The sequence below is a fragment of the Aegilops tauschii genome, chromosome 7, assembly GCF_002575655.3.
Source record: "Aegilops tauschii subsp. strangulata cultivar AL8/78 chromosome 7, Aet v6.0, whole genome shotgun sequence".
In the NCBI taxonomy this organism is placed as follows: Eukaryota; Viridiplantae; Streptophyta; class Magnoliopsida; order Poales; family Poaceae; genus Aegilops; species Aegilops tauschii.
The window spans coordinates 188,130,022-188,202,110 of NC_053041.3; the positions used below are offsets into that span (position 1 = coordinate 188,130,022).

The following is a 72,089-nucleotide window of genomic DNA, read 5'->3' on the forward strand; positions in this document are numbered from 1 at the left end:
CAACCCCCTACCCGGCGTGAGAACACCAACCTGCCCCGGGCCCAAATTGAGACCACCCGCAAAACAATGCCTAAGCCTAGGACATCCGAACCAGCACCACCACCGGTGCTCCACAACGCCAAACGACCAGGGGAGGTCGAGGCCATGCCCGCTGCACTCCCCACCACACTGCAGGCCCGCCCTGCCGAGCCAGCAGCGCCTCCAGTCCATGCCGCGGCAGCCCGAGGCTGCAGCTGCTGGATCTGACAGAGCCGGCACAACAACCAGCCATCCCACCGTGCCGGCTCGCCCCGTCACCTTCGCCATGCAGCCACCGCCGCGCCCAAATCCTGACATTGTGAGGCACCGTTGCGTCGCCCTGCGGGAGCCCCGTCGACGCCGACACCGGCCGGGCTTCGCCTAGCGGCGCCTTTTATAGGCGGCGAGGGGAGGGGTGCGGGTGACGGGGGCTAGGGTTTCGCCCAGCCGCCCGATCTCACCTTCTGAGTTGCCCCGTCTCTTCCCATGGTTTGAACTCCATAGAAACTTTGACGCCATTGATTCTGGATCTCGGCTGCTAAGCTGAACTGCAGTGCCATCGATGAGACCGCCGTCTCCCTCAAGCGGGGCTCGTCATCCAGCCATCCAAGCATGCTTTTACAGACATGTACTTGAAGCTACAATTGCTTGGGCAGAACAAAAAAAGGGCGATGGAGCGCGTCCCAACGTCTCCTGTACGGGCTGGCGATTCGGGAGGCGATTGTGCTGGCGTCGTCGACGGGGAGGGGGGCCTGCGGCGGCGGAGGCGGGCTGGTCGGCGGTGAGGTCAGCCGCGGGGCGGGCGAGGGGGCGTGGGCCGTCCGGTGAGCTGCCCCCCGGGTCGTCGCCCTCCGGCAGCAGATTCTGGGCGTTGGCGGGGGCCGACTCCGACGACGACGAGGTCGAGGAAGAACAGGTAAGTGACCAGGTAAGTAGTGGTGGTTCGCCGAGGCCGCGTGCGGCGTGCTCGGTGGGTGACTATGTCGCCCGTGCGGAGGAGCTCGGGGGCTCGTTCGTGGCTGGTCGTCGGCGTGCTTTTGCGCCCGGTGGACATGGCGGGCGCCGCGCATCTGGCGGCCGCCCCGTGGGGTGGATGCGGGGCCAGAGGGTCACTCTAGCCTCCTGATGGTGGAGGGGCGCCGGGATCTGGTGTCGGCCGCGACGCCTTCGGTCTCGGTGAGCTCGTCGTCGTTGACAGGGGTCGGCGGCGGCGGCGGGGAGGACTTGGCCGGGGCGCCGCGGGGCCTGGCTAGGGTTTCGCAGGCGTCGACGCCGAACGTGCCTGTGCCTCAGCTGGGCCTGGCTGATTGGCCCAGTTTACCAGTGCGTGGGCCGGGGGGCCCAGTGGGTGACTTGGCCATCCCTTCGCCAGAGGGGGCGCAGGGGCGCTCCCCTGTGCTTGGGCTGGACCTTTCTGGCCCGTTGGCCTTGAGCACTCCTGTGTCTGGGCCTGAGCCCGGTGCGGGAGTGGAAGTGCAAACGGCCCCGCCCCTTTATAAGTGGATGTGGCTGCCAGCGGGTGCCCTAGATCTCTCGCTAGGGTTTCTCGCATCCCCCTCGCAAGTGCGGCGATTCGGGCACCGTGCTCGCCGCCTGCGTCGCTCCGCCCCCCCCCCTCCCTCCCCCTCTCTCGTGCTCGTTCGCGACTGCGGTCCAGATGGGATCCCGCCGGGTGGAGAAGCCCCCCATGTCGCCTCCGGTGCCGGCGGCTGAGCGTCAGCGGGAGCAAGATCTGCGGGCGAAGGCGCTTTCCAAGAAGCCGGCGCTCCCGGAGGAGGAGGGGCCATGGGGGCCGCCGCCTCCTTGGTGGATCGCGGAGCAAGAAAGGAAGCAGCAGGAGGAGCGCGAGCGCAAAAGGAAGAAGAAGGAGGAGTATCGGCGTTGGGGTTTGGAGCAGAAGAAGGAGCTCAAGAGGAAGGAGTCCCAGTTCCCTCCGAGCGGGGAGCGGATAGGGGATCCGCTCGCCAAAAAGCAGAAGCGGGAGGGGGGAAGCTCGTCGCAGCTGGCTCTGGTGGCCGGGCCGGCGACCTCGAAGGGTTCGGCCGATGCCCCAATCCCAAGTGCGGCAGGGTGGGCCATTACCAGAACATGTGCCACTACAAACCCCTCTGCGTCGTGTGCCACGGGGAGGGACACGCGTCGGCTCACTGCCCCACGCGCGGGCGGCCTCTGATGCTCCAGATCATGGGCAACGCCATCCTTGGCGAGGGCTTCTTTTGCCTGCCATTCGTGGAGACGGAGGGCAAGGAGGTGCGCACCCCTCTGGCGGCGGACGCGGCGGTCATCTCGGTGGCGCCTGGACTACTTTCGGTCCCCATCTTGGAGGCGGAACTCCCCCATCTCTTCGAGGGGGAGTGGGACTGGCAAGTGACGGCGGTCGGCGAGAACCTTTTCTCCGTCGTCTTCCCCAACAAGGCCTTGCTGCGGATGGCGACCCGCAGCAGCAAGCTGTTTCTGTCCCTCAACAACATCTTGGCGGAAATAAAGGAATCCCTCCCGGAGGAGCCCAAGGCCGAGATCATGCCAGATGTCTGGGTCAAGCTGTGGGGTGTGCCGCCCAAGCACCGCCGCGAGGATCGTCTCTTGGCAGGGACTGTGATGATTGGGCGCCCCATGGAGGTGGACAAGGCATTGCTGGTTGGGCTCGGTCCGGTGCGGATGCGGTTCGCTTGTCGCTCTCCGGCTAAGCTCCGTGGGTACGTCCAATTGTGGTTCAACAGTGAGGGCTTCACAATTCGGATGTAGGCCGAGGCGGACGGTCTGCAGGGTGCTGCGTCCCCTCCCCCTCCACCAGCTAGCGTGGACAAGGGCCCGGATGGCAAGGATCAGGAGCGGGACACGAGCATGGGTGATGACTCGATCGATACGGCGACTTGGGACAAGCTGGGGATCAAGGACAAGGAGCCCGAGAATGGACCTCCTGCCGGGGAGGCGGCAAAGGACCAGGAGGAGCGTCAAGGTGTTGTGGGTAGCAATGAAACGGGCTTCGATCAATACGGCTCCAACCTGTCGCTCGGCCTCGACATCGACAAGGGTGTCTCTGCTTCCTGTGTCTCGGAGGGGCGCTCGTTGCTCGTCTCCCCTGCGGCTGCGGGGGTGGGTGGGGCACACGTGGTGGTGCGATCTCCTCCGCCAGCGCTTGGTCAAGGTGGCGGTGGGATTCGGTCCCACAAGAAGACGGCGGGACGCAAGGCAACCCCGGTGGCGCCGGTCAGTCCTCCATTGGTTCGTGCGGGCACGCCTGCCTCGCTTCGGCCGGTGGTGATGGCGCTGGCCTCCCCTGGGGGCTCGGCTGGCGGGTCTTCGATGGCCGTCCCCCCTCCTTCCTCTGACGCGATGCGAGCGGCGGTGTCCAAGACGGAGCCCATCTCCAAGGCCAAGCGCTCCAAGGCGGTGGTGGTGGCCCCGGTGTCGCAGGAGAGGGCCAGCTCGCGCCCAAAAGGCGCCAAGGGCAATCTTCCTGTGATGCAACGCGCTCAACTCCTGGTGGCTCAAAAGAACATGGAAATCGAAGGTAATCCCCTGCCTCGTTTTACAATCTTCGACGATTATTCTGATGCGCGTCTAGGGGGTATCTTAGAAGATAGTGGTGTTGATATGTCCGATGTGGGTGAGGCTCGTGAACTTTTGTCGCTCATTCGCTCGAAGGAAATCGCGCAGGCCGCGCTCACTCAGGCAGCGGCGGCACGCGCTGCGCCGGCAGCAGACGAAGCAGGGGCTTCTCTATTGGCCGTTGCGCGGCCCGACCAGGAGGACACAGCAGCAGGGGCTGCGCAGTCCCCCTCAACCCGTCGTCCTGTTAAGACACGGCGTGTGGCCAAAGTGGTTACCGCTCGCGGTATCCGCCTCCGCAACCGCGTTATCTAATGCGTTTTATTTTCTGGAACATTCGCGGCTTCGGCCACGCTGGGAGGCGGACCCAGTTGAAAGAATTCGTGCGTGAGGAGGGGATCGACGTAGTTGGCTTGCAGGAAACCATCAAGACAGATATTTTCCATCGGGGCCTGCTAGCCGTCGATCCGCTCGAGCGCTTTGCGTGGCACTGGGTGCCTGCGGTGGGTCACTCGGGGGGCCTGCTACTTGGCATCAACCAAGTTTGCTGCGAGGTGGTGGCGTGGGATGCCGGTAGATTCTTCCTGTCGGCACACGTTCGTCAGCGCGCGACTCTAAACGAGTGGGAGGTCATTGTGGTGTATGGCCCGGCCGACCACTCGCACTCGCAAGAGTTCTTGGGTGAACTACAGGCAAAGGTTGCGGCCCTGAGCGTGCGTAACCTACCAGTGCTGGTGGGTGGCGATTTTAACTTAATCCGCTCGGGAGCTGATAAGAACAATGGTATCATTAACTGGACAAGGGTGTCCCTATTTAATAACGCGATAGCTTCTATGGCCCTTAGGGAAGTGGCCCGCGTGGGCGCACGCTACACTTGGACCAACAAACAGTTAACGCCGGTGCGGTCTGTGCTGGATCGGGTTTTCATGTCCGCGGAGTGGGAAATGCTTTTCCCCATGTGCTCACTCCATGCGGAAACAAGGATTGGTTCGGATCACATTCCCTTAATCCTGTCCTCAGGGGAGGACAAGTTAAAGCGTAGCCCTCGTTTCTATTTTGAAACGGCGTGGTTTGAGGTCCCGGATTTTGAGCAAATTTTCCTCTCCAAATGGGAGGCATGCGTAGCTCGGATCAGACAACTGCGCGGGCCAATGGAGTTTTGGATTGCCGCAGGGGCGGGAATGCGTGCGGCCCTCAAAGGCTGGGGGCCAACCAAGGCCGAGAGGATAAGCAGCTCCGAGTGCGTCTGACCGCGGACCTCGCCCGTATGGACGCGGTTGCGGATACGCAGGGCTTCTCGGAACTTGAATGGGCCCAGCGCTATGCGGTTGAAGCACAAGTTGAGTCCCTCCTAAGGGCCGAGGAGGAGTACTGGCGTAGACGCGGGGGCATTAAGTGGACGCTCAAGGGTGACGCGAACACTAAGTACTTCCACGCGTACGCTAACGGTAGACGCCGTAAGTGCGCCATCCTGCGTCTGCAATCCGAGCAGGGGCTCCTTTTGCGCCAACAGGGCATCGTTTGTCACATTTACGACTTCTATATCCAGCTGATGGGCTCCAGGGAGGAGTCGCGTGCCCGGCTAAGGGCGGACGTTTGGGACCCTGCGCTGCGGGTCACGGACGTGGAGAATGAGGGCCTGGGGCTGGCCTTCCTCCCCCAGGAGATTGATGCTGCGGCTCTTGGGATGAAATCGGACACTGCTCCGGGTCCGGATGGGTGGCCGGTGGCGATGTTCAAACGCTTTTGGCAAGTGCTTAAAGGGCCAATTTTCGATGTCTGCAACGGGTTCATGCGCGGTACTGTAGATATCTCTCGCCTAAACTTTGGGGTTCTATCTTTGATCCCCAAAGTACAGGGAGCGGACCGTATTAGTTTATTTCGTCCGATCGCGCTCATTAATGTCCCTTTTAAAATTTGCGCTAAGGCTTGTTCCACTCGTTTGTCTCCGATAGCTCAACGAATTATTAGTAGGAACCAATCGGCCTTCATTCGTGGTCGAAACATTCTGGAGGGGCCGTTGGCCCTTCAGGAGATCATTCACTCGCTTAAACGATCTTGACAACCTGCCATTCTTTTGAAATTAGACTTTGAGAAGGCGTACGATAGAGTGAACTGGGAGTTTCTCCGACAATTCCTTCTAGACAGAGGATTTTCGTCGGTCTGGGTTCACCGCATGATGCAATTGGTCTCGGGGGGGCAAACGGCGATTGCGGTGAATGGAGAAGTAGGGAACTTCTTCCGCAACAAGCGTGGGCCGCGTCAAGGGGACCCGGCTTCGCCGTTGCTTTTTAACTTTGTGGCAGACGCCCTGGGCGCCATGCTAGACAAAGCTCGGATTGCGGGCCATATCAGGGGAGTGGTTGGTAATCTGATCCCGGGAGGCGTGTCACACCTTCAGTACGCTGATGACACCCTTCTCCTCTTCGAGCCGGACCTTCACAGCATCGCAACTATAAAGGCCATTCTGCTTTGTTTCGAGCTCATGTCCGGGCTAAAAATAAACGTGCGGGTAGCCAATTTGCTTAACTGCAAATTGGGAAAATTGCCTTTCACCTACCTCGGCCTCCCGATCGCTGAGAAAAAAATGCTCGATTGCCGATTGGGAACCTCTCAGCACTAAGGTGGCGGGCAGGGTTTGCCCGTGGAGAGGTCGGTTTATGTCTTCTGGGGCTAGACTCATCCTAACTAATTCCAGCCTATCGTCCCTGCCCATGTTTGCCATGGGCCTGTTCCTCCTGGCTGACGGGGTCCACACCAAAATGGACACCCCGCGGGCCCGTTTCTTTTGGGAAGGAGCGGGACCAAAGCGTAAATATCACATGGTTAAATGGCAGGCCGTGTGTAGACCCAAAGCCCAGGGGGGCCTCGGGATCATCAACTCTAAGTTGATGAATATTGCACTTATGTGCAAGTGGATTTGGAAGCTGTCTCAGGGAGAGACCGGCCTCTGGATGGATCTCCTGCGTGCCAAATACTTTCCGGAGGGGAATTTCTTTGAGGCAGCGGCACACGGATCGCCGTTCTGGAACTCCATCCAATCCCTAAAACCGTTCTTCGCCAGGGGTGCGAGGTTTTCGGTAAATAACGGACGCTCCACGCGTTTCTGGCTCGACACTTGGATAGGCCAACAACCTCTTTGGTCGGAATTCCGCCAACTATACTCCATCGTTGTCCAGCCCAACCAATTGGTTGCTTCGGCTCTTTGCTCCTCCCCGCCCCTTATCCACTTTAGACGGGAGCTCTCGGGGCCAGAGCGGGAGGATTGGGACCGCCTTCGGGCTATGATAGCCGACGTTCGCTTGTCGAACAGCGCGGACACGGTGTCCTGGAGACTTTCGGGCTCAGGCAAATTTACTGTCAAGTCCCTTTACAGTGAGTTATCCCGGGGCCATCTCCCTATGGCTGTCGCGGGGCTTTGGAAGGCTCGAATTCCTCTCAAGATCAAGGTGTTCCTCTGGCAACTTTGTCAAGACCGCCTTCCTACTTCCATCAATATTGCCAAACGCAATGGCTCGGCCGCTGGGCCTTGTGCGTTGTGTGGCGTTCCGGAAGACGCTGACCATGTGTTCTTCCGGTGCTCCTTGGCGCGCTTTGCCTGGAGCGCGGTCCGGCAGGCCGCGAGGGTGGATTGGGATCCACACTCCCGCCCAGAGCTAGTGTCGTCTTTGTCCTCAGTCCAGGGTTCTTCGCGTCGTGTTATGTGGACAAGTGCGGCGGCCATGTTGTGGGCTTTGTGGCACATTCGTAACAAGTTTACTATTGAGGGTGTGTTCCCCTCTCATCCTGCTGACGTAATCTACAAATGCATCTTGTTCTTGCAGCAATGGGCCCCGCTGGGAAGGCAACAGAACTCTGATCTACATCTTCTGGCTCTAGCTCGCCTGCGTTATGTCTTCTCCACGTCGCGAGCCCCGACGCCTCCTTCCGCTGTCTCATAGGGATGGGTGGCCCTTTTGGAAGTGTTTCCTCCGAGCCTGCGTGCTCTTAAGTTGGTTGGACATGCCATGTAATGCTTTTTTTCGTTTTGTTTCGGGTATGTCTAAGATTTCGGGAGACTAGGTCTCCTTTTGTCCGTTTAGTTGTTTGGTTGTGCATGCTGCCTGAGTTGAGAGCTTTATTAATTTAAAGCCGGACGTCCCTGACGTCTATGTTCTAAAAAAAAAGCTACAATTGCTTATGATACTCAATGACCTCGTCAAGCATGGATGCCTTGTTAACCCCGCAAAGGCACAAACCAATGGAAATACTAACCCGTAATTTTCTATCACGAACACGAACTCAGCAGCCCCAAATTCAGGGACAAACAAAGAAATAGAAAAAAAGGGAATGACCTTGCTGTAACGCCTTCAGTCTTCACTTTGATCCTGCTCCTCTGCAGCTGCGCCCCAATGAATGGAAGAGGATTGGTAGTTAGGTTTTACTGTTTCGGTCCGCGCAACCCATCCCACGTCCATCACCAGCCAGTTGCTGACCAAGCATTGGAGCAACCCACTCACTGTCCCCTGGCCCTATAAGCGAACGGGCCCACCGGCCATCCAACCTTAGACCGAGCTTGTGCGTGCAAAAGGGATGGACGGTTGTCCAGCCAACAGGGGTAAAAAGGCTAACAGTAAGGGCATCTACAATGGTAGACGCTTGTGGAGGCGCTAATAGAGAAAATAAATAAATTTTATATAATTAAAAAACGCAAGCGCCTGAGGTTACAACGGCAGGTGCTAATTCTGCGGGCTAAATTAAACTAGTCGGGCGCTTCGCATGGGAAGAAAATCAGTCAAGCACTCGCTGCCAGGTCTTGCGCCGACGCTACCTCTGGCGCTGGGATTCAGGGCGTCAACTGCCAATTAGCCAGGTTTCTAATCCTGGCGCCCGTGCTAAGCGCCGGGCGTTGGAGATGCCTTAAAACCATCCAGTGGTGGAAAACGCCGCTCGTGCAGCAATTGCTCTAGATAGCCAGTTAGCACAGAGTTTTACAAGTAGAATGCAGACACGCCGCATTGTAATTGGATATGAGGAACACATGGTTGCATAGGAATGATGGTGCAGTGGAAATGGAAGTCGCGATGCACCATTTGAATTTCGTACAGGGGACCGCGATTTCATAGGAATCCTGGAAACATATTCAATTACTTTAATCCAGGATTTATTTCATGCAGATCTTCCAAAAGCTCCACAGAGGCCTAAACTTGCTTAGATGCTACATGCTAGTATTGAGCTCGTTGCTAAATTTTAAATGGGAAATATGTTTAACTGCCATTGTTCCTATGTTTTCCTGCATGTGCTGGTTGCGAGTTTAATTGTAACATGTATTGTTTATTTTCTATGTACATGCATGAAGTTGTCTCGAGAACGGCATTCGTGTGCCAAAATAGCAAAGGGCATTGCTGAGAAGACCAATTTGGTGTGGGAGCCATCAAAGGATTTGAAGCACCTGGACTTGAAGGTTCTCCAAATGTCCGGGTTCGAGGAGGAAGACAAGGTGACAAACTACATAAGGCTAGTCATGGAGCGAACTGTGGGGTTGAAGAGAATTGGGCTCCATGGAGAAGAGCCATGCGAGAAATGTGATGACATTGATGACATTGACCCAAGGACGAGATCCCAGGTGGATGAAGCTCGCAGGCGTCGGATTAAGGAGCGACTCACACATGGGCCCTCCTCATCCGTGGACATAATAATATGCTGATGGATCTGGTCAAGGAATGCAGCTGCCGGAGTGATGATTGTGTATGACTACTAGGTGCTGATAGTCTGGTAATGCTTGATTGGTGTCGACCTTGGAGCTTAGCTAAACAGTGTGTACTGCAGTCTAGATGCATGCTTTTCTTTTTAGCATGCACTGTACAATTCCAGTGTCTTGCAACGGGCGTAGAAACTCTAAAGCCTGATCCATGTGCTATTATATACCATAGTTTATATTTAATTCTGATAAACATCTGCTATTATGTTTTTCAGAGTATGAAGTTTGGACGTTAGAAAAGCTTTCTTAGCGTTCCTTGTCTGATGAAAGAGTAGTGGTTCGTGGAATAATTTGTGGATCATTATTCTTTTTTGAAAAAACATGAATGTTCATTTTTTTAAACTGAATGTTTTATGAAACTTGAATATTTTTAAGGAGAACATTATTTGGACTTTTTTTATTGTTAAATTTTGGCCAGTTTTTAGAAAGTGTGAATATATATAGAACTCTGTACATTTTTAAAACTATTTTTACTATGTTGATTTTTTTAGACAGAGTTTATTGCTTGGTTGGGAAGATTCTAATTTATTTTTTCATTATTTAGGCTTGGCCCACATAAAGCACTTCACGTACACACTTCACTTACAGAGAGTAACACACACTCTTTTCCTATATATAAAAAAGGGCACACAGACGAACTCATTTCCCTTCACTCGTTTCCCATTCTCAAGTGTCCCCCTGCCACACAGACCAATTATCTAGATTTCTTTCCCTAACTGCTATTATATTCTTTGTTTTATTTTATTTTTGCATCATCATGTCATCATGCCATTAAAACGCAAATAAAGAAATTGCTTACAGCTTTGATCTATTTAAAATAAGAGAATTCACATGATGGTTCTCTTTATAACCCATGAACATATCCTCCCAATATTATTAGGGAGCTAGAATAAAACATCCCATTAATTTAGGAATCACTCATAAACACACTTGCAATTGAATTTCCTTTTGATTCCAAATATTTTAAATCCATGTGATACTCTCCAAATAGTACTTTCAAGTTGTGGTGCTTTGATTTGCCAAATTCCAGCTTGATTTGAATTTATTTGACCCTTCAAGCTTCACCCGCCCCCTTCGAGCTTGTGCCAGATTCTTCTAGATTCCGCTAGATGATTGGCAAACTCAACGTGCGTGCCAGCAATAGAATCATCATGGGTTATAAAGAGAACCATGATGATTCTATTGCTGGCCCTTTGTGAAGAATTAGATGCTTGGATCGAAAAGAGAGAGAGAGAGCCCCCTCCGCCCCGCTCTCGTTAGGGTTTCCCCCCGCCGTCGCCGCCTCCCTCCCCCGCTCCCGCCGCCCCCGGCCGCCGGCGGGCGCGCCCCGGCTCCCCCTCCCCCTTCCCTCCTTCCCCGTACCCCCCGCGTCGCCTCCCCGAGCGAGGCGACCGGGGGCTCCCCTTCCCTCCCCCTCCCAGCGGTCCCCCTCCTCTAATCCCCTCCCGCTGCCGCCGGCGTAGGCCTCCGGGCCTGGCTCGCGTGATGCCGGCGGCGGCGGCCCCGTTCTTTTCCTCCCCGCGCGGCGCTGTGGCTCGGGCGATGGCGCCGGCGGCGGTGCACCCAGGCCGGCGTCGGATCCGGTGGCGGCTCGTCTTCGCAGGCGGCGCAGCTCCGGGTAGCGAGGTGGCGGTGGCGTGGCTGCTTGGCTACGGGGCGGCGCGATGGCTGGCGATCGAGCCCTTCCGGCCCAGATCTAGGCCCTTTTGGGCCCCATCTAGGTCTGGGTGGGCCTGGCGTGTGCTTTTCGGCGTCATCTCCGGCGGACGGAGGTGTGGCTTGGGCTGGGGGTGGCGGAGACGGTGGCGCGTGTACTGCAGCGCAGCGACGGGAGCTTCACGAGCCCGCTTCGGGCTCCGCCGGGCAGGGGTGCCTGGTTTGCTCCTGAGCTACGTCCGGTCGGTCACCGCCGAGGGTGGTGGAGGTTGTCCCCTCCCACATGGCCGCTGACCCTGCTGCTCCTCGTTTCCGGTTGGTTCCTCTCGATCCTGCCGGTCTCGCTTCGCTTGTCACGGTGAGACGGTGTTGGTGACTGCGAGTCCGTGGTGGCGCATATTGGCGGACGGCAAGTATGGTGGAGCGCGATGGATCGTCTGGGGTCGTGGTTGGTTGGAGGTTGGAAGAAATCCTTGTCGGCTTGTTCGGCACCGACGCGGTGACGCCTGTGGGCGCCGCCGTGCCTTCCTGAAGGGCGTCGGATATCCTCCTTCCCTCCCACGGCCCTTCGCGTACCGAGGGAAACCCTAGTCCATGTCTGGTAGCAGCGTCGTTGTCATCGCGTTCCTTCTTGAAGGTGTTGCTTGGTATGCGGCGTTTCGTGGTGCTAGGAGCGTGGTGGAATTCTCCGGCGGGCGCAGCGGTTGCGAGTCATCTTCGTTTTCGTTGATCCGCCGTTGTCGGCATTTTCTTCCTTTTGTATTTTCTCTTTCTTTTCTTTTGGGCGTGCCTGTGCTGCTTCCGCCCCAGCACCTATCGTTGGTTGTATCGATGTTGTTGCTTTGTAATACAAAGCGGGAGGAAACCCTTTTTCGGCAAGAATTAGATGCGAGGGGAATCGGGACAGCCACAAGTGCCGCATAACTTAATTTGAAGAAAATTATTTTAGCTGAAGACTTTGAAATATGTTCCTTAAGATGAACTCACTGGGGAATTAACTGTACAATACAATTGTTGTGCAAATGCTTGTTTAAAAAAATTGTTGTGCAAATGAGGTATCAGAGAGTCAAGTGCGCTCAGTGAATAATTTCGAAAGAAAGGAATAGATCAAAAATGGGCAAGTGCTCTAGATCTCGCCTAAAAACAACACTTTGTCTAGGATTGACTTAAGAAAAGATCAAACACGCGGTAAGAAAACAAAAGAAATTGACACCAGAAACGGTTAATGATTAATGATTATAGACCGACATCTTTGTTAAACTGTGTGCTCCAGGTCATTACAAAGATTCTAGCAGAAAGGCTTCAAAGATGGATACTTAAAGTGGTACATCGCAATCAATATGGCTTTATTAAATCTCGGACAATACAAGATTGTCTAGGCTGGGCTTTCGAATACTTGCATCAATGCAAGCACTCTGGCAGGGAAATAGTCATTTTAAAACTTGACTTTGAAAAGCCTTTCGACACTATGGAACACTCTGTTCATTTTAAACATGCTCAAGTGCAAGGGGTTTGATGACAGATGGTGCATGTGGATTAAAATGCTGCTTGACTTGGGATCTTCTTCAATACTTCTCAATGGGATACCTGGCACGGAATTTAAATGCAAGCAGGGGGTGAGAAAAGGGGACCCGAGGTTGACGGGAACTGCTATCTGGCTATCATATGGGGAACGAGTGCAGTTAATCAATTCTGCTCTCTCCTCGCTACTCTCCTTTGCTATGTGCGTACTAAAACTCCCTCTGAAGTTAATAGAGATCTTTGACAGAGCGAGAAGACATTGCTTATGGAGGAAAGAAATTGATAGAGATGCTAAAACTCATTCTCTCGCTGCGTCGAATATGGTCTGCTGCCCTAAGAAAAGAGGAGGGCTTGGTGTCCTAAACTTACAAATTCAAAATAAGGCCCTATTGCTCAAATCTTTCCCTAATAATAAAGCACGGATTGACTCCGTGGGATTATTAGGGAAAGATAGAACCCGCAGTCCCAGCCCAAACCTTGCTGAACCGTCGGGCATCTTCCTGCGCGGTCTGGCCTGGGCCGGCGCGCTTCCTTGGGCCGAGCTGGGCCAGCTACGCATCTTCCTGCGCGATCTAGCCTGGGCCGGCGCGCTTCCCTGGGCCGAGCTGGGCCAGCTACACATCCTTTTTTCAGTGAAAGGCAACAATTAGCAAAAAGTTAATAAGAGCCCGTGTGGGATTCGAACGCTGGACCATCCCACTCAAATATAAGGGCGCAACATGGGGTCCTAGAAACTACTCCCTCCGTCCCAAAATATAAGAGCGTTTTTAACACTACACTAGTGTTAAAAACGCTCTTATATTTTGGGACGGAGGGAGTAATGAACATCTTTTCTACGATTGTCCCTTTGCCATTAGATGTTGGGAGATAATTGGTATCGACTGGAACAATCAGCTGGAAATGCAACAAAAATATGATCAAGCTAGGGCAAGCTGGCAGAGGCCACTATTCAAAGAAGTGACCATCTTGGCATCCTGGAATATCTGGAAGCAGAGAAATAAAGTGGTGGTTGATGGTGAGACGGCCACCCATTTTGACTGGCTTAGGAAGCTCAAGGAAGACTTTGTGATTTTGCGCTATAGAATCAACTCTCAAAACCTGACCTTTTTAGAAGGATTCAGGAACTCTCTTGCAACATAAACACACTCCTCTCTCTAGTAGGCTTTGTAGTTACTCTGAGAGGGACTGCCCAAAGGGCTTTCCTCATTTCCTGTAATATCCATGTAAAACCCCATGTTGATTTGTTAACCTTCGGTTAACATATTTATAAAAGCAACAATAGGAGTCTCCTGCTGTTTTCATTGCTCAAAAAAAAAAAAAAAAAAGTTACCGCGAGATGAACTAATGAAATGCTACTAAGACGAGGAGCACACGGATCGTTCGTCTTGCCCTAACTCAGCGAGAACCACCGGCTACAGTGACAGCGGTGGAAGATGATCCGTGCGTCTAAAAGGAATGCAAGGACTTAGAACTAGCGGTCGTGAATCATGTCCTTTTCCATCGAACACGAGGCAAAGGTGATTCAACACTGGATAGAGCTCAAGGCAAGAGAGGAAGGAACTGACTAAGTGAGCATGATGACGTCTATCTATAGACCAAGTGGGTTCTCATGACGGCGCCATTCCAAATACCACAGATAATATGTGCTGACAGTTGAGATCATGGATACATGTCAACAGATTAGATGGCGAGTGCCTCATCTGAGCGGAATATAGTGGAAATATGCCCTAGAGGCGCTAAATAAAGGACACCAATATATGACATTCGTTCCCCAGGGGAGGTGGTCCTGGATGCACGATGCCTAGCTATGTCAGTTCTTTGTTCTGACAAGTGGAAAGAGAAAATGTGGAAAATGCACATAGTTTACATCTTGCATTACCTGTGTCTAGCAATCCCGATGCTGGGTTGCACAAATAAAGATGCAGCCCAAATGTGGAAAATGTACATAATATACATCTTGCATTACCTGGGTCAGGAAATCCCGATGCAACTGGGTGCACAGATAAAGATAGCATGCGAGCCCAGGCCGCATTTTGCATTTCCAATATTTCAAGGGCTTTGCATATTCGGCACGCCAGAAAGGGACGCATTTTGCATTTCCAAAATTTCAAGGGCTTTGCATATTCGGCACGCCAGAAAGAGCACTTCTACGGAAGTCACATTGGACTCCTTGCTAGAGCATGGAAAACCTTGTTGATGGATCTTCGAAACTTCTCTGATCCTTGAACCAATATTGGCTAGAAAGGTGAGGGCATTTGCAACATAACAGCCAACCCCAACGCTGGAGCTTCACCCTGAAGAGCGGAGCCAATATGGAAGGTGGTAGCTTGAACAAATCTTGCACCATAAGTGGATGGGTTGTGGAGCAACACTCCCAGCCCTGCTACTATTCCTGCAACAGAAGGAACAAAAGTTGCATCGCAGTATGCTTGTGGACCTGCAGGCAAATATCATGGCAAGATTAACACAGCATTAGAGTTTGTCTCCAGAAAGGTGTTGGAGCTGCCACACGCAGCTCCCCTTCCACCTCACGTTGCATCTCACAACACACTCAAGAAAAATGGAGACAAGTGTTTTGGCGTCATGCTGCCCCTCACAGCTCGACCTTTTCTTTCTGCCTCTTCAAATAAATATGATTACAGAATATATAGCAGCCCATCTCAGACCACTACCTCCTAAACGCACGCCATACTCCAACACAATGACACAATGACCAACATGCACATGCACATGACTGGATAACAAGCTCCACGAACTAACTGGCTGACGCATCAACGATTCACTCGTCTGGGAACACTGCAGGACGTTGGCTCTAGGACTGGATCACACAGGTTGTCACGCTCCACCTCCGGCCGCATTGCACGGCTAGCTCCGCATCCCACCTCCTGTATGCTCAAGTGAAGTTCAACCTGGATACAATGCCCTAGACCATCTCGACTACATGCATGTACGAAATCAAACTAAAATGCAGATACATGGAATCAAGATTAAAGCCAACAGGACCGACAAGAATCAGCAATATCAGAGCTACAGGAGAGATAGCCGAGGAAGCATGAAGAACCTGCACAATAGACCAGCTTGTTTAATTAAGAAGCAAATCACTCCTGGATTTCCATAAATGAGAGCATGGAAATGATTTAGCAACAGAGATACCAGGATGATTAGAATTAAGCATGGAGGAAATATAGAGGCGCCAGGAGCAAAAACATCTGATCTAAAGCCTAAATAAGAGAACCAGACTGGTCTAGCAAAGGGGCAATGGAACATATGAGCATCTGATTCACGGAGGCATCGGATAGGATGCATCCTTTCAAAATATGTCTAGATGCTCTCTTACCAGTTGCTAAACCCCACCTTATAAGTCTCCATGCAGAAGGGCTTGAGGGATGGTTTGATCCTTCCAAGATGCATTAATTAGGAGTATGATTTTCTTGATACGAAGGACCACAAGTAGATGCGCGGATTCCAGCCATGGCTCCTGCACAGATGTTTTGTATGCACTTTTTGAGGAGCATTGAGCATAAGGAGTATGTTTCCAGCACATTCCATCATCAAAGTTAGCATTAATAATAGACTAATAGGTATCTGCATAACTTATTAATAAGCACAATTAGAAATTTTGTCGATACCCCAACTTTTAGAACCATCAAACCGTAGATATTTTGTAGTGCTAGGGCAACCAGGACACAATGATGTTGACATAAGCTTCACTTTCCATCAGCAATTTGCATTCCTGAAGATTCAATAATGTCGGGTAAAACTTTAAGAACAGAGGCACAGAAGGCAGACTTGGGTAGAGAATTTTTTTGCTTTTCAAATGTGCCAATTTGAAGATCGCTGATATGAAGGTTTAGATGAATGGTTTTTCTGAATTGCTGTCAACCAGAACTTTCTAACAATAGAAGTTAGATATGATTTTCTTACTGAGCAAATGTTTGACATGTGGTAAAAAAGAATAGAACAAAACACATATTTGATTTAGGTAAACCTACCTGCATAAAACAATCTATTAGCCTTGTATCCATTTAACACTACTTTAAGTTTGTCAATAAGAAGGTATTAGCAGATGATTAGCTTTTCCCTGGAAGAACATTAGATGAGTAATAGAAAAGACCCATATCAGGGGCTGGAAAATAATATTAAGTGGAATGTGGCAGATTAAACTAGAGTTGTACTAAGAAAGATATATTTGTTCCAGTTAGGGGTCCGACCTGAGAAAGTGGAAAACTGAGGAAGCACCTGGCCTATGGCTTGGGCGCTTAAACCTTGAACCTAGTCCTTACCCTAAACTTAACTCTATACTTTTTCTTTACTATTCCATCAATCTTTCCAAATGAAGTAAATCGTTTTTTTAGTCTCCATCATTTACTCGCCCTTTTTCTTCATTTTGATTTAAAGGTTCTCCCCCCGGGAGCTGAGGAGTTCTGGCAAGGGCAGCCCCCTTTTCCAGATCAGGGGGTTCATCTGATGATTCATCAACTGATGAATCGGATCTCGACACGAATTGTGATGAGTTAACTGATGAATCAGGGAGTTCATCTGATGATATGGACTGCTCTGAAGGTACCCCCCCCCCCCCTAAAGGGAATGAAAGCCGTCTGATAATCTTTCTATAGGTTCCCCGAAGAGAATGGAAGAAGTTCCCTCAAGTGCTCCACAAGATTATCTCAGAGTTGGTCATGGCTTCTCAGTTCTCGATCCTTGTCTTTGGTTCATATTTGCTCCATATCAATGGTTGGACGTGCAACCCATTGTAGTCATAGTCAAAGCTCCTGGTTGACCTCTCTCATCCTCGATGATCATTTTGTGCAAGATCAAACATGTTGCCATGATCTCCCACAGTAACTTTTGGTCCTAGTACTCAACAGGGCCACGGACAATAGCAAGGTGATTTTGTAGCACCACAAAAGCTCTCTCAACGTCCTTTCTCGTAGCTTCTTAGCACATTGCAAAATAAGATCTCTAAATGCCCTCCGGGCGTCGAATTGTCTTCAAAATTGTGGCCCAATGAGGGTAGATGACATATATAAAGTAGTAGCCTTGTTGTAATGGTGGCCATTGACAACTTAGTTGCAAGGTGGAGTGTGGTCGTGGATACTAACCTCTTCTTTTTCGAGAAAACACAGTCAATAAGGGTTTGAGCCACCAAGCATTGAGAGATCGGTCGCCGTGGGGCGAGTGACAGGGTATCCTCAGCCAGCTCAGGATCTCGTACCAAACTTGCCAAGAGAAGGGGCACGCTAGGAGGAGGTGGTGCATGGTCTCTGGTCCTTGGTCGCATAGGGGCAGCTTGTGGGGTGCTGCAAGCCATGGCGGAGAGGCGATCCGTGGTCCAACACCAATCAAGATGGGTGAGCCAATGGAAGAACCTGAGACGCAGCGGAGCCCAACACTTCCAGGTAAGCTTCGAAGCATTGCAGGTGGTGGAGTCATGGAACGTGGCCATATAGGCAGATTGCGCAGAGCCGCTCAAGTTCAAATTCTAGAGTAGGCAATCTGCCTTGATGGAGAGCGTCGTTTGCTCTATCATGTGCCAGAGCCGAAGGTATTGGCCTATACCATGGAGGCTGATGGTGTCGTGCATGTCATGCGCCCATCGGTTAGCCTATAGGTCGTCTGCAGCTTGCGGCGCTTTAGGATGCAGGCTCACTTGAGCGGTGTAATCTCGCGGACAGAATGCTGGCCAATCCAGTGGTCCTCCCAAAATAGGGCCTGTTGGCCGTTGCCAATCTGCATGGTGGTGGAAGCGAAGAAGGCATGTTCCTCGGCGGTAAACTACAGGTTAAGGCCACCCCATGCCTTGGCGATGTCGGTGAGGCTGAACCAAGGCCAACGCATGTGAAGCACATGCGAAGCGCAAGGATGGTGCGCTCTAGGTCATGGCCGCCAAGGACACCAAGCGAGATTGGCTGCGAGACGCACCGCCAATTAACGTGGCAATTGCCACCATTTGCTACCGCGCGTCCCGCCTAGAGAAATACTTTCTGGATTTTCTCGAGCGACTTGATGGTCTTCTTTGGGAGCGCTAGCACGAGTAGCTGATGTATAGGGATCGCGCCCAGCACGACCTTGGCGAACGCGAGGCGGCCGGCCTTGTTCATGAGCCGTGCCTTCCACCCTGGGTGCATAACGGCGGTCCTGTCGACGACGGGTTGTAGCTGAGCCACGATGGGGGCGCTTTATCATTACTGGATGCCCGGATAGGTGATGGGCAAATCGATAATGGGGCAACCTAGAAGGTCGACAACGGGTGCTACATCGTCAGGGTTGTAAAGAGGGCGAAGCTTTTCAAGAAATTAACCTGAAGGCCCGAGGCACGCCCAAACAGCTGCAAGATGCTCACTGCCAAAATATCTACCTGTGAAGGGTGGAAAAAGAGGATCACATTGTTCGCATATAGCGAGACGACAAAGATAAGGCGCCAAGGGTGGAGCTGTTGCAGCATGCCTAGCTCGATGGCGCGACCCAACAGACGACCTAGCATGCCCATCGCGAGGACCAAAAGCTGGGGCAACATAGGGTCGCCCTGTCGAAGCCAGCGTCGATGCCAAAATGGCCGGGCCGGGCTCGCCGTTTAGGAGCACCTTGGTGCTGGCCGACTAGAGAAGAATGGCCAGCCAGTCCACGAATCGAAAGCCATATTGGCACAGGACCTCGAAGAGAAACGACTAGGTCCCCGCGTCGAAGGTGTGTGCCAGGTCCAATTTCATCAACACGCGAGGGGCTCCAAGTTTGCGGAGTACTGCCGCATAAGGAAAAAACTGCCATGCAAGCTGCGCCCCAGGATGAGCGTGTTCTAGTTCGCGCTGACAAGGGCATTGAGCTTGGGTGCGAGGCACAACGACAGTACCTTCACGAAGATCTTGGCGACAAGGTGGGTCAGGCTTATGGGCCTGTAATTGCCTAGGCCAGGAGCATCGGCGCGCTTGTGTAGCAGCATGAGGAGCGCCTAATTCAAGCAGTTGAATCCTCGGCCCCGCAGTGCAAAAAGTTGTTGAACGAGGTCTTGTTGGACGGTGGGCCAGCAAGTGCGAAGGAATTTAGTGGTGAAGCCATTGGGGCCCGAAGCCTAGCGCAGGCGTAGCGGTTTCACAGCTTGCCTGATTTCCTCTGCATCAAAGGGTGCATCAAGGTCGTCAAGGTTGGCGGGCGTGATGAGCGCCGAGAGGTCCAGGGTGCACTCTCAGTGCACCGCGGAGCCAAAGGCATCAAAATGTGCATAGGCCGCCGCAACCATGTTGCATGGATCCGTGATCACATCCTCTTCCAACGTTAGGTTGTGTACTCGGTTCTTTTGTTGCCGATACGTGTAATGACGGTGGGAGGACGTGTTGGCGTCGCCGTCCTTGAGGGACGCGAGGCGAGCACGTTGACGAGTGAAGGTACGCTCCAGGGATGCAAGACCAAGATAGGAGGCCTTGATTTGTCGCCTGAGCCATTCCTCGTGCGGGGACAGAGCCTAAGGAGAAGCTCCCAAGAGATCAAGAGTTTGAGGCGCACTTGTCGACGGTCCGCGAGCTCTAGCTCGTGAGCTTGCACATTGTGGCTTGCATGCCTAGCATGAAGCGTTAGAAGGGGGTCAGCGTGATTGACATAGTGCCATGCTTCTGTGCCGATATCTTGAAAACCATCGAGGGGCGCCCAGAAGTCCACAAAGGGGAAGTGTCGGTTGGCGGATCAAGCATGATGGGGCTGTGGTCGGAGATGACGGAGGTGAAGCAACGGAGGTGGCACTTACCATGCAGCTCCTCCCAATCCGTGGTGCAGAGGACGCGATCAAGGTGGATGAGGGTCGGGGGCGATTGCTTGTTCGACCAAGTGTAGTGGCGTCTTTTGAGCGCGAGGTCGTTAAGCACGCGCCGGAAGTGACCCAAAGCTGACGAGGATCAACGGTTGACATGCCCAGGAGTCAAGAGGGCGAAGACAATCTCCTTGGTAGCAACAGCAAGGAAGTCACCGAGGGTCCAGGTTGTCGTCACAGCAGCATGCGGGCGAGAGCGATACGTTGTGATCGGTGGCGAAGCGAAACACATGGTGATTCTCTGCGGAGAGGAACCTAGGCCGGCTTATGGGCTTTCCATGGAGGGTTGTTGCTCTTGGTGGACTTTAGGTGCAGCATGTCCCCGTGATGGGCCGCTGGAGAAAGGCCCTGGCTCAGCTCTTCTACAGTGGAAGCATCCAGAAGCTCCTCGTCCTGGCCAGACGACAAGGTGCGCTTCGTTGTTTGAATCTCTATCGTGCCATCCCATGAAGAGGAGCAGGTCCCCGTGGACAGGTCAGCCAGGAATGCAACACATCAAGGGTTCACGGAGTCGAAGCGTTGCTTTGCCACGACAACGAAAATCGGCCTCGGGGACCATTGCTGGCGAATCAAGAACCTCGTTGTCTAACCACGGGTGGCCCATGGAGCTATCCTTGTCCCCATGCTCGCTAGGATTGACCAAGTATGGCACGATGTCTACGTGGCCGGGATCACGTGCGCTCGACGACAAGGGCGGCGGGTCCAAGGCAAGGCACGAGGGGTTCACCGATAGGCGATGGCCATCTGGTGCAGGATCATGCACCTAGGCCGTGCAAGCGGGCCAGCGAACAAAGAGGCAGCTTTTGTAGCACGCTTCTTCTTTCCATTGCACTTTCCCCTTCTGGAAACGTGGCGAAAACAGCAAGGCTTCTCCACCAATGGGCAATGGTCATCTGGTGCCGAACAATGCACCTAGGCCGTGCGAGAAGGCCAGCAAACAAAGAGGCAGCTTCTGTAGCACGCCTCTTCTTTCCACCACACTTACTCTTTTTGGAAACGCGACGAGAACGCCAGGGACCACCTATGGCAGACCAGTGCTCCATCGTACGTCTCGAGGCGCGATAAGGAGGCGGTGACACCATCAACACGTGTATGGTGGTTAGTAGCTTTCTAGCCAGCAGAATCGACGACCCTGCCATCGACGCGGCCGTCGGGAGCGCCATACATGCGGCGTCACTTACGGCTGTGGCGGTGGCTGGGTTGCGCCTGAAGGAAATATGCCCTAGAGGCAATAATAAAGTTATTATTTATTTCCTTATATCATGATAAATGTTTATTATTCATGCTAGAATTGTATTAACCGGAAACATGATACATGTGTGAATACATACAAACAGAGTGTCACTAGTATGCCTCTACTTGACTAGCTCGTTGATCAAAGATGGTTATGTTTCCTAGCCATAGACATGAGTTGTCATTTGATTAACGGGATCACATCATTAGGAGAATGATGTGATTGACTTGACCCATTCCGTTAGCTTAGCACACGATCGTTTAGTATTCGGCTATTGCTTTCTTCATGACTTATACATGTTCCTATGACTATGACATTATGCAACTCCCGTTTACCGGAGGAACACTTTGTGTGCTACCAAACGTCACAACGTAACTGGGTGCTCTACAGGTGTCTCCGAAGGTACTTGTTGGGTTGGCGTATTTCGAGATTAGGATTTGTCATTCCGATTGTCGGAGAGGTATCTCTGGGCCCACTCAGTAATGCACATCACTATAAGCCTTGCAAGCATTGTAACTAATGAGTTAGTTGCGGGATGATGTATTACGGAACGAGTAAAGAGACTTGCCGGTAACGAGATTGAACTAGGTATTGAGATACCGACGATCGAATCTCGGGCAAGTAACATACCAATGACAAAGGGAACAACGTATGTTGTTATGCGGTCTGACCGATAAAGATCTTCGTAGAATATGTGGGAGCCAATATGAGCATCCAGGTTCCGCTATTGGTTATTGACCGGAGACGTATCTCGGTCATGTCTACATAGTTCTCGAACCCGTAGGGTCCGCACGCTTAAAATTTCGGTGACGATTGTATTACGAGTTTTTGTGTTTTGATGTACCGAAGGTAGTTTGGAGTCCCGGATGTGATCACGGACATGACGAGGAGTGTCGAAATGGTCGAGACATAAAGATCGATATATTGGACGACTATGTTCGGACACCGGAATGGTTTCGGGGAGTATCGAACATATACCGGAGTACCGGGGGGTTACCGGAACCCCCCCCCCCCCAGGAGTTTAATGGGCCAAGACGGGCCTTAGTGGAGAAGAGAAGGGGCCGCTAGGGCAGGCCGCGCGCCCCCTCCCCCTCTAGTCCGAATTGGACAAGGAGGGGGGGCAGCGCCCCCCTTTCCTTCCTCTCTCTCCTTCCCTTCCTTTCCCCCTCCTACTCCAACTAGGAAAAGAGGGAGTCCTACCCCCGGTGGGAGTAGGACTCCTCCCTGGCGCGCCCTCCCTGGCCGGCCGCCTCCTCCCCCTGGTCCTTTATTGGGGGCATGGGGCACCTCTAGACACAACAATTGATCTCTTGATCTCTTAGCCGTGTGCGGTGCCCCCCTCCACCATATTCCACCTCGATCATATCGTAGCGGTGCTTAGGCGAAGCCCTGCATCGGTAGCAACATCATCACCGTCATCTCGCCGTCGTGCTGACGGAACTCTCCCGTGAAGCTCTACTGGATCGGAGTTCGCAGGACGTCATCGAGCTGAACGTGTGCTGACCTCGGAGGTGCCGTACGTTCGGTACTTGGATCGGTCGGATCATGAAGACGTACTACTACATCAACCGCGTTGTGCTAACACTTCTGCTTTCGGTCTACGAGGGTACGTAGACAACACTCTCCCCTCTCGTTGCTATGCATCACCATGATCCTATGTGTGCGTAGGAATTTTTTTGAAATTACTACGTTCCCCAACAACGCCATGCCCGCATTCAGCCGCGCCATCATCACCTCCAGGCGCATCATTGCTCGGGCCTCCGCCATTGCCAGCATTGGCCGAAGCAGGGCGGCCAGCCACAGCTCTGGTGAGGGTGCGGATGGTCGACGACAGGCCACGATTGCGGGCAAGGACAGACTCCGCAATCTCCAGGATGGTCTTGCGACGGATGCAAGCCGAATCATGCATGCGCGCTGTCAGCCGGAATATGGCAAGGTCAGCGTGCGACCACGTGCTCAGGTGCAGCCGCTCGACCCAGCAGCTGCTGCCAAGAAGGTGCCCAGCGGTTGACAGGTGCCACGCCTGCGTTGGGATGTCGTGAAGCTCCACCTGGATATTGTGCTCGAAGGAGCTAGCTTGTTCAATGGATGGAGCGACAGAGTGAAGCCAGGGCTCGACCATTGATGAACATGGGCTAGCCATTAGCTCACTAGTGAAGATGAGTAAGTCCTCCATATGATACACATGGGCAGTGAATTCGTCGGGTAGGAGGTCTTCAACTTCGTCTAAGGTGATAATCGGCCTGGTCCTGATGATGGAGGCCACCATCCACGCCACAACACAATCTTGACCTCCTCCATCTCCATAGAGCGCGACAAGATGACTCGCAGCGAGTCGACGGGATAGGCCGAAGGTAGGAGCACGGGGCGGTGTAGGAGGTGGCGTTTAGTGGTGCAATGCCATCCGAGGCGCAGCGACTTGGGGCGGCAATGCAAGGGGGCATGCAAAGCACACTACGACAGTACTTCAAGCAGTCACAAGAATCGTGATCGGCGAAGAGAGAGCGGCACCAGCGGATGTCATTTGTGCAATCACACAGTGGGTGGCTAGGGTCAAGGTAGCGAAAGCAAAGGCCGGCAGTCTTCTCTGGGGACGTGCTCCGACGACATTGCTGGAGCGGGGGCTGGGGGCGGCCTCGCGTTGCACTCGTCGGCATAGGCTTTTGCACCGCGAGAGCTGAAAGCTACCCGTGTCGACCTCTGCGCCTCCATTGATGCGGTGCACCTCAGAGCGAGGTCCCAGGCGAGTTGAGGCGGGAACACACCGAGGAGCCGCAACTATGCCTGGCTCAGGGGGGAGGGCGACGTCGTTGTAGGACCGAGCAAAGGACTACCTCGAAGTCCATCTTGTTGTACGCACTGGCGGGGCTGAGGTTGAGGTCGCCAGAGCTATTGCGAAGGGACGCCATGGGGCCGCATGGGTGGGGAGGGCGGGGAGTGGAGGGCTACCGACGAGAATATGTCGATAGAGAGGCTGGTGGGCGGGGGTTGGGTTAGGCTAAGCTAGGAGGGAGGGAGCGGAGCGGAGCTATCAGGTTTTTGCACCGCGAGAGCTGAAAGCCGCCTGTGTCAACCTCCGCGCCTCCATTGACGCGATGCACCTCAGAGCGAGTTCCCAGGCGAGCGGAGGCGGGAACGCGCCAAGGAGCCGCAATTGTGCCTAGCTCGGGGGAGGGGGCGACGTCGTTGTAGGACCGAGCAAAGGACTGGCCCTCGAAGTCCATCTAGTTGTGCGTGCTGGCGGGGCTAAGGTTGAGGTCGCCAGAGCTATCGCAAGGGGACGCCATGGGGCCGCATGGGCGGGGAGGGCTAGGAATGGAGGGCTAGCGGCGAGAATATGCTGGCAGCGAGGCTAGTGGGCGGGGGTTGGGTTAGGCTAAGCTAGGAGGAAGGGAGCGAAGCGATCATTTGGCGGCGCTATGCCTCAAACATGCACGACCTCCTCTTCAAGGTCAAGTACATGGGCATGGGCCTTATGTGCCAGCCTAGATATGGGCTCACAAGCAACACTTCCCCTTAAGAGGGGCGATCGATATCTATCATTCCCATCTTGTCACACACCAAGCTGAATTCTCTATTCTAGTCCTTTAGTCAAGCAATCTGCAATTTGTTGCCCTGAACTCACATACTCACTCTTGATAATCGAACATCTAGTTTTTCTTTGATGAAGAATTTGTCAATCATGTTGAACTGGGTTGTTTGCTAAGTTAATTGCCAACTTGTTATGCCATAAATTCATATAAATGGTATACCACCAGCCACTATGGACTGCAACACTGTCGTGCCCAGTACCTCGCATCTCTGCGCGGCCACAGAATGCACATAAATTTTAGAAGAACGCTATGGGTGATGACCCTTAGTTGCACAACATTAAGACATGTACTGCATGGTTAATACAAGTCCCAACATCATTTATGTCGTAGGCATCATGAGCCGACATACGGAGCAACCATGGAGCAAATCCTTGCATGTAGCTCAGAATAAAAATGGCATTTAGCCACAAAAATTGCCTTATTCGTTAGCATGTTTATTGTTGCTAATCGCCAACGACAAAATCGGCACACTAGCAAAACAAATCATGCTACCAAACAACCGCTTGAAACCGACATGATCACTCATAGTCAAACCAAACCGGTTTAGTAGGCATGTGTAGGGACCCAACCTAGCTGACTGGACTGCCCATTTGCATACAATAGCGATAGCATGATCATTTTGTCGATGATTACAACCAAATTGGTATCACAAGTTACATCCATACATACCAAATACTTTTACATAAGGCCATTATGGCAAAGTCTTAAACATAAACATAGCTCAAGGACGAAATATCAAGCAAGTCTGAATCAAAAACTTCAAAGATGTCTTCGAACCCTAACCAACATGTCTTAACCCTATAGGTAGTTGACAAGAACACCTTAGCTTGCATGGATGTTGTAAACTCCTTCTGGTATTGGTCTCTCCTCCATGTCTGGTCATCAATTATTAAAAGCCAGATGAGTACACTGAATGTACTCACAAGCAACCAACAAGGATGCTATACGAAATGTATACTAGAAGACAAAGTAAAAAGGAGGGGTCACTATACTATTTTCCGTTTGTTGCAAAAAGATAGATTCCTGTTGCAAAACACTAGGTTGTAAAGAGACGTATATTTTTCGTCCTACTACTCTTTGCATAGTAAACATTCCGTCCTTCAAATCTAAAACCAGAGACCTTGCACCCTTAACTTCTCAAACCAGACAAATTTGGTTCCTCGGCTCAGCAAACCCAGTATTGTTGCAGACACAACATGTTTTTCCTGGTCTTCTTCCACATGGAAATAGTATCTCTCCTGCTAATCACATTTCTTTCTTTCTCGTCCAAACTCTATTTGTCATTTTACCAGGCACCTTGCACGCGCCTGCAACATTTCCAGACAGTGCTCGACAACATCTTCTGCGGCGATGGCCAGTGAGAGCGATGCAACAAGGAGGCGAAGGATGTTCGAATAGCGACTAAGTGCAGCATGCTTCATGTCCACCACACCACAACACGCTCGTACCCCGAACTCCCGCTTCATCAACTCCCACGCGTGACCCTTCCTCTACCTCCGCGCCGCCATTGTCTTACATACACGGGCTCCTACGGACCTCTGTCCACCTAGTGCAGCGACACTTACCGTGAAGTGTCAACATCCCTCGACAGGCTTGGAAGCGGCAAGCTCGTGCTCCCGCGACAGCTTCACGATGCCCTGCAGCAACCGCCTTCACTCGCTATGAACCTCCTCACCATGTGCCCTGTCCACAAGCCGTCGTGGCGCCATCAGCACCAGAGGCGGTGGCGGCTCGGAGGCATACCCGTGTAAGCGTTCTCGTTGAGACGCAACGCAACCAACCAGAGTTGTCCTCATCCTCATGTTAGGCAACATGAGCACGCATAACTCCCACATGTTGAGCGCGCCGTCGTCGTTGCTCACCTCGCTCGCATTGCCATAGCACAATTTATCCTCGAGGGGGCATGCGCCAAGGCGGCGGCTTTAGTGGCAGCATCATCTCCTCCCGCGCGCACAACACGTCTGTGCTGCTCTTGGGCAGGCCAGGGCAAAACGGCACCAGCGTTCACAATAGTGGGGTGGTGAGCCGAGTAGAGGCAGCAATGTGGGCAAGCAATGGGAGGATGATGGGAAGGGAGGATCTCGAGCACACACTAGGTGTTCAAGAAAATGTCGCGATGGGGATGTGTACATTTGGGGTCAAAACACACCATGTCATCATAGATACCGCTTAGAACAAGTCGGAGGACCGAACTTGTCCGGTCTGAAAAATTAAGGGTACAAGATGTCTGGTTTTAAAGTTGAGGGACCAAATTCATACTCCGCAAAGAGTTGGGGGACGAAAAATATACTTTTCTCGATAATGGTTAAAATGACATTTCTTACAACATTACTATGTCATCATTAACCAAGTAATAATCGTTTCAATCTCTATTCATGGAATGGAATACAAGTCTTTCAGTCCACATCTGGCATATAAGTGACACATCTCCAACTTCATGTGTTCAATACACACCACTATGGTACCCTCCCAAGTTTCCTATTTTGAAATCAAAGACATCCACAAGTCTAGTGTGACCTCACTAGTTATCCTTGATCATGTACACGACTATCGACAAGACACAATATGATCATGCCAGCCATGTCGTGCCATAGGTGTATGCAACCCAAGAACAATACATAACTTATCCCCTACTCAATGTTAACACAGAACCTGCTTAATGGGGTACTGCCCTCAACACTAGGCTCGACACAAATATTTAGCAACTAGCCAGAACACACGCCACTCCCAAAGAAGGGGTTGCTATCATCAATACATTTTCAATGAGACCCATCATTGTGTCCAGATAACCATATCATCAATCACGAAGGTCCTATCCGAGAGCCAACATACAATCTCCTGCACGGTTCCCTACTCTACCAGGGGTCCTATGCTTGGCCAAACGAGGTACTAACCCATATTGGGGTAACGTGGTCGCACATGTATGGTTTGGGTAGGACCGAGACTTAAGGTTTTGTAAAAGATCCTCTGAATCATTCTACACTTCAAAAACCTCCTTTCTAGAAACCTTGGCCACTAAATGGCCCCCAAGAGTAGTAAAATCATGCGAGTCTTAATTAGTGATTCTCACATGTCCTATGATTTTATGTGCCAAGCATGTCCAAACTTGTTACTATTAGTCTCTAAATCCCACCTATTTGGGTATGAACAGTGGGCGGGTGTCAATACCTAAGTGGCAAGGATTATTATTATCAATTCCCATGTTTTTTGCGTTTAGGTACAATAGGGCATAGCAAATAACATTTATAGGGAATTAAGTAATGTAACAATAAAAATAATAGTGGTTCAACCATGGGATCAACATGATCGGACGGGGTTCTTACCTGGTTTGGCAAAATCTTCAAAGTCCTTAGGACCATCATCAAAATTCTACACAATGGTTTCCTCTAATCGCAGATAAGAGGAAGAATTAGAAATAATGAATAAACTAATCCCAAAATAATGCAAAAAAAAAATTGGTATTGTTGGGTTGAGTGATGAATTCTATGAATGTACAAATAATAAATCACTAAATTGGCTTAAATATGGGAGATATTAATGTTCTTTTGTTTTCGTTCTTGAGTAAAAAATTATATGCGTTAATCGGTGAACAATCACCATGTAGCCTTAAGTTAAACCCTCTATATTACTATAAACGATGACACAATTTATATTACTATAAAAAGATGACACAATTTATATTACTATAAATGATGACATGATGACACGTGGAACTAAACAAATGTTACACTTTCAAACAGGGAAAGTATTTCAAAGGGGTACGCTTTTAGTAACGATTTGAACCTACTAGGTGGGTTCCACCGGTCAGATTTAAACCATTACACAAGCTCGTTGAAAGTAGGACCCATTAGTAATAAGTATGATGGTGGTAGAGAAGAGCTCATCAAAGTTCTACCTAGCGGTTGAATGATGACAAGCTAGGCTATGGGAGCGAGCATGTCGTCAAAAAAGGCTCAACACCGACTAGTGATGGTTGGGAGTCACGACATGGAGCATTACAACAATTAGGTGGCAAGGTCAAACATGGGCTCGTCGATGAGCTATCTTTCTCATAACCGATGAAGTAAAACAATGAGGGCAATGACCAGGGAGCTAGGGGTCAAAGGGATCATGGATTTCAAACTAGAGCCGGCGAGAACTTTGTCAGACTGGGTTAATTCACCAAATGTATAGATGTTCAGCCAGTACACATGGCATGGTCCATGGGTGCAGTGGAGGAATTCAGGATGCACATTCAACGAGGTTGAGTGGTAGGATAGTCAACTCGTGTGTGGGTGGGTGGGGGGGGGACACAAAGGCGAAAGTGTTGGACATAGTCCAAGCGGATGTAGAAGGGAGTGGGGAAGTTGCGCACGACTAGAGTGCCCGCGGCAGAAGCAAAGTGGATTATTGGGAACATTGAGTTGAGAAACACACACACAGGGCTAATTAAGCTAGTGGACCAAGGATGCTCGCGACATGTACTGGCAGAGCATACATGCAGGAGAAAGAGGAAGAGGGAGAAGGGTAACACAAATGACGTGACGGAGGTGCGGGACTCCGACGCGGTTGACTTCAAGCGAAGTAGAGGCCATGTTGGCATGCTTCCCAGATTGGCCATTGGTGCGGTGACGCTAAAGCGCGCACCCGCAATGTAGCATTGCAAATTTAGGTTGCTCTAGGCGAGAGAGGAAGCAACAAGAAGGATGTTTGGGGATTGGGCTGCTATAGCCAAAGGAGGAAAGAACAAGGAAGAGGATTGTGAGGGTTCCCAACTCGCTAGAAATGAGAGGGCAAAGGAGAAGGGCTAGGACAAGTCAGATTGAGCAAAACTGCCATGGCATCTGATGCTATTGGATTGGACGCGAGAGAGTGTTAAAAAGAACAAGATATTTTCTTAAAAGAGACTAGGTTATCAAGGTAGAAGGAAGAGGAGCATCTATTGGAATCCTTAGGGTATCTCTAAAAGATTCTAATTTTGGCACTTGGGTTAAAACCCAGTCCCTGGTTTAGTTTCCCGTGAATAGCAAGATTGACAACACTTGGAGCAAGTTATAGTGGACTTCGGGTGCAAGTTCCTGGACCTCAGGCGACAAGGCCATAACACGAAGATAGGAGTTAGGATACAAGTATATTCAAAATCAATAGAGCTTTAGCAAATTACCTAGATGCCTTGTGAGATGATCCCAACAAAACATATGTTGAATCTCTCTTGATGTTTTTATTTCCTTCTATAGACAATCTCGAACCCACCTCTTTGTTGTGCCGCAGCCTTCTCTTCTCAAGCCTTTCTCTAATTTCCTCTACTTTTGTAGCGTTTGCCTTCCTTTGTGAAGGACAAGGTGAACATATATAATCCTACATCAATAGAGAAAGGAAGGTGCAGATAAATTGTTGTTCTTAAGAAGCCAAAGCGCATTAATATCACAACTCGTCTCATGGGCTAGGGACGCCGAACCCTTATCATCACCTTCGCTCAACTTGAACATCCATGACCTTGCCTAGGGATTTTTCTCTATCGTGGCCTCTCCTTGAGTTCGAACCTGGTTGCCTCACGTATGTTGCCTTGATTGAGTCTTACTAGCAAACTTCACATGCCTTTCTATTTTAGTTGTTCCCTCTTTCTGGATTTGAGCTACTCTAGAGTTGAAAGTTTTTCCATGAAAATACCACCTAGTAGGCACCACTACTGCAACTCTACCCTCTGACCTCCCATGTACCAAGACATCCTCTCATTCGCTGTTATAAATCCCTTATGACTAGTTGGGGAGCTACTCTAGAGTTGAAAGTTTTTCCATGAAAATACCACCTAGTAGGCTCCACTACTGCAACTCTACCCTCTGACCTCCCATGTACCAAGACATCCTCTCATTCGGTGTTATAAATCCCTTATGACTAGTTGGGGCTGCTTGGCTATAAATTGCTCTGAAGGCATGCGACTCTACTTGACAACATGAAAAACTTGCATGACTTACGTGGCTCTTGAATACAAGTGGTTGATTAGGCTTCAAACAACCCTTTGTATGACAAGGCACCCTCCACAACATTTAGAGGCCACCTCGTGGCTATAATCTAACCTCGGCTAATTTCACACTTACTACACGAGCATGATAAGCCCCTCCCTCAGAGATCTCTACTTTTCCTTCCTTCGCATTCTAGGCTCATGCACCTTGTGGGGATAATTATCCTTATGCCTTCGACCAACCAGTCATGCTCATAGCGCCTCCAACAAAAATGCTCATACTACTCAGGTTTGTAATCATCATGGTGGAAAGAAGACTCGCAATCCTCATCCCAACTCGCAAGCACTAGAAAATGTTGGCCTAGCAAACATGAGATGGTGTTGCATCATCCATGATCACGCTACCCATCAATGGACCACATATAAGCTGCCATTCTAAGGAAAAGAACCAGATCAATATGGTAATAGCATAGTTACGAGATTCAGTGCGAATGGCTTCAAACTATAATCAAGATTTTCTCAAGGAGTATTAGTAGTATGAGTACTCCCAAGTCTAGATGCCCTTACTTGTACTCCCAAGTCCCATGTATTATATACTTGTCCCTTGGGGTATGCAATACATTCAAGTTGCATCCTCTAACATGGTATAAGGAGCCCATTTTTAGGGAGGGGGGGGCACACACAACTCATGCCCTCAATCCAGATAGATGCATTTTGTTTTTTATCTCCACTTCTCGATCGAGTTTGCCTCTCAAACTCCCTTCTCAAATTGATTCTTCCTCTAGACTCATCTGCTTTCGTTGCTGCTTAGGCATTTACAGATTCTATGATTGCATCAGGCACCCTCTCATGCGCGTCACAACTCACGACGCGCTGACAACCAGATCAAGCCGTCTCGGCAGCTCTTGTTCCCGAATAGAGGCCGCCAACTTCCTCACTCCATCCTTGCAGCCTCCGATTGATGCGCCATCTCTAAGCTTTAAATCGACGACTGTCGTCTACAGTCAAAGCTTCGCCAATCCCATGCCATAGGCCATGCCTCCAAGGTTCACTGGGCCTAGCCCAACAACTTCTCCGCTTCCCGCACCAATCCACCACCAAGTAGACTGGTTGTTGGCCCCAAATACATGTTGTGCCCTGATCTCCTAAGACATTGTTGCGACTTCTTGGGCAGCCAATGCCCTCTATTGTTCCCACTGCTCGTCCCCAGCTAGCTCCGCTCAAAACTCGTCAAGACACCCTCCGGTCTACAAGCACCCCCTCGCCATCTCAAGGAGGCCGGTCCCCATGCCATAGGCCATGCCTCCACGGTTCACTAGGCCTAGCCCAACAGCTTCCCCGCTTGCCGCATCAATCCACCACCAAGTAGATTGGTTGTTGGCCCCAAATACATGTTGCGCCCTGATCTCTTAAGACATTGTTGCGACTTCTTGGGCAGCCAATGCCCTCTATTGTTCCCACTGCTCGTCCCCAGCTAGCTCCGCTCAAAACTCCTCAAGACACCCTCTGGTACAAGCATACCCTCGCCATCTCAATGAGGCCGGTCCTCGCTGGTCATTGCCTCTGCTGGCTAGCTGGCGGCTAGCTGCTACATGCCTACTACCCCATATGTGGCTCTTTGTGCTGCTATTAGCATGCTAGTCTCCTACTACAGTTGCTCGTGTGTTGATGCCAGTGTTGATAAGTGCTCTTTCAAGGCATATTTATTTTATTGAGTCCCATGTCTTCGATGCCCAACATCATTTCTCTTCCTTGTTGTCCGCTGATTCTTGACATTGACCATTTTGCCAACTCCATCTCACACATGCACCTTCCATCAAGTGGGTGTCCATCCATTAGTTTCCATTCAACACTACTCTTTTTTACATCCCACCTGCATGGCTTCATGATCCCCCTACAAACACAATGGGCCCCTGCATCATTCTCTGGTGAGTGCTTCCTAGCTTCTACTTTCTCTTTTTTGCTGGGTTCACCACATTCGTTGTTCATTCGTGTTTATCATGCCATGTGAGTCCACCAAATCTTTATCTGTCAGTCTTCTTTTTCCTGGTCATGGTCCTAGTCCTTTCCAGTAAAATTTATGTGGCTTTTCTCCACAATAAAAACCCAAGCAAATCAAGGGAGCAGTGAATTTGGTAACTATGGGTAATAGTCCCAACTAACACATGCATATCCTTAACACTTGATGCCACTAATTTACCGATAAATCAGTATAAGCTATTTATATGGGCTTGTGAACATTATGGTCTGATGACCAAAACTAACATCTTAGTTCTACATTTTATGACATTAGTCAAACCCCTACCAAAAGTATCGAGGCCCTTGGGAGGGTGCTACAGAAAAGCAAGCTACCATTCGAGTCATTATAGAAGCTCAAGAAACAACCTTTACAAAGTGATACTCATAAATCAAGAAGCCCACATTTGATTCCATTTATTTACTTATAATTGACGAAAGCAACATGGTGAGTGCCATGAGGTTATTTTTGTGCATTATACTTGATTACCAAAAGTATCGAGGCCCTTGCGAGGGTGCTACAGAAAAGCAAGCTACCATTCGAGTCATTATAGAAGCTCAAGAAACAACCTTTACAAAGTGATACTCATAAATCAAGAAGCCCACATTTGATTCCATTTATTTACTTATAATTGACGAAAGCAACATGGTGAGTGCCATGAGGTTATTTTATGACATTAGTCAAACCCCTACCAAAAGTATCGAGGCCCTTGGGAGGGTGCTGCAGAAAAGCAAGCTACCATTCGAGTCATTATAGAAGCTCAAGAAACAACCTTTACAAAGTGATACTCATAAATCAAGAAGCCCACATTTGATTCCATTTATTTACTTATAATTGACGAAAGCAACATGGTGAGTGCCATGAGGTTATTTTTGTGCATTATACTTGATTACCAGTTTACAGAATCATGCAAAATACCCCCCCCCCAATCCAAAATAGGTGTCGTGGTTTTAGTTCAAATGTGAACAAAACACGACACTTATTTTGGATCAAAGGGGGTAGCTTATAAGGCCAACAATGTGGCAACCACAATCACATTTAACTAGTCGGAGTTTGACTTCCGTTAGGTTATGGTTTTATGTACGTTCACATGCTAGCAACCTTAATATTATGTATGTTCACATGCTAGCAACTTTAATCTTTAAGTACCTCAGAGTGCTGAAACTTTGTGGATTCTGTTGAACCGTGACCTTTGTTTTCTAGAAGAGCAGGGAACTTTATATGATCCCTGCAAGGTGTTCCCATAGCTGGGTCTATCTCATGGTCTCTGCATGGTATTAACAGAAGTTAGTAGCCGGTGTGGAGGGAGTAGGGAAACGGGTAAAGAATTAACTTACGTGCAGTAAATGATGAGTCTTTTAGATAGGTTTCTTTCCGATAGAAACCAAGCACGTATACCTCCGTTACCATACTTAAAGCATATCTCCCTGTGAAACATAAATATACGTGATGAGAAGAATTCAACCATGCAGAACCAAGAATCCACAAATTAAGGGAAGGAAAATCATCCCAGATGAATACTGCACCATACCTTGGCAAACAATCTAAGTGATATGACCTTGGACAACGTCTGCAGCCAGCAAGCCACATTGCTCTTTCAGTCTCTTCCTCCATTTTTTTACAATCAGGTCTGAAGCACCAATGTACAGGACATGGAAATGGCATCCCAGCTGCAATCTTGTTCTCCAACTCACAGGCTCCATTACTGTGAGACTGAAGTAATTCTGCAGCACACTTGGGGTGGTAGAAGTGGCCACAAAACAGTTTACAACATTGAAAGACCTGACAACATACAGCTTCCAAACTTAGGACTAGAAGAGGCAAAGATACTTGAAGCGCATTATTATGGTTTTAATGATCAGTAGGGCACAGGATGTAACAAAGATGAATAACAACACAAGCAGCATTTTGCCATTCCCAAGACAAGAAGAAAGGGCACAGGAAAAGAAATCAGGAAACCAAAAACCGATATTCTCTACCACAGGTAGAGTCTTCTAAGGAAGAAGCAATATGTCACCTTGGCATTAGGCTCATGAGACGAGTCGAGTTCTCCGCATTTGAAACATTGGTGTTGTTCATATCTACAGTTTTCGCATATGAACTTATTCATTTCCTGTAAATATGTAAAAATGACAGTAACTAATATGTGACAACAAAATGAAGTGATAAAGCTGAAGTATCAGTCAGTAAAAACTTCAGAAAGCCACCTTTACTTGTACAGCAGTGTAACCAAGTGTTACACATTTAGACTTTCTGCCAGCTTCTATTGTAGGATGGAAGGCTCTCTTGCATCGACCTTTACAGCTGCATCAAAGCATTGTGTTAAGCGTCAGGTGGAGTTACGAGATTTATGTCAGCTAAAATACCATGATAGTTCAACATAATAGATTATGTAGGTCACTTCACACAAAATGAATTATCCATGAAATGGTAGATGGTAACAAGGTAATATCAAATGGTATGAGGATCAACCCCTTGACAAATTTACACATTCTTCTCCAACATTAGAAACAGAAAACATAAAAGAACAGATAGGGAGGGCGAAGAAACCCCCTCAATACATTCTCAAGATAAGAAGAAGCAACAAGAGACTTAGGTTTAAGAAGCAACAAAAAGCATGAACACACACATGAAATAATTAGCTACAGAAAGCATAATGCACCAGATTAACTTATAATAAAGTTTGAACACACATAACCTACACCAGATGTAAAGTCTTCAGAAAAACATAGCACCAAAGTTTGCTGTTGTTCTTGAGATCATTAGGATCCAAAGAAACAAAGAAGGGCTCAGAACGAGAGCAAATATAGTACAGATTAGTATTCTCGTACCAACAAACATGAAGGTATAATCTAAACTAACTATCAAACATATGCTTGCAAGGAAAGCTTCAATAACGACTCGCACAAATGCATGTTAAATAGGACACTACAACACTATTAGAATAACTATAATGATGTCAAGTGAGATATGGAGCATATGCTAACCCACAATGTTGTGAGAGGCATTAAAAAGATATCATCTCGTAAGTATAAAAAAGCACATATATACCTAAGTAATTCTCCTCCTTCGTCACATATTGCACATATTGGCTCAGTGCCATCACCATCATCGCCGATTATGTTACCATCACTAACTGTATCGCAATTGCCTTTACCCCCACTTGCAAGAGGCTCAGCAACAACAATGAATGACTCCTTGGTGCTCAGACTCCTTAATATGCACTAATTTTCATATGAAAAGTAACAACATTTAGACAAGACATGAGTAATTTCGAAACACCATGTATACAATGGTGTGATAATAAAGCTTAAGAAGGTTTGAAATAATGTGTATTTAGCCTGCATGCCAAAAACACTACGTATCCAAAGAAAGCTCCAAACTATTAACTTAGATACCTCAAAGTATTTCCCAGAAGTGTCCTTGATAAAGCTTTGCAGAATCTGTATGTGCATAAAGGAAAAAAAATCATGTATCAATTGAAGCATAGTGGAATTTTGTAAATGGGAATGCAGACACGGCAAGCAGCATACAAATGGACACTAAAATAAACGGCAATGCATAGCCCATACCTGTATATGAAAGGATGTTGCAATACTATTTTTTCATTAAAGCTAACTGTTTCAATGACTAGTGCTGTGCAGTTCCACTTTGGTTGTGTCAGTTAACATGACGGCAACAATTTGTAACACGCCAGCCCAACAGGTACAGTCAGATTTGTTTCAAAAGGTTAGTTTACCTCCTAGCTGTTGGATCAATTCTGTAACAACCTGATCAAGTTGACAGCTCTAGACATTGGTAAAGTCAAACCTTCCAGTCATTGACTATAAAATCTTCAAAAACATTTGGCTTATGCACTAGAAAATCATATGCATAAATTTGTCTCAGAAAGTACTCCACAATATTAACTGTATTAGATCTTATAGTATGTTAAGGTACAAATTACTGATAAGATTTATATTTTGGATATTGTGTCAATGTTCAAACAGACAACTGTTACGGAAAAGGGGGGAGTATAACCTAGCTACCCACCATAGAACCTCAGCATCGCCACTATGAGAGAAGATAATTATCTATAGAGCACATATAGGGCAGGCAGCAATTTTGTTTTAAAAAACGAGCAGATTTCTAGCACTTGGTTCAATTCCTCCATCATCTGAATAGTGTTGGCAAGCAACGTGCCTGCTCCCGCATTGATAGCACTAACCCAAAAAGGAGGGATATTTGTGATAATAGCAGCCTGCCACCGTCAACCTCTCCCTCAGGCATCAACGGCTCTAGCCGGTGCCGACATTGACTGCCTAACGGCTAACGTACCAAAACATAACTTGATCTAGTCCGCATCATCACAAACAACCTCCGACATTCAATGCCCTCCTCTGAACTCGCTGCTAGACCGAACTTTAAACACCAACTGTTACCGAAATTGGTATTGCTAAAATCACTTCTCTATTCCTATGAAGAAGATATACACATGCGCTACATGGGCCCAATGGGCTCTCTTGTACTGTTATACAGAAACAAGATATACATCTAAGTTATACACATACATCTAAGTATTAACACCCCCCCCCCCTCAAACTCAAGGGGGTTAGAAACATAGTTTGAGAACATTAAGTCTATGTTGTTCTCCAGTGAGCCTTGGTGAAGAAATCTGGCATTTGAAGCTCCGATAGAACATACTGGAGAAGAATAGTTGACTATTGGCAGTGAGAACACATGAACAATGCATCCACGCCAATGTGCTTGGTTAGCTGATGCTTAACTGGATCATTGGCAATCTGAATAGCAGCGGTGCCATTACAAAGGAGCGAGGTGGGTGCATCACATCTATGAAGCACCGATACGTCAAAAACTGGTGTGTCCCCGTACAGGACGGCGCCAATACACATGATACGGCACCGATACGAGTATCTCAGTGATAACGTGATTTCCGATTTAAAAAGAAAACAAAATAAATCCGATACGCCGTCAACACGTCGGAGATATGGAATGACGGGAGCACAGCCCGAGCCCAGTAGAAGCCCACTCCTAACACTACACAGGTACCCACCGGTCCTCATCTCCTCGATCGAAAAACCAGTGACTCGATCTAGTCCCGCAACGAGGTCCAGTGCACGTGCCGCCGCGGCCGCCTGGAGTCGCTGCCACCGCCACCGCTGTTGCTGAATCTCCATCGGCAGCAAGCAAGGTAACTTTCTGCTGCCGGCTTGGTTCTTCTTCCTGCGTGCTAGTTAGTGCTGCCTTCCATCGCTAAGTGCCTGAGTTAGCTGCTGAGCTGCTGTTGATGCTGCCTTGCTGGCTAGCAATTACTAGTCGCGAGTCACAGACTCACGACTGAAGACATTTTTTGTACATGGCTGCTGCTGACGTGCTGTTGCTGCTAACGCTAGCCATGTTTTTTCATACAGTTCCTGAGTTGCTGCTGACCAATGCTCATAAAAAAGGTTGCTGCTAACCTGTAGTTGTTGCTGGCGCTAGAGAGGGAAAGGCATGCTTGCTGAGTGTTATGTGCCAAATTGAAAAAAATGCTAATACTATCATATGATGTATTTTGCATACACCACGAAGATTGAGGATATTGATGATCATTTCTGACTAAAGAGACATGGAGACAACCAGTGGGGCAGTATTATGATCCCATCCCATGCAGTCAATTAGTATTTTTGTCTTTATTGCATGTTATTTTATTAATTATTTATATATACTCGCAGTATCGCCGTATTGCTGTTTCTAGAAATTGCCGTGTCCCGTATCACCGTATTGCTGTTTCTAGAAATTGTCGTATCCTGTATCCCCGTACCCGTATCCACGTATCAGTGTCACTGTATGGGTCCTTCATAGCATTACATGACACACCAAGATCAGCAAGGAGCCAACGAAGCCAAACAATCTCTAATGTGGTAGTGCCTAGGGATCAAAGTTCAGCCTCAGCAGTGGAATGGGAAACTGCAGTCTGTTTGCAATGAGAGAAGTGCCAAGAAAGAGACAGTAGCCGGTGACATTGCAACGATCAACAGGATCACTCGCCCAAGTGGAGTCAGAGTAGGCATGAAGCTGGAGCTGATTGGAGCAAGCATAGAACAACTGACAAGAAGATTGGAGCTGATTGGAGCAAGCATAGAACAACTGACAAGAAGATGTCCCCCTCAAGTATTGAAGCACATGAAGTGACTCTAATGAATTGAGGTAGGAGCACTGACAAACTGACCCAAAATGTGGACAGCGTGTACAATGTCAGGTCTTGTCACAGTGAGATAGCCAAGACTGCCCACAAGATGACGATAGTGAGAAGGATCCTCAAGGCGAATTTCATCACTAGGACACAACTGCAAGTGGAGCTCCATTGGGGTAGGAGCAGTGCGCGTATCAGAAAGAGCTGAGCGGGAAACCAAATCTTGAGTGTAGCGATGCTGAGAGAAATAGTAACCCTCCTCAGTATGGCCAACATCTTGAATTGCTCGCTAAGTTTTTTCTTGACAAAGGCTTGTATTTCTGACCATCCTTGAGTTTGAAGGGGGGTGTTTAAGAGTATAATTCAGATGATACCAGCTGCAGCACGATGACTAGAAAGCAGACAGCAACAAATTGCTGCGGCGGCAGAGCTCAGCCTGGACTCGCGTGGCTGGGGTGACGGATGATGGCAGCGGCGGCGCCCAAGTCTGACCTGGAATAGCGCAGCTGGGGCGGCGGAGGATGGCGTTGCTGCACACTCTGACTCACCCGAGTCAGACCTGGACTCGCACGAACGCGATGGGGACGGCTGCCAGCAACTCGCCGGCAACCGTGACGTGCTGGAACCTAGGTCTACGGTGGAGATGGCATAGCTCTGTTACCATGTTAACGAAACTGGAATTGGCAAAATCACTTCTTCTCTATTCCTTTGAAGAAGATATACATGCAGCTACATGGGCCCAATGGGCTTTCTTCTACTGTTCTACAGAAACAAGATATACACCTAAGTGTAGCTTTCTTATACTGTTCTACAGAAACATCAACAACTTAAATCATCGCACAACTCACTAGAGCCGAGAACCTCAGGAGCCAGAAACACAAGCGGGAACGGAGCATGAGGCAAAATTGACAATTAGAATGTGACTATCTTTCCAAAGAGTACATCCAGTTGTTTATAGAAAAATGTCGTTTTTAATGCTGACCATTAAATCAGCAACAACGGCTCAAGAGGACTTAGAACTTAGCTTGACAAATATTTTAAACATGCAAAAATAATAAGTCCAAGTAATACTAGCTTGCCAAAGTTCAAGTAGTTTTGAGCTCAGCTCGACAAAGTGTGGTATCAAAAAAAGGAATCATATGAAAATAGAGCGAGGTCAACAGAGTTTACAAACTGAACAACTACATTCAATACAGGAAAGTTTGATATCCACACCTTTGACCTCATTAAAGCAGGATCCCTCTCTGCACATCGCTTGATTATGTGATGGTGTTTCCCTAAAGCATCCTCCATCTCTTCCGTTTCAAATTTACTACAAATGAGCATCCAAAATGCAAAACTTATGAGCCCATAGCTAGCGTTAGCCAAGAAAAAAATTTATGTGGACAAAATACCTGAATATTTCACGAAGGTGAACAGAAAGACTTATCATCGGTTTTCTGGGTTGCCTTTTGACAAAGTGGAGCATTTGAACTGTCGTTACTGCTGATCGAGCAAACTTCCAATAGATTTTCCGTGGTTTCAATAGATCCAATTATATCCAATAGCCCTCACTTGAAAGCACTGAGATCTTTGGCTGCTCACGGTTAAGTGCCACTGTCCAAGCTACAACCTGCTTGTATACTGCAGGGGCGCCATCTGCGGAATATCGACGCAAGTAGATACCCTTCCCGGAGACTTTATCATTCTCATCAAACTTAAGGGGCAAGGTGCTGAAACAAACAAACTCGTCCTTGGCTTTCTCAAAATAGTAGTTGTCAACGACCTTCAGTTGTGGCTCCGCATCATCATCATCGTCAAAAATTGTCATTGCAAGATTCTAGCAGAGACAAATCTGAGTCTCACTGGAGTCACTGGAAACGCAGAAGTACATCAATGAGAAGTCACAAATTGACCTTAGAACATAATACCAATGCAAAGCAAACCACAAACCAGAAAAGGAAGGAAACCATCTTTTTATTAAAACGGTAAGGAGTGAGGACAGATCTGAGTATAGTAGAAAATGAATGATCAACTCTTGGGCCATATGAATGCTGGGGAACCGTGGAAACCAGTAAGGGATTGTTTGGTGTCCAGGGGAAAGGGCGGGACCCTAGCAAATCCATGGGTAGCTCCCACCCATGGAAACTTGCATCAGGGTTATCTGCCTGTGTATTTGGTTAGAATCGGATCAGGGGAGAGGAGAAATTGGCCTGGTCCCTCTCATATCCCCGAGCCAGAAATAAACGTCTCCCGACTCGTGGACAAATTTTCCTGTGTCTCTCCCTCCCTCCAACGCCAACTCTGGGCATGGCCTCCATCACTCCACCCCACCTCGTGCCGCCGCTCTTGTTGCGTACGCAGCTGCCCTCCATGGCTCCATGCCATCCCATTTCGCTGAGACGCAGAAGAATACGCTGACATTGACGAGCAGTCGACCACATGGCCGCCGACGCAGTTGACCACATGGCGCGACCCATTCCTAGTGAATCAAGCTGAGCGAACCCGCTGAAGCTGTCCATCTCATCAACAGGGATCGGCGAGCACAAGCACACACTCATGGTGATTGACTCCGACACAGCAAGAATAATGAGATGGACGAGCTCCGGCATCATCGTGGGGAAACTAATATTTATGGTACTGGCAGGCAACAGGCGGCAACACCAATCTGCTCGCCCGAAGATGAAGCTCCATTGTCGATTGCGTGACCAATCAGCACAGGCGGTCAAGATGAGTCCCTGTTTTGCTTTTCTCTTCTGTTTAGGCTGGTCATAGTGGGAGTAACTTAGCAAGTAACATAACACATCCCAAGAAAAATTTGCTTATGTGGCATGTACGTAATGAGGAGAGAGGTGTTTGGAGTAACATAATATGTTACTGTAACATAACGCATCTCAAGAAAAAATGAGTCTACATCTTAATAAATGATGTCTTGCATGATACCACTCATATGTTACTCCCCACTATGAAGGTAGTAACGTATACTAGTCTAAGTTACTCCCCACTATGACTAGCCTTAATTACAAACTACCGAAGGGGTAATCCCTTTAACCCCACTACGAGAAGCGCCAGCATTCATATGGTCCAAGAGTTGATTATTCACATGGTAATCCCTTGGCCGGAGAAAGAACATGGCAGTTTTTTTCCTGGCGCATCAGAATCCAGGGGGGTTTCCCCTCCAGTATCCAGATCCTAAGGGAGGGAAGTGAGGGAAGTTACAGTACCCTGACTTCCCTTCGCTTGATTTTCCTGAACTGCAATCTAATACGATGATTTATGAACAGCAGTTATCTACAGGGATCTATGAACAGTAATAAATATACAGCGAATCCTGTTCCTCTGACTTCCCTTCCCCGCTTTACAGTCAGAGGATCCGGTCATCCTGAACTGCGAAGTCAGGAAATTGTGTTTTAAAACTTTATACGAAAGATGAAGATCAACTGTAAACCCCTTAAGCGGTTACTAAAAAATTCCATTCGCATCTAATATTTTGCAAGACACAAAATAGCAGAAAGTGCGAGAACAGGCCCTAGGAATCCCAGGACACGTTTCGAGAAGAAATATCCTGACTTCGCAAAATAATCCCGCCAAGATAAGCGTCTTCCTCGAAGAAAACCATCAGAAAATAGAACAGATCTGACTAATAACACGCTTGGACAGTAGGCAGCCGCTAAGAACCAAAATCGCCGCAGTTTGACTTCGTAAAGACCCCAAGAAACGACCAAGACCGCAAAGAAAAAGACCAAGAACGGTGCTCGAGAAGGTGGTAGTGGTACAGATCAGGAGTAAACGCCACCCACATTGGTCGGCAAGAACTAAAATCGCCGCATTTGACTTCGCTTAGACGCGAAGAAACGACCCCCGGAAAAGAAACGGCCACGAACTCCGGGAAAAAAAACGACCAGGAACAGTGGTACTGGAATAGATCGAGAGAAACAGGCAGGCGGATGAATCAAGATGAACCAGAATCGTACCCACGAGCTAGATGGAAGGCCTCCCCTTCTGGATTCCGAGCGCAGAAACCCCAGGGGGGAGAGGGCAGAGCACGTAGCGCAGAAGAAGGTTGGGAGGAACCGCAGCCGGCGACACTGGAGGGGCGGGATATGGGGGGAAAGGGTGCGAGCACATAGCGCAAAGGATCCAACAGAACCCGGCATGCAAGAGGCGTGGCTGCACGGGACTTATCTCTCCATCTGGGGCGTCCGTCACCTGGCTGACATGTGGACCGGCCTGGTAGCGGACCTACGTATCAGTGGCTCCGAAGCTATGTGATTTTAGTAAGGAAAAATTCATTCATTAGCCCGGGACTCTCGCACGGTGCAGCGGGGCTATACGAACGGTCACATCACGCAATAAAGACGTGTGCATGTTTTTTATACAATTTGGACTTTTGCAAAAGTTTTGCTAGTATCGTAGTGGAACGAGATCCTCTCACGTACAAACAACCTCTTGCAGTCTGCAGAGGGACGTCGTTGCATGTCGTCCCTTGCTTGTGCATCCGACGACAGCAACTGCACTGCGTGAAAAAAAAACAGTGCAGGAGTCGGCCCAAAAGCCGAATAGACGTATGTTTGTAGTATACATGTATAAAATTTCAGAAACATATATCTTAATATGGGACGTATATACAAAAAGACAAATACATGGATTAAAATACGCCTCTTTCTCTTTTTATTTATTTTTGGAACTGATATTTATCTTTTTTGTGCGGCATGCAAATAATCAAATTAGCTGATGAAACTTTATGCATACTTGAAGAACATGAATATGTATTTATAGAAAAAAGAATGACCTTTTTGGAATTTTAAATATAATTATTTATTTATTGAAAAAGGGGCTCCATGGTGCCCGTCCTTTGCAACACCGCTCTTCGCGCCAGGCGCCGGTCAACCGGTCCAAATTTTGGCGGTCGACCGATTATAATCATTTACTGCAATTGATTGAACAACCGGCAACCACATACCGTATTTCCGAAATATCTATTACATGCAGGGCTATGCACGACGATCATCCCGTCCGTTTTGGGCCGGTCGAGCTGTCAAAACACACCAAAAATTGCTCATACTTAAGATTTTGACACCCATATTAGTCTCACCTCACTGCGTGACGAGGTAGTCGACCGGCTCAAATAGTCGGGCCATCCAGAAGTGATAAACTTTTCACATCATTGTGTCGACAAAAATCGATGAACAAAATAAAAATTTACTGTTATTGTAGTAGGGGTGTCAACATATATGAACGAGACAAATTTTACACTCTGATGAACCATTATCAGTTGATGCAATGCAGTCCAGTGTCAAGTTATCTTATTCACACAGCGAGAATTGATAGACCTACACAACAATAGAGAAACTTGCCACCATCCGCCAGCGTGGCTATTTCAGTCGTTCAACGTCCGCCTCGCGCAGCTATGTGGGATTAAAATTTTGGTGCACTAATGAGAGAGGAAGGAGCTTCTATCGCTTCAGGTGGGACCGCTACGACCTGCAGCGGGGTAGGCGGACGTGCCCGGGCGCCCCCATATCCGCCCCATATTTGGGCTGAATACGGGGGGTGCCCGTCAGCCCGGGCGTTTGAGACTCGTTTGAGGCGCCTGTCTGGGTCGATTTTTCGTAACCGGGCCGTCCGCCCGGGCATATAGGGCGGGTTTGGGGCGCCCTGCTGTAGATGCTTTAATATTTTTTAGTGTTCCTCTTATTTCTTTTTTTTCAACCGCTGGCAGGTGGGTCCACATAAAATCGTGTCCACGTCTGACAGAAACCATCCAAAGTGGTATTGGGGACTACACTTATGCGGTTTGAGAAGTTAAGGGACTAAATTTTGCTGATTTGAAATTGAGGGACCAATTTTATACTTTTGAAAGAGTTGATAGATAAAAATATATTTTTTTAATTTTTATTATGTTTGAGATGCTTTGTACTTCCGATGAATTTTTATAATAATCCATTCCTTTTCGAAAAAGGTCTTGTACGTAAGTCTCTGCCTCTCTCTTGCCATCTTCCGATTTGTGTTTTGTTTTTTGTTTTTTTAGCTGTCTTCTGATTTCCTTTGATGTGAATTGCGATTGATCAACCTGACGTCATTAGTTTTGATTTGAACTTGATCAAGCTTTCCCTGTATAGTTCTTCGCAACAATTTTATTAAATTTTGTTGGAGCGCCGGAGTAATGTGCTGTATCATGCTTTTGGGCCGACTCCTGCCCTGAGTTTCCACGCAATCCAACTGCTATCGTCGGATGCGCAAGCAACGGACGACATGCAACGACGTTCCTCTGTTGTATGTTGTTTGTACGTCAAGGATCTCGTTTTTATCATAGTATCTTTACTCCTAATGAAGGAGTCCGTACGTAGTTTGATTGGTTCACACGTAGTCATCAATGTGGAAATAGTTTGAAAACTGACTGCCGAATCAATTAACAAATCAAACCATTAATGCAATTAATTACTTGATTGTTAATTGTGGGTGCAAGTTAATTTGGTTCATTTCTCTACTCCTAATGGAGGAGTTTGTACATCGTTTGGTTGGTTCGCACGTAATCATTAACGCAAAAATAGTTTGGAAACCGACTGCCGAATCAATTAACAAATCAAAACATTAATGCAATTAATTACTTGATTGCTAATTGTGGGTGCAAGTTAATTTGGTTTATTTAAATAAGGATTTTTCACACGGAATCAATTTTAAAACCAACCCATTAATGCAATTAATTCATTAGACATACATTTAATTAGCCTTGTAGATAATTGGAAATAGAATTTTATTCCAATTTGGCGGGCAATTAATTAATTAGGTAGGTAATTAATTCGGCCTTCTGATAATTAGGCATGCAGTTAATTTATTCCGTAATTAATTAACTAGGCAAACAGTTAAGCGTGTCCAACAATTTGAAAGCGCTTGCTGCTGAGGATGACCAGCAGGCTCTCATCGACTGTCAGTGAGCTTTCAGCGACATCACCGACCAGTGCTTTTGAATATGGAAAACGGCCACCACACGCTTTTGATGTGGGCGACCAAGCGATCGGTAAAATGGATGATGACCATGCTCTATAGGACGTCCATACGCTCACAGTTGCCAAACATTCATAGGCGAGGACAACCAAGGACTCACGATAAAAGGTTTTGACCCCCCTTCGAGGACAAAGGTGAAAATAGTTTGGAAACCGGATGCCAAAACAATAATCAAGCCATTAATGCAATTATTTATGCAATTAATTTAGTCCATTCAATTGGAATTTTTTAGCACGGAATCAATTTGAATACTGAATTATTAATGAAATTAATTAATTATGTTGATAGTTAATTAAGCATGTAGATAATTAGAAATAGGAATCTCTACTCCTAAAGAGGGAGTTGATAGCTTCTCACCGGTTTATTTTTGTCTCACTTTTTACACCTCACCTCTCATCACCCCCTGTCACTGAATTTTTCTCCCTCCCATTAAAAATCCAAATCCCATTAAAGAGGAAGATACGGTTTCGTGCTTACTTTGGTAGGTGCTGAGTAAGAAATAATAGATAAATAAGGATTCAGAAATCATACCATACATCTGAGATCACCTGCCTAAAAGAGAGACAAGATTTTTCTCGATAACCTTCCAAAAAAATCAGATATTCCTCAATAGCAAATGGCTAATACCGCATTATGCCATTTATTATTAACATTATCTCTATTATTAATTGACAATCACAAGTTTCCTAACAAAAAAAATCTTATGGGCGCACGCATCTGCGCGCCCCTGCGGAGGGACGCCGTGCGCGGCACCATGGAGGACGCCATGTCCGGGCCTGACGCCGATGCAATGCTCGAGAATGCCATGGCGGGAGCTTGGCATCGAGGACGGCCGTGGAGGAAGGCGGGTCATCGGACCGCCACGTACATGTGTTTGTGGACGCGATCATATTATATTCCTTGTCAGTCATACAGATAGCCAGCCAGGATATATTCTCAAATCAAGTGTTCCATTCAAATGTCAAGAAATTCGAAGTAGGGATTTTTCCCAATTATCCAGGTAATTATTTGATTTAATTGTCAGTTAATTAGGCATGCATAGAGTTAGGTAGAGAGTTAATCGCGTTGAATCATTTTGAAATCACTCATGGACAAGGACGGTGATGTAGGGTAGAACCCTAGATGCCCGATCTTTCACGATTGGAGCGGGTCCCACGAAGAACACAAAGAACACGAGGGGAAAACACGAGGGGAAACGAGAGAAATCACTCAAATCAACAAGAAACAATCACACATGTGCTAGATCCTCGAACACAAAGAGATACACGATCCAAATCCAACAAAGGACGATACAAACGGTAACTAGTTCATCTCCGTGAGGAGGTCTTGAGGGGTCATCCCATGAAGGGGTCTTGAATCCAAGGTGGATCTTCTCCGTAGAGGCCGCGGTCTCTCTCGATGGAGTAGATTTGTATGGATGAGCAAAGCTCTATCTCAAATGAGCTAATCCTTTACTAACCCTAACTAGGAGGAGGGGGTCTATATATAGTCTAAGCCACGAAGGGGTAAGTGAGGAGGGGATACATGGGCCTCTGGCCCGACTCTGCGCGCAGGCAGGCACCGAATGTCCGGGCTGGGGGCCGAATGTCTGGCCGTTCGCGGGAGGCCGGATGTCCGGGGCACGAGCCGGATGTCCGGCCTGGAACAGGCCATTCCAGTCTTCTCTGGATAGTCGTCGCCGGATTTCCGGGGTTAGCTGCCGCATGTCCGGGCGTTGCTGAGGCGCCGGATGTCCGGGCTGGCGCCAGATGTCCGGCCGCTGATGTTGTTGGCCGTCTGTTGGGGCAGCTCGTGCGTGGCTGCCCAAGCGCCGGATGTCCGGCCGTTGTAGCTTCAGCAGCTCCGTCTTCTTCCGTCGTCGCTTCCAGGCTTCCCTCGCGGATGGTGTAGTTGTTCCTTGGCGCTTGCACTCCTCCTCAACATCCGTGAAGCTCCGGCAGTACCTATGCATGCACACGGGAGAAGTGCCAAGTAGTATACCATCGTCGAAGGGGTCAAGTGAGCATGTGTAAAGGAGATGATTCACCTTTGTGTCACTCGCCGAACGGACTCTTGTGTGAGGCAATCAAGTCAATCGTGTGACAAGCAATGGGACATGACATATGTGAAGAAATGACATTGTTGCAACCAAACATATGATAGGAGCAAGTAATCCACAAGTCGGATGCAACACACAAGGTATATGTGTCATGAGGCATGGAAAGGTGAAAATGACAAGTCGAAGCAAGATCTCTAACATGTGCGCAATCAAATGGTCCAAGATGACCAATAAGTCTCATGGTGCAAGCAACACAAGTAGTATGAGCCACAATATCCATGCTCATGGTTTGGTGGTTCTCAAAAAAGAAGGATATCACCTTGAAAGCATGTCCTCGTGCGTCCTTCACAATGCCGAAGCACAAGCAAGTGCGATGTAGAATCATGGTGGTAGAAGGTGGCTGTGACGCCCCCGATTTGACCGTACACTAATCATGCACGCAAATGTGTACGATCAAGATCAGGGACTCACGGGAAGATATCACAACACAACTCTAAAACATAAATAAGTCATACAAGCATCATAATACAAGCCAGGGGCCTCGAGGGCTCGAATACAAGTGCTCGATCACAGACGAGTCAGCGGAAGAAACAATATCTGAGTACAGACATAAGTTAAACAAGTTTGCCTTAAGAAGGCTAGCACAAAAGTAGCAACGATCGAAAAGGCAAGGCCTCCTGCCTGGGACCTCCTAACTACTCCTCGAAGCCGAACTCCATGTAGAATCATCCTCGGGATCTCTAGCTCCTGGACTCCAGCATCTGGTTGCGACCATCCAGTATAGAAAGGGGAAAAGAGGGAGAAAGCAACCACGAGTACTCATCCAAAGTACTCGCAAGCAAGGAGCTACACTACATATGCATGGGTATATGTGTAAAGGACCATATCAGTGGACTGAACTGCAGAATGCCAGAATAAGAGGGGGATAGCTAGTCCTGTCGACGACTACGCTTCTAGCCATCTCCATCTTGCAGCATGTAGAAGAGAGTAGATTGAAGTCCTCCAAGTAGCATCGCATAGCATAAACCTACCCAGCGATCCCCTCCTCGTCGCCCTGTTAGAGAGCGATCACCGGGTTATATCTGGCACTTGGAAGGGTGTATTTTATTCAGTATCCAGTTCCAGTTGTCATAAGGTCAAGGTACAACTCCGGGTCGTCCTTTTACCGAGGGACACGGCTATTCGAATAGATAAACTTCCCTGCAGGGGTGCACCACATAACCCAACACGCTCGATCCCATTTGGCCGGACACACTTTTCTGGGTCATGCCCGGCCTCGTAAGATCAACACATCGCAGCCCCACCTAAGCACAACAGAGAGGTCAGCACGCCGGTCTAACCCTATGCGCGCAGGGGTCTGGGCCCATCGCCCATGCACACCTGCACGTTGCGTACGCGGCCGGAAGCAGACCTAGCCTAGTGGCGTTCCAGTCCAATCCGGCGCGCGCCACTCAGTCGCTGACGTCACGAAGGCTTCGGCTGATACCACGACGCCGGGATACCCATAACTACTCCCGCGTAGATGGTTAGTGCGTATAGACCAAATGGCCAGACTCAGATCAAATACCAAGAACTCGTTAAGCGTGTTATGTATCCGCGAACGCCGACCAGGGCCAGGCCCACCTCTCTCCTAGGTGGTCTCAACCTGCCCTGTCGCTCCGCCATAAATTAACAGTCGGGGGCCGTCAGGAACCCAGGCCCACCTCTACCGAGGTGGAGCCACCTGTCCTTTCAGCCCCCTCATCAGAATCACTTGCAGGTACTCCTCGAGCCGACCCGACTTTAGTCACCACATGTGTCATGTATAGAGTATATAAGTATATACCCGTGATCACCTCCCAAAGTGATCACGGCCCAGTAGTATAGCATGGCAGCCGGACAAGAGTGTAGGGCCACTGATGGAACACTAGCATCCTATACTAAGCAGTAGGATAGCAGGTAAGGGTAACAACTGTAGCAACAATGACAGGCTATGCATCAGTATAGGATTAACCGAAAGCAGTAACATGCTACACTACTCTAATGCAAGCAGTATAGAGAAGGAATAGGCGATATCTGGTGATCAAGGGGGGGGCTTGCCTGGTTGCTCTGGCAAGAAGAAGGGGTCGTCGTCGATGTAATCGATCACAGGGGCATGGGCAGCGGTCTCGGGGTCTACCGGAAAGAAGTAACGGAGGGGGAACACAATAAATAACAGAGCAATCAAAGCATCACAAAGCATACTAGGGCAATACGCGGTGCTAGGTGTGCCCTAACGCGGTGGTAGGTGATACTGGCGAAGGGGGGAAACATCCGGGAAAGTATTCCCGATGTTTTGCGTTTTCGGACAGACGGACCGGAGGGGGAAAGTTCCATGTTCGCTATGTTAGGAACGTGTGGCTGACAAACGGACTGCGTATTCGGATTCGTCTCGTCGTTCTGAGCAACTTTCATGTACAAAACATTTTCATCGGAGTTACGGTTTAATTACTATGAATTTTCTAAGTTTTAATGTTTTCCTGAAATTAATTGAATTCGAAAAAGAAAAAAAAGAATAACTTTTGTCACCTAGTACTTCTCTAGCCAGGGTCTATTACAGGTGGGGTCAGGGGGTTGGATTGACCCAGTCAAAGATGGACCAGTCAACTGTTGAATAGTGCAACTGGGTCCCGCGTGTCATTGCCTTTAGTTTAATAAAATGGTTATTAACATGGGTGATCCCACACGTCATTTGCTTAGGCTAAATTAGCACTAAGTAAATACCAACTAACCCTATAACTAAATATAAACAAGGGCCGACCTCCATTGGCAGAAGCAACAAAGCAACGGGGCAGTGGCTAAGCAGGCATCAGGCAACAGAAATAAGAGCAGCAGCAGCGGCATAGTAGAAGCAGCAGTGGGCAGTAAGATGAATCAGCAGCAGGAAGCAAGGCAGCAGCGGCGCGAATAGCAGGCATGACGCGCACGGGCGCGGCAAAGGCGCCGCACGCGCACACGCGGGCGTCGCAAGGGTGCAGCCACGTCGTGCACGGGACGAGCTACAGGGGCGGCGGCGACTCGGATACAAGCGGCAACAGCGCTACGATGCACTAGCGGGAAGAACAAAGAGCGCTATGGCCTCCTGCGAGCTCCAGGAGCTCGTGCGCATCACTTCCGAGGTCTGGGCAGCACGGCAACATCGGGTTCGACGGACATGATGGACGACAAGCTACGGTGGTTGCAGAGGAACATGCTCGAGCTCGAATTCAGGGACAAGGCAAGAGGGGTTCGATGCGGGTGCTCACAGCGGTCACGACACAGTAGTCGATGGGGCCGGGGACGGTCGAAGTGGCGGCCATCGACGGCGGCGACGATGATGTACGCAGTGACGACGAGCTCGATGGCGAGCGTACGGGCCTTCCCGGCTTGATTCACTGTTCGAGGACGAAGGAGACGACGATGAGGATGCTTCTGGACATCTTGGCGCGACCAAGGGAGGCCGGTGGCCGCGGGATTGACGCGACGATGGTGGCGTTGGGTGTGTGTGGGGGAGAGCAACGACGCGGGGAGTGGGGGGGAAAGGGGCTAGGGTTTGTTGTGGATCGGGGGGGTTAAGGGGAGGCGGCTGGGCCGGCCTGGCTGGTTGCGGCCAGCTGGGTCGAGGCCCAGTGGTGGGGGGGCTTTTTGTTTTATTTGTCTTTTCTCCTTTTCTTGTTTGATTGTCTTCTGTTTTTTTTGTTTGTGTTTTCTTTTATTTATTTTCCTTTACTGTTTTATTTTATTTCTTTAATAGTTATAGTTTTATAATAAGTTAAAGCCCACACCTAAATCGGAGTTGTAAAAAGTTTTTAGTGACTAAATAAACTAGTTTAATATTTGTTTATATTTAATAACACTTATATAATTTTTTTTGCTACTGTTTTATTCATCTCATAGTATTTAAACATTTTATAAAGGTGTGGTTTCTCCACCATAATTATCTGTGCAATATTTGGTTCACTCCGAACAATTTAATTTTAATATTTGAAAACTTTTATTGTTTGCTTGATTTTGAATTTTGAATTATAATCGGTTTCGAACTAACACCAGATTAATAACAGTAATCATGGTGACGTGGCATCATTAACAGAGGTTTACTGTAGCTTAATTATCCGGGCGTCACAATTCTCCTCCACTACAAGAAATCTCGTCCCGAGATTTAAGCGGTGGAGTAAGGGGGGGGGAAGTGTTGGTAGCGAAAACCTAACGAGTCTTCTCGGTCTTGGTTGCCCTTTCGAAGAGGTTGATCCCTTTCGTTGATGTCTTCAATTCTCTGCTTCAAGTCACCATGATCAAGTCGTCACCCTTTCTTCGGGATCTCCAACGTACTTACGAATAGGTAAGGGGCAGCTCGGCTACGACAGAATGCTTATGAGGGGAAACAATCTGGGGTTAACCCATGAATGAGCATAAGATTATCTCTCGAGTTGAACATATAAAATACATCGAGAGTAAGGTACGAAGGTACAATAAGAGGTTCCCAGCGGATAGATAGTTGCTCGAAGTCTGAACCAGAGTGAGAAAGGGGTTCAGAGCGGCGAGAGTAAGTATTGCGTCTGATACCAGAATAGATTACTAGGCATGTGGCCCATGAATTACACATGAAGTCAAGCTCGAGGAATAACTTTAACAACAGGGTGTACAGAAGAGTCAGGTTTCGATCCTGTGGATCTGTGGGTTATGGGCCCACCATGTGGGTTAAAAGTAGGAAGGGCGGTGACATCCTGCACGATCATGATAGCAAGGCATGTCAGAGGGTAGCCTGTCAGTTATTTGTCAGCAACATCGTCGGTACCAAGGGCGAGGGACGAAGAGAACCATTTTCCTGCTCGTTGAAACGAGGCGGACCATTAGGCAAAGTTCTCGTCCATCGGTGGTTTCCGAAATGTCACCAACAATAGTAACAGGGTCTTACTGACAGAGTTGTACACCGAGGTGTTTACATAAGCAGGAGAATATTACTGCTTAGATCATATAGATCACCAGAAAGGTTAAACCAAACAATGGAAAGGAAAATATGATTATCAGATTAAACAGAAGAATGGAAAGGAAAATGTGTTTAAACACATATTTCAAGGGTATATCCTTCCCAAGGACAAGCAGCGTATCATATCCATGACAGGGTAGAAAGTAGAAAACCATTTAGGTAAGGGGAGAGGAATTTCATTACATAACCCATACAGCGGTGTTTGGATAATTGAGCAAGAAACATTTAGTATTGGGCTTCAAATGTTCTTGTTGAAAATCGGAGTACCATAGACATGCTTTGAGATAGCATTGACATGGTCAACAGGTGAAGATCAGACTCTGGAAACAAAAAGGATCCATCAGGAACAACTTATAGAACAAGTCTTACGATTTCCTCCTAGAAGAATAGCTAACCTTGCTGAAGAGGAATCTATAACAATAGGGCCTCCGGCCAGGTGTGCTGGGTATCATCACCTTACCGGGTCATAAATAGGCCAATGTTATTACTCTTGGAAATATGTTCCAACCATTATATCTGACCGAGATTCAGATCTGATTGGTGTCAGGATAACTCAGACTCAGGATGCCTGAGAAGAAAGGTGCAACACAAATTGTCGAAACGACATCGAAGATTCTCGGGAGATGAACTATGGAAGCGAGTTCCGAACAAGGGTTCATCATTACATCAAGGAGAGGTGAGGAGGTGACTGATTGACTCAGCGACAATCCATTGAGATTTCCAAAAGATGGATTTCCATCACTATGTGAACAAGGAGATAACATTAGCTAGATCGAATGACTTAATGATGTATGCTCGAGGAAAACATACACAGTTAAACATTGGTTGAAATGTGCACTCGAAATATGGGCTAGGTAGCACAATCAATGTCCGAATGATGATTCGTTAAGCCATAGACGTAGAATGAAACTATAGACCAATAACTTCAAAGCAATAGGGTTGCTAGAAGTTTAGAATTTACACATCACAGACCATTGGTCGGTATTCCTTTTAGAAACAACACGGGGACCAAGAAAGAATGGTGATGGGGAGAAGTATCACTATACCAAGATGTCATACGAGGTGGTGAAATTCTTACGACATACTTGACATAAAAGATGGTAATACTCCAAGGTAGAACATATCATAAGCTAGATAGCAAGGAAATTAAGGTACAACACAAAACACGAACAAGTTTGTGTTGAATGGAAGGCGATAAAATGGTCGATGATAAAACAAATCATCGAGGTCAAGGATGGTATTTCTCATCCAGAATTCGATAGATATCTTGGAAGAGCTCAGAATGTTGATGATGTTCACGACACATTTGTAGCGAGAATTTATGAAGAGGTAATCGATCGGTGATGACATCAAGTCAAAGGAATGGTGAAGCGAAAAGTTATTGGAACCAGGGGTACGACACAAACTCGAAATCAAGCTTGCTGTCCAAGGCGAAATGATATGACGAGGAAAATCGACGTAAGCTTAGCTCAGCATCGAAGGTGGTGCTCCGGGAATAAAGACCAGGTAGCACAGTTAAAATCAGCACGATAATAACATAGGCAAACAGGCTAGGAATGACGCGATCGGGTACAAACTCGTAAGTAAGGAACATTACTAAAAGTTGTTGAACCGTAGTGCGGACTCGATTCAATTATCGGGGTACTCGAGTGATTAACCACTCAAAACCTAGGAAAAATAGTAATCCATGAGAATGTAGTACTTGATGAAGAACTCATAAGAAGTTATGTGGTTCCGTGATAGTCTCGAGATACCAGGGGCAATACTTGACGACAGATCAAAGTAGAGGGTGGATTGGGGTATTGCTCTATAGAAGACAATTACTTAAACTTGCATAGGAAATGGTATTTAAAGGAGAACATGGTCGGAACCACGATCGCAAAGGATCAATTCACCGATACCAGATGATATTATACCAGGGAAATAGTTATTATTATAAGAAGCTTCCATGATAGGATCTACATCGTGTCCATGGGCATGAACACAAAGGTTCAAGGTCGACTCCCACTTCTTCAATGTATAACCTTCCATTCACTCCTCGCTTTGATAAAGGCATTAGTGTTGAAAGTTTTACCTGGTGAAATACCAGATGAGTATGACTCGTGAAAACTTCTGAGTTCTCACATATTAAGGAAGGCATAGGTTCAACCCGTCAGGGTATCGTGGAAACATATACCACTAGCTTCAACAGTAAATACCACCAGCTCGAAAACAGAGCATGGTTGAGAAAACAGAGGATACAATTTACCAAAGGCATTATATACCCATGGAAAGACTCACAAGGTTATTAATTGGAAGGACACTGTCGGATAAAATCCAACAAAGGAACCGATGGTCCACAAGGGATCTGATGTGAGCATCGGTACTCAACCAGAGGAAGAAGAATGCAAGGAGATCTGATTATAGAAACAACTGACTAACTCAAAGTTCAAATGCAAAAGAATTATGATTTCCAAATCAGGGGGTCAGAAGCAACGCTCTGATCAAGGATGGATAAGTTGAGTAGGCTTAGGGGTACAATCGATGGCAATTTGATAGGCCGAGATCCAGCTCACGTTTAAAATGACGTCTGAGCCGAAAGAATGAATTCTAGGATATGATTGAGGATTGCGAGCATTCGCAACAAATTGAATCAACGGACTCAAAATGATAATGACAAGAGATGCCAATAAGATTACGAGACTTATGGGATTAACCATAATGCAAGCAAACAAGAATTTCAAGAGCAATAGGCTCTTGAGGATTTTCGGAAGATCGAATAGTATTTTGAAGACTATTGTGAAATACTTGAATCAACTGGGGATGACCGGATACTGGGTAAGTGCGAGAATTATCCGTAGGGGTATTCAGGTGACAAAGAACAGCAAGGCAGTAAGCTCAAAGGATTTTCGGAACAAGAGAGAGAATTTCGGGGTATCTTGTAATAACAAGATCAACTGGGAAACATTGTATGAGTGGCGAGTATACGTGGTTATCCATAGGAGTTTATCGATGAAAGGGAATTGCAAAAGCGATGAACACAAGTTCTCGGGTTATCAGCGGAGAGTATCTTCAGGGTCTTCACGTGCAGCAGACGATCATCAGTAATAAGGGGCTCTCCGGGTGAAAGTGATAACGAGATCCTAATGTTAGATTTAGCAAAATTCACTTAACCCGAATAGAAGAGATGTCAGAGTCCTAGAGTAAAGGTCGAGGAGTAAAAGATCCTACTACCACCCAATGGCGACGTGGGCCCGTAAGACACACAGCCATGTTAGTAAAAGTTTTGTAATGTCTAGACTTGACTTCGGCAAGGAGTGTGGAAAGGGGGATTCCTACAGGCAGTTGGCTCTGATACCAACTTGTGACGCCCCCGATTTGACCGTACACTAAGCATGCACGCAAATGTGTACGATCAAGATCAGGGACTCACGGGAAGATATCACAACACAACTCTACAACATAAATAAGTCATACAAGCATCATAATACAAGCCAGGGGCCTCGAGGGCTCGAATACAAGTGCTCGATCACAGACGAGTCAGCGGAAGCAACAATATCTGAGTACAGACATAAGTTAAACAAGTTTGCCTTAAGAAGGCTAGCACAAAAGTAGCAACGATAGAAAAGGCAAGGCCTCCTGCCTGGGACCTCCTAACTACTCCTCGAAGCCGAACTCCATGTAGAATCATCCTCGGGATCTCTAGCTCCTGGACTCCAGCATCTGGTTGCGACCATCCAGTATAGAAAGGGGAAAAGAGGGAGAAAGCAACCATGAGTACTCATCCAAAGTACTCGCAAGCAAGGAGCTACACTACATATGCATGGGTATATGTGTAAAGGACCATATCAGTGGACTGAACTACAGAATGCCAGAATAAGAGGGGGATAGCTAGTCCTGTCGACGACTACGCTTCTGGCCATCTCCATCTTGCAGCATGTAGAAGAGAGTAGATTGAAGTCCTCCAAGTAGCATCGCATAGCATAAACCTACCCGGCGATCCCCTCCTCGTCGCCCTATTAGAGAGCGATCACCGGGTTATATCTGGCACTTGGAAGGGTGTATTTTATTCAGTATCCAGTTCTAGTTGTCATAAGGTCAAGGTACAACTCCGGGTCGTCCTTTTACCGAGGGACACGGCTATTCGAATAGATAAACTTCCCTGCAGGGGTGCACCACATAACCCAACACGCTCGATCCCATTTGACCGGACACACTTTTCTGGGTCATGCCCGGCCTCGTAAGATCAACACGTCGCAGCCCCACCTAAGCACAACAGAGAGGTCAGCACGCCGGTCTAACCCTATGCGCGCAGGGGTCTGGGCCCATCGCCCTATGCACACCTGCACGTTGCGTACGCGGCCGGAAGCAGACCTAGCCTAGTGGCGTTCCAGTCCAATCCGGCGCGCGCCACTCAGTCGCTGACGTCACGAAGGCTTCGGCTGATACCACGACGCCGGGATACCCATAACTACTCCCGTGTAGATGGTTAGTGCGTATAGACCAAATGGCCAGACTCAGATCAAATACCAAGAACTCGTTAAGCGTGTTATGTATCCGCGAACGCCGACCAGGGCCAGGCCCACCTCTCTCCTAGGTGGTCTCAACCTGCCCTGTCGCTCCGCCATAAATTAATAGTCGGGGGCCGTCAGGAACCCAGGCCCACCTCTACCGGGGTGGAGCCACCTGTCCTTTCAGCCCCCTCATCAGAATCACTTGCGGGTACTCCTCGAGCCGACCCGACTTTAGTCACCACATGTGTCATGTATAGAGTATATAAGTATATACCCGTGATCACCTCCCAAAGTGATCACGACCCAGTAGTATAGCATGGCAGACGGACAAGAGTGTAGGGCCACTAATGGAACACTAACATCCTATACTAAGCAGTAGGATAGCAGGTAAGGGTGACAACTGTAGCAACAATGACAGGCTATGCATCAGTATAGGATTAACCGAAAGCAGTAACATGCTACACTACTCTAATGCAAGCAGTATAGAGAAGGAATAGGCGATATCTGGTGATCAAGGGGGGGGGGGCTTGCCTGGTTGCTCTGGCAAGAAGAAGGGGTCGTCGTCGATGTAATCGATCACAGGGGCATGGGCAGCGGTCTCGGGGTCTACCGGAAAGAAGTAACGGAGGGGGAACACAATAAATAACAGAGCAATCAAAGCATCACAAAGCATACTAGGGCAATACGCGGTGCTAGGTGTGCCCTAACGCGGTGGTAGGTGATACTGGCGAAGGGGGGAAACATCCGGGAAAGTATTCCCGATGTTTTGCGTTTTCGGACAGACGGACCGGAGGGGGAAAGTTCCATGTTCGCTATGTTAGGAACGTGTGGCTGACAAACGGACTGCGTATTCGGATTCGTCTCGTCGTTCTGAGCAACTTTCATGTACAAAACATTTTCATCGGAGTTACGGTTTAATTACTATGAATTTTCTAAGTTTTAATGTTTTCCTGAAATTAATTGAATTCGAAAAAGAAAAAAAGAATAACTTTTGTCACCTAGTACTTCTCTAGCCAGGGTCTATTACAGGTGGGGTCAGGGGGTTGGATTGACCCAATCAAAGATGGACCAGTCAACTGTTGAATAGTGCAACTGGGTCCCGCGTGTCATTGCCTTTAGTTTAATAAAATGGTTATTAACATGGGTGATCCCACACGTCATTTGCTTAGGCTAAATTAGCACTAAGTAAATACCAACTAACCCTATAACTAAATATAAACAAGGGCCGACCTCCATTGGCAGAAGCAACAAAGCAACGGGGCAGTGGCTAAGCAGGCATCAGGCAACAGAAATAAGAGCAGCAGCAGCGGCATAGTAGAAGCAGCAGTGGGCAGTAAGATGAATCAGCAGCGGCAAGCAGCAGGAAGCAAGGCAGCAGCGGCGCGAATAGCAGGCATGACGCGCACGGGCGCGGCAAAGGCGCCGCACGCGCACACGCGGGCGTCGCAAGGGTGCAGCCACGTCGTGCACGGGACGAGCTACAGGGGCGGCGGCGACTCGGATACAAGCGGCAACAGCGCTACGATGCACTAGCGGGAAGAACAAAGAGCGCTATGGCCTCCTGCGAGCTCCAGGAGCTCGTGCGCATCACTGCCGAGGTCTGGGCAGCACGACAACATCTGGTTCGACGGACATGATGGACGACAAGCTACGGTGGTTGCAGAGGAACATGCTCGAGCTCGAATTCAGGGACAAGGCAAGAGGGGTTCGATGCGGGTGCTCACAGCGGTCACGACGCAGTAGTCGGTGGGGCCGGGGACGGTCGAAGTGGCGGCCATCGACGGCGGCGACGATGATGTACGCAGTGACGATGAGCTCGATGGCGAGCCTACGGGCCTTCCCGGCTTGATTCACTGTTCGAGGACGAAGGAGACGACGAGGAGGATGCTTCTGGACATCTTGGCGCGACCAAGGGAGGCCGGTGGCCGCGGGATTGACGCGACGATGGTGGCGTTGGGTGTGTGTGGGGGAGAGCAACGGCGCGGGGAGTGGGGGGAAAGGGGCTAGGGTTTGTTGTGGATCGGGGGGTTAAGGGGAGGCGGCTGGGCCGGCCTGGCTGGTTGCGGCCAGCTGGGTCGAGGCCCGGTGGGGGGGGGGCTTTTGGTTTTATTTGTCTTTTCTCCTTTTCTTGTTTGATTGTCTTCTGTTTTTTTTGTGTTTTCTTTTATTTATTTTCCTTTACTGTTTTATTTTATTTCTTTAATAGTTATAGTTTTATAATAAGTTAAAGCTCACACCTAAATCGGAGTTGTAAATAGTTTTTAGTGACTAAATAAACTAGTTTAATATTTGTTTATATTTAATAACACTTATATAATTGTTTTTGCTACTGTTTTATTCATCTCATAGTATTTAAACATTTTATAAAGGTGTGGTTTCTCCACCATAATTATCTGTGCAATATTTGGTTCACTCCGAACAATTTAATTTTAATATTTGAAAACTTTTATTGTTTGCTTGATTTTGAATTTTGAATTATAATCGGTTTCGAACTAACACCAGATTAATAACAGTAATCATGGTGACGTGGCATCGTTAACAGAGGTTTACTGTAGCTTAATTATCCGGGCGTCATAGTGGCTCGCTCTCAAGAGCTCGGATTGTCAACTCACATGAAGTGGAAGTCGACACAAAGTCCAAGTATCCTACACATGCACACAACAAAACAAAGAACGTATGCGCATGGTACATAAACACATCATCCATCATGATGGTTCTCTTCTCTTGCACATAACCATTAGGAGCACAAGTGCATGAATAATATGACGCACCAATGGCAATATTCATGGCACTATGTATATGGTGCAAAGAGGTAAGACAAGAATGCTTCACAAGAAATATGTCAAAATCTCCCAATATATGCGAGAATGCTATGGGGGCAATCTCATGAGCAAGACTATAATCATTGTTGCTATCAAATAGATGGCAAATCTAGCATGAGAGATGCAACATATGGAGATATATGACAAGAAGCAATATGAATCATGTGCAAAGCATGTAGATGGTTGTCATCAACCACATGAAATGAGCAAGTATGAATCATCGGTGATGCAACAAGGCAAGCAATCATAGTAATCAAGTCGTGCAAGCTAGTAGTGCAAAGATGCAACATACTAGAGGAAATCATGGCAATCATGTCATGTGAGCAAATAGTTGATATAGGAAATGCACATGACATATCGCAAGCACGAAAGCAAATCAAGATCATAGTATCATCATAGGTATGGGTCATGAATGGAACATGGCAATAACAAGCAATATCTCCACCAAGCTTGCAAATACACATACAAGTAGTAGAATCAATCATCTTGTGTAATGCAAAGCATGGGTCACAAATGCATGGTAAAGGCATATGAATAAGCATGTCATGCAAAATGAACATGGCAAGATGGGCGTATAATATGTAATGGACAATAACCCATAGCCAAGTGAGGGCCATGTAGAAAAAATGCGCGAAGTCTTTGCGCGAAGAGAGCGGTGGGAAAGACAATCCATGGGATCCCAAGTCATCGTTGCTCTCTAGAGCTCGTTTTTTCAACTCATGGGATTATGAGGTTGACAAGTAAGCATGGGTACCTACACAACAAATACACAAACGAAAGAAATTGTGCGTGTGGTAAATGTACACATCATCCATCTTGATGTGTATGTGCACGTGTGAGTTAGTACAAGATAAGCATCGCTCAAAGAAATTTGATGCATGGTATAAGAACATGTCATCCATCATGAAGGAATAGTTATTATGTATAACACGATGGGGACACAAATTGAGAATGCAAGTATATGGCACATCAATATCATGTTTATTAATGGGAAGCATATTGTGCACACAAGTATTGGGATCATACAATGGATGGGATGGATCAAAATTTCCTAACATGTATGATTTTACTATGGGGGTCTCCTCATGAGCAATATTGGAAACATCATATGGAGAATATGGGCAACACCCAAACAATGCATATCCGGAGCTAGGTGGTCATGGCATGGCATATGAGATAAATGATGCAAAGGGAACATATCAATATCATCACAAGAAAAACAAATGCCAATAACCATGGGCTTGTCATCTATGCCATAAGTGCAAATTGGGTTAATTTTAATGGCATATGAATAGTCACTACGATGAAGAGATTGCAAATAGGACATATGATTGATCTCATGCATAGCATATGACAAGTCAAGCAGATTGTCAAACATGATGTGACCTAAAGAATTGTCGCAACAAATCCTATGTAACATGGCATCACAACTAATAGACTCCACATGAGAAACATCATACTCATCGTAAATGGGCAAGAAATCATCACATGAGGAAGTCGCACTAGCATGAAGCATGGAAATAGGTTGATCAACATCATGCAAGCAATTAATGTCAAGAATGTCCACTAGTGGGACTAGAGCATCACCTTCACCTATGTTACCATTCTCATTCCACTCATGTGGTGTAGGTGAGGTGGCAAAGACCAAATGGTGGTCATCATCATCGTGATGGAACCATGTGGGGGGGTGCATCATATTTCACCATGGTCATCGTCTTGTCCAAAGGAAGGACGAAGTCGTCGAGGATCGGCGCGTCATCATATATGGGACCTAGCACCAAATGAGAAGACACAATAGAGGTGGAGGTTAAGTCGTTAGAAATCAAAGTGGTCTCATATGCCCTATCAACTATCACACTCTCTCTATGTGGTGGTTCACTCACTCCCTCAAAATAGGTGCACTCAAAGTCACATATGGTGGAGTCACTCATCTCACTTAAATGGTGGGGGTTGTGGATCTCCTCACATGGGAATTGGGGCAACACATCATATATGGGGCTAGGGGTGAACTCGCTCTCACTCTCTATATGGTGGCACAAGTCACTCAAGTCATCATACGTCGCCGTGGTCGAAGGGAAAATCCCATGCTCAACCATCTCATCACCGTCTCCGTCGATGAAGGCCGAAGATGGCACATCATCACTCTCCTCCATGACCGAAGGGAAAATCCCATGCTCGATCATCTCGTCATTGCCGCCATGGATGAAGGCCGAAGATGGCACATCATCACTCTCGCCTCCTAATATGGAAGCATCATCCTTGCTCGTCACCGTGTCGCTCGCCTCCAAAGCTTGGTCCTTGATTGTCTCTGTAGTCGTAGTCGTCGCCACAGCATCTTGAAAAAGAGTCGTGGAGGACTCGGCATCATCAATGCCACAAAGAGGGATGGCGGTGAAGCCGAACTTGGGAGCATCATCTTGGAGCTCGTCGGTCTTGGACATCTTGGTGGTACTAGCCTCATGCTCGTCGTCTTGGATTTTGGTCCTTGAGAGGTGTGCTTGGGGTTGAGAAACCTTGGCCTTCATGAGTTCTTGTTCCGCCTTGAGAGCACCAATGTAGTTGTCGTCGAGGGACTTGTAGTTTTCGAGGAAGATAGTCTTGGAGATGTTGTTGTGCAATCCCATCATGAAGTGGAACATCATAGAAGGCATGCTTCATCTCCTTGAAGTACTCGTCAATGGACTTGGATCCTTGGATGGTGTTCTCCAATTGACGTAGAAGTTGTTCTGTGTAAGTTGGAGGCACGAACTCTCGCTGCAAAGCTCTCTTCATCTTGGGCCAACTCATGTCATAGCTCTCCGAAGGTGTGTGAAGCCACCATGTGGACGCATAATCGTGGAAGTTCGTTGTGGCGCACTTCACTTGATCTTCGGGAGGAACTTGATGTAGCTTGAGGTAGTCATCCATGAGGCACGCTCACTCGAGATACTCCTCGGGTTCTTGAGTTCCATAGAAAGGAATCTCGTGGTCGGTGTCGAGGTCGTAGTAGCTTGTGGAAGTCACGGACTTGAGCTTGGGGAGCTTCTCTTGAGTGTAGTCTTGAGGTGCTTGTTGGCGAAGATGTCGTATGTCCGTAGGCGAAGATGCCTTGAAGTCGCTTGGCGAAGATGCCAAGGGAGATGGTGAAGTCGTTGAGTGGTTGTTGGTGTTGAGCTCTTGACCTTCATGTTCTTGTTGGTGATGGTGTTGATGCCGATGTGACCTTGCCGGAGATGGTAGCTTGGAAGCATGTGTACTTGAGCATCTTCTCGAAGATGAGGAAGATCGCTTGTAGGACTTGATGAGGGCCTTGATCTCTTCCATTTGAACATCCATCTTGTTGTCGGTGGAGTTTTTCATGGCATCGAACTTGTCGTTGTTGGTGTAGACCGAAGGTGAAATGCCTTGCCTATCCATCACAAGACTCGAACAAATGTGAGTGGGAGAAAGAGAAGAACTAGACCAAATGTACCTTAACCAATGTTTAAGATGGATCAATGATCACTCAATAATGTAACAAGGAAATAGCACAATTGGTACCGGATATTGTCAATTCTCACACCTACACAAGGCTTATGGAGTAGCTTGGTGAGGATAGTGGCACAAAAATTTGATGCAAAATGCTAGCAAGAGTCAATAATGTTGAAAGAGATTCACAAATTCGCAAGTGAAACAAGTAGACCAATAGCAATGAATGGCATACGGAAACACACACATGGATAGATAAATGGGGTCGTACAACCAAGGAATGAGCTCAAAATGTGGAATCCATGGAAAATGCTCTTGTTGCACAACTCTAGAGAGACGCTAGCTCGATTGCTCAATAGGCGGATACGACACTTGTGCACTACCTATATGAGACAAAATGTAACGACTTCTATCCCAAGTAGGTGATGACTCACAAGTATAGGGGATCTATCGTAGTCCTTTCGATAAGTAAGAGTGTCGAACCCAATGAGGAGCAGAAGGAAATGACAAGCAGTTTTCAGTAAGGTATTCTCTGCAAGCACTGAAATTATCGGTAACAGATAGTTTTATGATAAGGTAATTCGTAACGGGTAACAAGTAACAAAAGTAGACAAGGTGCAGCAAGGTGGCCCAATCCTTTTTGTAGCAAAGGACAAGCCTGGACAAACTCTTATATAAAGGAAAGCGCTCCCGAGGACGCATGGGAATTATCGTCAAGCTAGTTTTCATCATGCTCATATGATTCACGTTTGTTACTTTGATAATTTGATATGTGGGTGGACCGGTGCTTGGGTACTACCCTTCCTTGGACAAGCATCCCACTTATGATTAACCCCCCTCGCAAGCATCCGCAACTACGAAAGAAGAATTAAGGTAAACCTAACCATAGCATGAAACATATGGATCCAAATCAGCCCCTTACGAAGCAACGCATAAACTAGGGTTTAAGATTCTGTCACTCTAGCAACCCATCATCTACTTATTACTTCCCAATGCCTTCCCCTAGGCCCAAACAATGGTGAAGTGTCATGTAGTCGATGTTTACATAACACCACTAGAGGAGAGACAACATACATCTCATCAAAATATCGAACGAATACCAAATTCACATGACTACTTATAACAAGACTTCTCCCATGTCCCCAGGAACAAACGTGAGTACTCACAAATCATATTCATGTTCATAATCAGAGGGGTATTAATGTGCATAAAGGATCTGAACATATAATCTTCCACCGAATAAACCAACTAGCATCAACTACAAGGAGTAATCAACACTACTAGCAACCCACAGGTACCAATCTGAGGTTTTGAGACAAAGATCGGATACAAGAGATGAACTAGGGTTTTTGAGGAGATGGTGCTGGTGAAGATGGTGATGGAGATTGACCCCCTCCCGCTGAGAGGATCGATGGTGATGATGATGGTGATGATTTCCCCCTCCCGGAGGGATGTTTCCCCGGCAGAACAGCTCCGCTAGAGCCCTAGATTGGTTCTGCCCAGGTTCCGCCTCGAGACGGAGGCGCTTCGTCCCGAAAACTTCCTTCTGATTTTTTCCAGGGCGAAAGACACCTTATGCCAGAAGATGGGCATCGGGGGGTGTGACGCCCCCGATTCAATCATACACTAATCATGCACGCAAACGTGTACGATCGAGATCAGGGACTCACGGGAAGATATCACAACACAGCTCTAAAACATAAATAAGTCATACAAGCATCATAATACAAGCCAGGGGCCTCGAGGGCTCGAATACAAGTGCTCGATCATAGACGAGTCAGCGGAAGCAACAATATCTGAGTACAGACATAAGTTAAACAAGTTTGCCTTAAGAAGGCTAGCACAAACTGGGATACAGATCGAAAGAGGCGCAGGCCTCCTGCCTGGGATCCTCCTAACTACTCCTGGTCGTCGTCAGCGGGCTGCACGTAGTAGTAGGCACCTCCGGTGTAGTAGGAGTCGTCGTCGACGGTGGCGTCTGGCTCTTGGGCTCCAGCATCTGGTTGCGACAACCAGGTAGAAAGGAAAGGGGAAAATGAGGGAGAAAACAACCGTGAGTACTCATCCAAAGTACTCGCAAGCAAGGAGCTACACTACATATGCATGGGTATATGTGTAAAGGGCCATATCGGTGGACTGAACTGCAGAATGCCAGAATAAGAGGGGATAGCTAATCCTGTCGAAGACTACGCTTCTGGCCACCTCCATCTTGCAGCACGTAGGAGAGAGTAGATGGTAAGTCCACCAAGTAGCATCGCATAGCATAATCCTACCCGGCGATCCCCTCCTCGTCGCCCTGTTAGAGAGCGATCACCGGGTTGTATCTGGCACTTGGAAGGGTGTGTTTTATTAAGTATCCATTTCTAGTTGTCATAAGGTCAAGGTACAACTCCGGGTCGTCCTTTTACCGAGGGACACGGCTATTCGAATAGATAAACTTCCCTGCAGGGGTGCACCACATAACCCAACACGCTTGATCCCATTTGGCCGGACACACTTTCCTGGGTCATGCCCGGCCTCGGAAGATCAACACATCGCAGCCCCACCTAGGCACAACAGAGAGGTCAGCACGCCGGTCTAAATCCTATGGCGCAGGGGTTTGGGCCCATCGCCCATTGCACACCTGCATGTTGTCAGGGCGGCCGGAAGCAGACCTAGCCTAGCAGGCGTTCCAGTCCAATCCGGCGCGCGCCGCTCCGTCGCTGACGTCACGAAGGCTTCGGCTGATACCACGACGTCGAGTGCCCATAAATGTTCCCGCGTAGTTGGTTAGTGCGTATAGGCCAATGGCCAGACTCAGATCAAATACCAAGATCTCGTTAAGCGTGTTATTTTTAAGTATCCGCGGACGCCGACCAGGGCCAGGCCCACCTCTCTCCTAGGTGGTCTCAACCTGCCCTGTCACTCCGCCACAAAGTAACAGTCGGGGGCCGTCAGGAACCCAGGCCCACCTCTACCGGGATGGAGCCACGTGCCCCTTCAGCCCCCATCTCCGAACAGTATCATAAGTAATGTAACAGTATAAAGTATATAGCATATGCCCGTGATCACCTCCCGAAGTGATCACGACCCAGTAGTATAGCATGGCAGACGGACAAGAGTGTAGGGCCACTGATGGAACTCTAGCATCCTATACTAAGCATTAGGATAGCAGGTAAGGGTAACAACTGTAGCAACAATGACAGGCTATGCAGCAGAATAGGATTAACCGGAAGCAGTAACATGCTACGCTACTCTAATGCAAGCAGTATAGAGAAGGAATAGGCGATATCTGGTGATCAAAGGGGGGGCTTGCCTGGTTGCTCTGGCAAGAAGGACGTGTCGTCAACACCGTAGTCGAACTGGGGGTCGCCGGCAGTCTCAGGGTCTACCGGAAAGAAGTAACGGAGGGGGAACACAATAAATAACAGAGCAATCAAAGTATCACAAAGCGTAACATGGCAATGCGCGGTGCTAGAGATGACCTAACATAGTAGGAGGTGTTATCGGCGAAGGGGGGAAACATCCGGGAAAGTATCCCCGGTGTTTTGCGTTTTCGGGCAGATGAAACGGAGGGGGAAAGTTGCGTGTTTTCTATGCTAGGGATGTGTGACGGACGAACGGACTACGTATCCGAATTCATCATGTCGTTCTGAACAACTTTCATGTACAAAGTATTTTCATCCGAGTTACGGTTTATTTTATATTAATTTTTAAAGATTTTATTCAATTTATAAAGTATTATTATTGATTTAATTCGAAAATGGTATTACTGCCTCAGCATGACATCATCAGTCAACAGAGGTGTTGACTGGGTCAAGCTGACGGGTGGGTCCAGTCTGTCATTGACTAGACTAACTAATCATGATTAATTAGTTTAATTAGTTGTTTAGTTTAATTAATCAAAATTAATTAATTTAATTAATTCTTTAATTAACTAATTAAATTATTATTCATTTATTTTATTATTATTATTATTATTATTTTTAATTTCCATTTTTTAAACGTTCTGGGCCGTGGGGCCCCCAGGTCAGTGACACAGGGGCTTTGCGGGTCGGGCGTGCTAGCGGGCGGGCCGTGGGCGCCCGATGGGCGCGAGTGCCGGGCGCGGCTTCACCCGAGCGGGAGCGCCGGCGAGCAGGGCGGCTACGACGCGGGTGGAGTGCAGCGATGGAGGCCGGGCGAGCGGTGGCCGGAGTAGCCAGGTCACGCGCGGGGGGGGGGGGGTGAAGTGAGACGAGGCCACCGGCGAGCGGCCGCGGCTCGACAGCGCCGGCGCGGGGCGGTGAGCGGAATGGGATGCGGGGAAGCAGGGGGTTGCGGCGGCTGCGCCGGGGTGGCGTGGGTGAGGCACAGGCGAGTGTGGCCGGAGCGCGAGCTCCGTCGCTCGGCCACGACGATCGGCAGAGGGAAGGGGGGGAGGAGGTCGAGGCTCACGGGGAGTTTGCAGGGCACGGGTAGTGGGGGTCGAGGAGGAGACGGAGACGGCGCGTCAGCGGCGGGGAGGCAGTCTGGCGATGGCGTGGCGGCACCGAAGACGGCGAGTGGCGACACAGGTACTCCTCGGCTCCGATCCAGTGGCATGGGAGTCGAAGGCGAGGCGAGCGGAGCTCCACGGCACGATGGTGCGGCGAGTCGCGTCCAGTGGCGACAACGGCGATGAGGCAGCGGCGATGGGGTCGATGCCCCCTGATCTGGATCAGGGGGGGCAGAGGAGGGGTGAGGGAAAACGTGGGGGGAGTGGGGACGAGTGGGAGGTGTCGGTGGTGGCTACAGTTGCGGGGGGGGGGGGGGGTGAGGGGATAAGGAGAGGAGTGGGGTTGGCCGGTTGGGCCTTTGCCCAGTTGGGGTGGTGGCCTGCTGGGCCGAAGCCCAGTGGGAGGGGGGTTTCTCTTCTTTTCTTTTCTTTTGTTTAAGTTTTTGTTTTTATTTATCTTTTTTGATTTATTATAGTTTCTATTTATTTTAGTTTTAATAAAATACAAAAGTGGCACCTAACTTAGTGTTACAAATTGTGCCTTTGCCACTATTAATTTAGCTCTTCAAAATAAAATAGTTTGTAACAGTTTATTCTTTTTAAAAGCATTTAAGTAATTGTTTAGCCCCTGTTTTAATTAATTTCTTGCATCTAAACATTTTATCAAAATGTGGTTTCTCCACCACAATCATCCATGGTTTATTTTCTAAATTTTGAACATTTTAGTTTTCAATTTTTAGTTTAGTTTTCTTTATTTGAAAACTTTTATTGTTTGCCTCTATTTTAAATTTAAATTTTTATCGATTTTGAACCATCGCGAGATCGACAACAGTAAGAGTGGTGACGTGGCATCATTAGCTGGGAATTACTGTAGCTTAACTATCCGGGCGTCACAATTCTCCTCCACTACAAGAAATCTCGTCCCGAGATTTAAGAGGGGAGTAAGGGGGAAAGTTCTGGTTACGATATTCTAACGGATCTTCTCGAAGAAGTTAATCCCTTTCGTTGATGTCTTCAATTCTTTATTCCAATGCATCATGATAAAGTTGTCGTCCTTTCTTCGGGAACTCCATCGTACTTACGAAAGGATAAGGGGCAGCTCAGCTACGACAGAATGCTTTTGAGGGAAACAATCTGGGGTTAACCCATGAATGAGCATAAGATTATCTCTCGAGTTGAACATATAAAATACATCGAGAGTAAGGTACAAAGGTACAATAAGAGGTTCCAAGCGGATAGATAGTTGCTCGAAGTCTGAACCAGAGTGAGAAAGGGGTTTAGAGTAGCGAGAGTAAGTATTGCGTCTGATACCAGAATAGAGCACTAGGAAGGTGGCCCGTGAATTAAATACGAAGCCAAGCGCGAGGAATAAGTTTGGAAACAGGGGGGTATAGGAGAGTCAGGTTTCGATCCTGTGGAACTGTGGGTTATGGGCCCACCATGTGGGTTAAAAGTAGGAAGGGCAGAGACGTCTTGCGTGATCATGCAAGCAAAGCATGTCAGAGGGTAGCCTGTCGATTATGTCGGCAACAACGTCAGTACCAAGGGCGAGGGACGAAGAGAACCATTTTCCTCCTCCTTGAACGAGGCGGACCAATAGGCAAGGTTCTCGTCCATCGGTGGTTACCGGAATGCCATCAACAAAAGCAACAGGGTCTTACTGACAGAATTGTACACTGAGGTGTTAACATAAGCAGGGAATTAATACTGCTTAGATCATAATGATCACCAGAAAGGTTAGACAAAACAATGGAAAGGAAAAGGTGTTTACCAGATTAACAAAATAATGGAAAGGAAAATGTGTTTAAGCACATATTTCAGGGGTATATCCTTCCCAAGGGCAAGAAAAGCATGATATCCATGAAGGGATATAACGTAGAAAACTCTTTAGGTAAAGGGAGAGAAATTTCATGACATTACCCATACAGCGGTGTTTGGATAATTAAGCAAGAAAACATTTAGCATTGGGCTTCAAATGTTCTTGTCGAAAATCGGAGTAACACAGACATGCTTCAGGATAGCATTGACATGGTCTTCAAGCAAGGGTCGGACTTTGGATACTCAATGGATGCATCAGGAATAACTTGTAGAATAAGTCTTACAATTTCCTAATGGAAGAATGGATAACCTTGCTGAAAGGAAGAACTATAACAATAGGTCCTTCGGTCAAGTGTGCTAGGCATGACATCACCTTACCGGGTCATATAAAGACCAATGTTATAACTCTTGAAAATATGCTCCAACCATCATAGCTGACCGAGATTCAGATCTGATCGGTGTTAGGAAACCTCAGACTCAGGATGCCTGAGAAGAAAAGGTGCCAGACAAATTGACGGGATGACACTGTAACATTCTCAGGAAATGAACTATGAAGTGATTTCCGTTAACAAGAGTTCATCATTAACCCAAGGAGAGGACAAGGAGGTGGCTGATGGGCTAAGGACAATTCATCGAGATTTCCAAAAGATGGATTTCCACAATTATGTGAACAAGGAGATAACACTTGTCAATTCAAATTATATAATGTTTTATGCTCTAGGAAAACATACACCATCAATCATTAGTCGAAAGGTGTGCCCGAAATATGACCTTAGGCAGCAAGATCAATGTTAGAGTGACGATTCAATAACCAACAATCTAAGAACGAACTGTCGATCATTAACTTCAAAGCAATAAGTTTGCTAGAAGTACAGAACTCAAACAACATCGTTAGCATATTGGTATCCTAGTTAAAAACAACACGGGGACCAAGGAAGAATGGTGATGGTGAGAAGTATCATCATACCAAGAATTTCTAAGAGGTGGAGAAATGCTCACGACATTCTTGACTTCAAAGATGGTAATACTCCACGGTAGAACATAACATAAGTTGGATAGCAAGGAACTCAAGGTACAACACAAAACAAGAACAAGTTTTTGTGTTGGGGGGAGTGCAATAATGTTGTCGATGATAACCCAAATCATCGAGGGCAAGGATGGTATTTCTCATCATGAATTCAATTGATATCCTGGAAGAGCTCTGAATGCTGATGATGATCACGACACATTTGTCGAGAGGTTTCATGAAGATGTAATCAATCAGCGACGACATCAAGTCAAAGGAATGATGAAGCAGACGGTTATTGGAACCATGGGTAGGACACAAACTTGAAATCAAGCTTGTTGTTCAAGGTGAAATGGTATGAGAGGAAGATCGGCGTAAGCTTAGCTCATCATCGAAAGTTGTGATCCGGGGTTAAGGACCAGGTAGCACAGTTAAAATTTTGCACGCTAATGATATAGCCGATCAGGCTAGGAATGACTTAAATGATTATTAAACTCGTAAGCAACGAAATTACTTAGAGTTATTGAATCGGAGTGCGGACTCGATTCACTATTCGGTGTTCTCGGTTGACAAACAACCCAGAACCCATGAAGTGACAAACACAAGGTAAGGTAGTACTTCATCAAAGTTTGTAAGATGTAGTGCAATGGTAAGATATCCTCGAGATACCAGGGGTAATACTCAAAGGTAGATCATAATAGAGGTTGGGCAGGCGTATTGACCTGCAGAAGACAAGTGATTTAACTTGTCCAAGAAATGGTATTTAAAGGAGAACATGGTCGGAAACCAC

General features: G+C 47.9%; 1 protein-coding gene across 16 annotated transcripts; it reads right to left on the reverse strand.

The window, feature by feature from the left end:
• Positions 1-15,060: 15,060 nt before the first annotated feature.
• Positions 15,061-43,381, reverse strand: LOC109770618 (protein ENHANCED DOWNY MILDEW 2). Of its 16 annotated transcripts, none has more exons than XR_012190200.1 (14): positions 43,202-43,381; positions 40,643-41,101; positions 40,464-40,560; positions 36,472-36,516; positions 36,125-36,297; positions 35,281-35,377; positions 35,091-35,186; positions 34,605-34,855; positions 34,411-34,500; positions 34,223-34,340; positions 28,439-28,501; positions 16,117-16,220; positions 15,842-15,965; positions 15,061-15,548 (listed from the first exon to the last, which is right to left on the reverse strand). XR_012190200.1 is itself a non-coding variant. In XM_073505840.1 (13 exons), the coding sequence occupies exons 2-12, from the start codon at positions 40,714-40,716 to the stop codon at positions 15,843-15,845; spliced, it is 1,227 nt and encodes a 408-aa protein (XP_073361941.1). In that variant the 5' UTR covers positions 40,717-41,101; positions 43,202-43,381; the 3' UTR covers positions 15,061-15,548; position 15,842. The 16 variants fall into 16 exon arrangements, 11 of the variants coding, with proteins under 11 accessions (XP_073361941.1, XP_073361937.1, XP_073361945.1 ...); XR_006666470.2 differs by adding an exon at positions 30,259-30,452 and having other exon boundaries at positions 15,842-16,220; XR_012190198.1 differs by having other exon boundaries at positions 15,842-16,220.
• Between the last annotated feature and the right edge of the window lie 28,708 nt (positions 43,382-72,089).

What these genes read in the sequence shown, in the direction of transcription:
- LOC109770618 (XM_040397376.3), bottom strand. Translation starts at nt 40,716, where the DNA reads ATGCTCCACTTTGTCAAAAGGCAACCCAGAAAACCGATGATAAGTCTT. An exon ending in ACACTGCTGTACAAGTAAAG is followed by an intron (nt 35,187 to 35,280) that starts GTGGCTTTCTGA and finishes ACATATTTACAG; the next exon opens with GAAATGAATAAGTTCATATG. An exon ending in CTCATGAGCCTAATGCCAAG is followed by an intron (nt 34,856 to 35,090) that starts GTGACATATTGC and finishes GTATGTTGTCAG; the next exon opens with GTCTTTCAATGTTGTAAACT.